Below are 60,948 nucleotides of genomic sequence, written 5' to 3' on the forward strand. Positions count from 1 at the left end.
GCCCATATGAAAATAAACGGGTCCATACCGGTAACCGTTTAACAATACTGGTCACCAGTTTGTCAAAGGGGTACCCGTATGGCTCAAAGGGGTCCCCCGTATGAGCCATAAAGGTCACCTATTTGGCAAACGGGTCGCTCGTCTGGGCAAATGGGCGACTCGTTTGGGCAAAGTTGTCGCACGTTTGCTCAAACCGGCGACCATGTTGCAAACTGCACCGGTTTAATCAAACGGCTCTCCGGAGCCCGTTTGATATTGAACGTACAGATCGGCGGCGTGGGCACGCCTAGCGTTTCAGCCGTGGCAGCCAATGTTTTCCGGAAGGCTGGGAGCGCCGGTTCATCGATTTCAGATCGTCCGCGTAATGCAAGTAATTATATTTATATTTCAATTGCGCTGATTTTCGATTATACTGCAACTAAAACTAACACCTTTTTTTTTTTTTTTTTACGTAAACGCGCGACGTTGGTGAGCCGACATTTTTGACAGACCTTTAATACTTTGTCCACCTTTGTTGCCTCAATTTACTTATTCAGCTCGAATCTCTCTCGCAGAAGACGCGACCGCGTGAAAGAATGTACGTCTAGACTCCGTTTCACTTTAATTCAAGACGCAGCGAAGGTAGCACGCGTACACGCGGCTGCAAGAACATCGAGCATTGCGAGAGCACGCCCGCCGTTGCAGCACTCAAACTACGAGCTTGCGCTGAGTACTTTCTTCGCTCGGGCGCAAGCCGAGCTTCTGGCCGCCCCGCCGCCATTTCCAAAGTTCGAGCGCGCGCGCGCGCGCGCGCCCGTTTGTTTTTCGGGATTACAAGAACGCATCTCCCTGGAATGCCTGGGGAGAGGGAGTGGGGCTGTCCCGGTGGTCCCAGCGCCTTGACCTCGCCCTCTCCCTCCTCTCTTGTCACCCCTGTCACGTGGCCCACAGCAGCGCGCGAGCTATACGCTGATAAGCATCGAAATCCGGAAGGGCGCGCCTTGCAGCCGCTTTTTTCTTTGTCTGCTTGTTGTCAGTTGCTGCTCGAAGTTCGCTCGTCCTACCTGCTTCAATCACCCTGCGGTCTTATTGGGATGTCTCTCGACAACGTATTGGATGTGCACCAAACCTATCAGTGTTCGAAAAGACCCACGTGTATGTCGGCAACGAGCGATTCTTCAAAGAAGTCGCAAATTCTCGCGGTTTGGTTGGTTTCGGCAAATGACAGCTTGTGCGCCGCATCGTGTTGAAACTTCCAAGGAGCCATTCCCTCTCGTTTGTGTTTGTGTGGTTGTCCTGCTTTGACCGTGTCGACAAATATCACGGATTACATCTTTCAAGTCCGCTATTGTTATGGTAAGTGCGCTGCAACCTACGTGTTGGCAACGATTGACCGTTCTTCTACGCGTACTCTTCTAGATTATCTAAAGAATTATGCAGCGCCTATTCGCGCGGCAGCCAGGAGAATAATTTCCCCGAAAGTCTACCTGTATAGTGTTCACAGATCGCTTGCACGTTTGTACTTGTCTACAGAAGAGGTAATAAACTTCGAGGAAAACAATCTTTTGTGTCGGATTTCCTGTCCACTTACAAGCACCTACGCGAGTGCATTTGTTCTACGTGTTTTCTCCATGTTATAAATACGTTTATGAGTTTCGGGACGTCTTAAATATGTTTAAGATAACCAACCTCCCAGACGATACCCATTTAGGGCTAGCGCATAATTTGCCAATTCGAATGGCACGTTCAAACGTGTGGTCACGTGCCATGTCGAACGGGTACTCGTACCATACGGCACCCGTATCAAACGGGCACCTGTATCAAACGGGTACCGTTTCGAACGGGTACCCGTATCCCATAATCACGTTTGATCCAAACGGATCGACAAGTTTGATTCAAACGGGCGACCAGTTTTTTTCAGTAGGGATATCACCGTAATTTAATTCACTACGTTCCGGAATTTGGGTGGGTAGTATGTATGTTATAGAATCAGTGTTTCATTTAATACAAATGTTAAGTAGAAATCGTAGCTCGAAGTGGTAGTGCTTTTATGTAGCCTAAATGCATACAATGTCCTACGCTAAGATTTTCTTTACTATTAGATAGGTATTGGTATATAGTAAACGAAACTCACTCTATATATTCTATTCTTTGTGCTGAACGAGTGTAGGCTGAAAAATTATAGCTCTCGACTTATGAAATTTCTTCGGCAGATTATATTTTACTGCGAGGTTTTGACCAGTTCTCGAGGTACTTTGTTTCAATACCTTATTTCAAATTCAAGGTTTCAGAATATGACCGCACTTGCTCCATAAATAATACAATTTGAATTGACTGATCATTTTGAAGGCTCTTCTTGCGATTCAAGGCTCGCTGACCAAAAAGTCAAAGTTAGCATTTGGTTCTTTATTACGCTCTTCACTGAGTGTCCTAGCACACAAATTGGAATATACAATCAATGCAGGGTAGCTCCGGAGAAATTTGGATGGTCGCTGATCTGATTCGGAATTGCTTCAACATATAAAAAGCTGTGCCTAAATCATGAACCGAAATTATAGGTAAAACAAATTTTGATCGCGAAGTTATTAAACTTTTAATTTTGGTTCTTGCCGGTTCTTTCGACTTGGACGGCTTAACTGAAGTCTGAAACACTAAAACTTGGCAACAAATGTAATTTGCGCAGTACAGCCTGTTGTTTACTGGTTGCAAGACGTTTATGTGTAAAATGGATACTGTACAAATTCACCCCAGCCGAACAAAAAAAAAAAAAAAAAAGAAAACCCGCGACATACTGTGATTTGACACTGCCTGCTCAACCTGGAAGTTTAAGATGTGACTTCATTCCACCAAATAGCTCGAGGAATTTTTCATGGCGGTTTTAGCCGCTTAGCTAGCTTGATCGTGAACCGCTCTTCGTTCCCGTAGTGTGTTAATCATCGCCATATGTGAACTCCAATTTTAACACATAAATGGTTTTTCATTTTCCAACGTATATATTCTCTATGAGCTGTGCTGCGTTGAACGCATGCCTCGTTTATTATTGTGTCATGTCTATCAAACCAAATCTAAGTAATGTTAGTACGTATTACTTCTTATCCTCGTTAGGCACATGTAAAATCCGCTGTGTTTGGTGCGCACTATTATGTTTCTCCGATGCCTGTTTTCGTTTCCAGTGAAGCTTATAAGCTATTTACACACCAATGAGAGTCTCTGATGTAACGCGGTGTCGCTGCGGTGTCGCTGCTGTCAGCGCGGTGGTGGCGCCAGCGCTTTATGTTTTTTTGCGAATCTAGTTGCTGCACATGCGCGATGCCCACACCTGGTGTTGGGAAACGCGGATTTACCAGTGAACAACGTGTTGTTCTATAGAATGCCCGTGTTTCTCTGTTTTAAAGTAATTAGCTTTCGTAGGAGCTCCAGGGTCAGTTTTAGGTATGTTTCTGGCCGTTTATATTCCCCACTGAATTTAGCGGGGAAAATGACGTCACATTACTTGATGCTCTTAACCACTGATTTCAATGACAATTGATAGATCGCGCATCCTCGCTCCGTGAGTGCGGCCACCGGACGGCCATCTTCCATGCCGTTTTCTTTCGTGTTGCTAGCGTTGCAGAGGCCGGCGGCAGCGTGCTAAATACACGTTTTCTACTCGTTCGTCGTCATCTTTCTTTCTTTCTTTCTTTCTTTCTTTATTGGTTTTCATTTCATACAAAATGAAGGAGGCCGAGGAAAAAATCTACAAACGCAGCTTGTGGGGCCCTCGGCCCCCTTTAAATGATGGCAGCATTGGACTCACAAAACACTCACACACAGTAACAAAACACTTCCTGGTCAATCAGATTCACTCATTCGATACAGCTCCACACATTAGTATACAGTTGCAATTTAACATGATTAGGTCGGGTAAGGAACACAAAACAATACTAGGAAATAGCTCGTTTTCATCTCAGGCACCGGTATCAGAAAATGAACATAAAAAAATATCTCAGTTCAGAAGGGGTTATAGAGGATATATCGGTGCCAGCCTCCTCAAATGAATTTAGTAGTCGAGGCAAAGTATTCTTAAGCATTTGGTCACCATAATTTGTCCGAGAACGAGGAACTATCCATGGTTCTGGAGTTCGTGTTTTATGCGAAAGTTGCCTTTTTTCTAAGTTTCCTATTTCTAAGAGTGTAGAGGTATTTTTCCTAATGCTATAATAAAAATCTCGCATAAGCCTCCTTCGGTATATGTCATGAACTTTTGGAATGTTATATTTCTTGAAAAGGTAGTCAGTATGTTCGGTGTATGAGACATTGGCAATAACGCGTATCATTCTCTTTTGCATTAAGTGTAATTTATGGCGGTTAGATTCTGTTGTGCCCCATACAAAATGGCAATAGTTAATATGAGATACAAATAGCGTATTGTAGATTAATAATTTAACTGATTCCGGAAGAATATACCTATTTTGTTCAGTATACCAGCTATTTGACTAAGTTTGAGTAGTACAAAGTTAACGTGCTCGTCCCATTGCATGTTACTGGAGAAGTACGTACCAAGCACTTTTATAGTGTCCAAAACTTCGATGTTTGTGTGACTAAACGCTATGTTATGATGCAATGGGATAGGCGTTCCTCTTGTATAGAAGAAAACGGCTTTAGTTTTATTAGAATTAACTTTTAGACGGTTCTGTTTTGACCAAGAGCTTAATTTACGTAGAACATCATTTGCCATATTGGTTATCTCGGCGTAGGAGCTGGACGATAGAAATATGCTAGTATCGTCCGCATAGATTATAAACTTCTCCTGTTGACATATATGTACGATATCATTGACGTATAAGTTAAAAAGCAACGGGCCAAGAATGCTACCCTTAGGCACACCAGAGATTATTTCTTTGCTTTTAGATGTTAAGCCATTCAGAAAAACGAATTGTCGCCTTCTGCCGAGATAGGATTTTATGAACTCAAGTGGCAGACCCCTTATGCCATACCCCTCAAGCTTTTTAACTAGAATATTGTGATCGATATGATCAAAGGCCTGGGTAAAATCAACAAAAATGCCCAAAGTCAGAAGCTTCTGCTCGAAGTTTTGTAAAATATATTCTTTTTGCTCAAGAAGAGCCAGCTCCACAGACTTATTTTTTTGGAATCCATACTGAGCTTTAGTTATTAGCTGATATTTTGCACAAAATGACGATATTTGATTTAAAATAACTTTTTCTAAGCATTTCGAGAAAATTGGAAGGATAGAAATTGGGCGATAGTTCTTTATGTCTAACCTATCACCTTTTTTATATAGTGCTGTAACTTTGGCAACTTTCATTTTGTCTGGAAAGGTTCCTGTGGAAATACATAAGTTGTATATATGAACCAAGACATGGACGATTTTATTAATTACGTACTTGACAAGTCTTATCTGAATACCGTCAGCATCACGGCTGCAAGAGTTTTTGAGTCCAAGAAAGGTTGAGCATACCTCTACACTGTCGGTTGCATGTAAAAAAATATTGCTTTCGTTTCCGGACAGGGAGTAACTACAAGACTCATTTGAACACAGTTCAGGTTCTCTATGGACAAAATAGTGGTTAAACGTATTCACTAGTTCAACTCTTGTCAGTACGCGTCCATTGAGAGAAATTCTTTCTATTGTTTCAACATTCTGTTTTCGTTTCATGACTACACTTAGCTTGCTCCATAGCTTATCTGTGTCCCCTGCACAGCTAGAAAAGAGGTTCATGTAGTAAGCTTCTTTGGCATTCCTTAACTCTTTAGTTAGTTTATTACGATAGACCTTAAACGTTTCTAAGTCTGAAGGGATCCTTTTCTTAATACATGTTAGATAAAGCCTCTCCCGCTTCTTAATTTTCCTTAAGAGCTGTTTTGTTAACCAAGGTTTCCGAAATTTCTTATTGAATTTGCGCTCCTTATTGATAAAGTGCTTCTTACATGCTGCAACAAATATGCTGAGGAAAATATTATAAGCTATATTGGCATCTCCTTGTTGAAAAACTTCGTCCCAGCACATATCCTTAAGCTCTTTCTGAAACTCGCTTAAGGTATTTTCGTTAATAAGCTGGAATGTTACGTTAGTATTAGCTTTTTCCTTTTCAAGGGGGGTTGTTCGAACTGAAAAACAAACAGGCATATGGTCACTAATTGGACAACTCAAAACTCTACTAATCATACACGATGGATCATAGCTTGTTAAGAAAAGATCAAGAGTTGTTTGCGTCGTTTCAGTAATCCTTGTAAATGACTCAATAGCATTCGTACACCCATTCTAAAGGAACACTCTCTCAAAATCTTTTTTCCTCGCGCTATCAGAATTCATATCAATATTAAAATCACCACCTATTATGACATTTTGTCTGCGGTAACTTGCACAGGCCAACATATTTTCTAGGAACGTAAGAAAAACATTGAAAGCACCATCTAGTGGCCGATAGCACACCGCAAAAATTATATCCCTTGTCTCGGCACACAACACTTCATAATCGTCGGTTGAAGCAGAAAACTCTTTCAGCAATTCACATGACATTGAATCATTTATGAGCCCACCCCCACGTCGTGAAGTTCTATTAAGATAGTATGTTCTTTTTTGAGGCAACTGAAAGATGGCAACATCGTTTGAATACCGTGTTTCAGTCAACATAATAACATCCCAATGCTTATCGGCATCAGCAAAGAAACTTTCAAGTTCTGTTAACTTGCTATTTACAGACTGCACATTCATATGCAGACTACTCAGTCTGTCTCTCCGTAATCCGAGAGACGCAAATCACTCTTCTTTAGTAGTATGGCCCAACTGAATCATAAAATGTTAAAAAAAAAATAAAAAAGGAAAGACAGCTCGAGGTGACTGACTATCTACCGCAGGACACGTAGGTCATCCTCGCATTTTATAATTGTTGCCGAATCGCCAGTCGCTCTAGGCACGAGGATTTTTCCATTCGCATGCCATGCGTGTTCATAGCCTGATTGTTTAAGCCATTCATTGGCAGCTGAGAGAAGTCCCCTAGAGCGGGAGGTCATATTTTCACAGATAAAAACCCTATCCTCGCTGTTTTTCAGGACTCCCCTTTTGGCCAGCCACGTATCCCGCAGCTCCTGACGCGCGAAGCGCACGATGATTCCACGTGTCCTTCCGGGCCTAGCTGGAAGCCTGTGAACAGCGGAGATGTCTTCCCCGGCCAAAGTACCAACTTCTAGTCTCACTGCTAAGTCGTTCACCTCCGCTGCGCTGTCCTCGCGCGACGCAGCAGAGGCTGTTTGCACCATTTCCCCATGGGGCGCGGTGCCGCCGGGGCTGAGATGCGCTCTGATAGCAAACCGAAACTTAAAAAGCCGTCGATTTTGTGCGGTTTTTCAGAAAGCCGTAAATTGCTTCGCGTGCCTTCTGTCATTTTGCAATTTGTTGATTTAGCGTGTTTCGATGACGCTGAGCAGTTTTCTAATTTAAACCATGCCATTAAACACAATATTAAAGAAGTTTATTACGCAAAAATATTTAAAAACTTAATTATCCCGGACTTTAATAATTTTTCTAAATGGGCCCCTGGCCCAGGACCAAAGCGCCACAAGCCTTTTTTCGTTGCGATGAGTAGTTTTCGCAGGAGCGATTTGGCCTGCGTTTTCTGAAACACCCTGTATATATATATATATATATCGGCCACGGACTTCGGGATCGTCCAGCTGTTCTGTTGAGTTGCTATCAATAAAGAGGGGGGGGGGGGGGGGGAGTGATCTGTACGTGCTCGAACGCACTATTAACCATGGCTGTTGTCTTACAAATCTACTCTAATCGATTACATGGGAGCACGAATAGGGCAGCGCTGTGGAGCAAGGATGGTTTTCGAAGGCAAAAATACAAGACGACGAGAATGAAAACCTTGGAAGCGCGGCCCATATGGTCGTGTGCAATCTGTTGAGCAATCACAATGAGGCGAGCCGCACTCAAACGTCAAGTGCCATCAAGTAGGTTGATAATGAGCCAGCACTGATCTGTGCTGAGGAGCTGTTGTGCGCGTTATTCTGTAAATCGTCTAACGACAAAAAAAAAAAAAAACACTTACCTTCTCCCCTCTTCCCTCGCTACTGGAAGCTGGATCAAGCTCGTTACTGGACTGCGAGTGCCGCTAGTTACAAATACAGTCGTCAGAGTAAAGTAAAACGCTGATCTAGAGGCGCATACGGCTTCACGCACATTGCACTCGCAAAACACATCCACACGACGTCGATTTTTGATCGATATCCAAGCGTGCGAAAGTACAGAGACACAGCACTTGGGCGTGCCAAGGAAGCTTTGAACACGCCGCGAGACCGGCGAAACTCGCTTTCGACGAATTCTGCCTTTTTCCTGCGGCACTGCGCTCTTTTTTTTTAAATTTTCCATGTGTTCTCAACGGCAAGTACCACGCCTCACACAGGATCTTAAAGGAACGTTTTTGACGAATTACAACAAACGAGTAGAAAACGTACTTTAAGCACAGTGCCGCCGGCCTCTGCAACGCTTGCAAAACGAAAAAAAACAAAAAAAAACGGCATGCAAGATGGCCGTCCGGTGGCCGCACTCCCGCTACAGCGAATAAGCGGGGATGCGCAATCCAGCAATTGTCATTGAGATCATGTTCGTGACGTACACACAAATTTAGTTACCCTGTTAAATTTGGCGGAGAAAATGATGTGACATGATGTCACGTGACCTATGCAGGAATTCAGCTTCCCAGCAAGATTTAGCGGGAAAATTGATATCATGTGACCTTATTACCTATTCAGTTTCCTCGCAAAATTAGCGGGGCAAATGACGTCACATGTCGTGAAAACTGACACCTGACCTGGCGCGGCTCTTTCAGTTTTGACGGCAGATAATCGCTTAATGCTTACAGCATAGTTGGTCCTGCGCAAATGTTTTCGGTGGGGCTTTGACTAATATAATGAAAGCTATACAAAAAGTATAGGGAAGAAGATAGGCATATTTGAAATTTGTGTGATATAATGAATTGCGATTATGGTCGTATTTCTGAGTGCTTACGGCACGCACCGCAGGTAGAGATGACATCTTACGCCTTTCCGTATCATAAGAGAAGCGACATGAAGGTCCTGTCACTTAATAAACGACGTTATTGCTCTATTGTGAAGTCAGGCCTATGGATGCGTGCAGATGATTATAAACAGCACTCATGATTTAGAGTTCATACTGATGCGTTTGTTGGATAGTTCCCTTACGTATTGATATTTAATATAGAACGGATCTACGCAGCTGCCGTTCGATAAAATATTGAAATTGCATGTACCGAGTGAGCCTTGAATGTTTGAGTTTTGTTAAATTCAAATATTCCTGCGTGAGTGCACATGGGTTTGCTTTCTCGCGATATTACAATTGTAGCCAGTTAAAATCTTTACTTAGCCACGGATGATGCATGTTCAAACATGTGCACTAAAAGGAAAGCGGGAAATATCTACAACAAGGTGTGTGCGTAAATACTTAGTAGTTTCCACGAATTAAAGTGCAAATTACTTTGGTCATAACAAACTATTCTATTCATAATTATTTTGTTATTTTTGCAGGTTTGTTTTGAGTTATGAATAGGAAAAGTTTCTCACGGGCTGTAATTGTACCCCCAGCAGACTTAACATCTCTTGCACACAAGTTGAGAGCTTCCTGCTGTAGACGTCTAGTCCCTGCAGGCAAGTACGTAAAAGTTTAAAATGAAGCTTACACTAATCGTAATGCACGTAAAGCAAAATACAAAGATTGGTTGTAGGGTAATGCTCATCAAGCTCCCAATAATGTTAATGAGCACGAAGCGATACGTATCCGAATTTTGTATTCGGTAGGAGGAAAATTTAAAAATTGATTCATGAAAGTACAATTAGACCAGAAATTTTAAAATAATCACAATGCATATGAAGTACTTATTTTCAGTAAAAAAGAACGCAGCACCTTTGTGAAATAAATTGAATAATAATAATGAAAAAAAAAAGAAAGATGTTTACAATCCCCTGTAGCGCCGTATTAGAGCACACCTTTTGAGGAGGAGGAGGGGAAGGTACGGAGAGGAGGGAATGCCCCTTCCCTTCCCCTCTCCTGCTCCCCTCCATTTAGCGGGAAGTTTTTGCTAAATTTCCAGCTAAATTTGGCTGGAAAATTTTTCCGCAGGAAAAGAATTTGAAGTTTAGCGGGGACTTTTTCGTCACTTCAGCGGGAAAAGAGTTTCCGCTGAATTCAGCGGGAAATTTTTTTCGCTAAATTTAGCGGGTAAGTTTTTCCGCTAAATTTAACGGGGAAAGTTTCACGCTAAACTTAGCGGGGAAATGTTTGCGCTTAATTTAGCGGGAAATTTTATCCGCTAAATTTAGCGGGGAAATTTTCCTGTGAGGTCGCGGGGTGACGTCACTCTTCAATGCGCGTTGCATTATGAGTAAATTTCTCCGCTAAATTGCCGGAAAAAAATTCCGCAGTAAATTTAGTCCGAAGAATTTTCCGCTAAATCTTGCGGGGAATTTTTTTCGCTTAACTTAGCGGGAAAAATTTTCCAGTTAAATTAGAGGGGAAATTTTTCCGCTAAATATATCGGGGAGTAGTTTCCGCTAAAATTTGTGGGGAAATTTACCCATAATGCAACGCGCGGTGACGTCACGAGTGACGTCATTACGAAAAACGTCCCATAATGCAACATGCGATTACGCCGATGTCGACGGCGACGCCGCTCAAGCCGGAAACGGGCGACTAAGAGATGCACTTTAAAATATAAAAAACGACTCTAAATTGAAAATTGTATTGATGTGAAACTAAACATTTGAGAGAAATCTCTCTGGTCGGGGAATACAATAATTAAAATATGGCAACCAACCAATTCCTAAACATGTAGGGGCCCTACGTTTCGAACCGACTCGGTTCTTCGTCAGGGGCGACTGTGGCCGTTGAGGAGCGACGTTTTTCGATCTTCTTTTTCTTTTCTCAGGGATGTGGCGCATTTCTCGATCTTCTTCTTTCATGAATATGGCGAAGCCCGTTCACATACACTGTTGGTAAAGCACCAAGGCACCTATTTATGTTGCCTGGCGTCGTTTGAATATGCCAGGACTCGACGAAAAGCCTATGTCGGTTGTTAGTCTCTGCGTCGATAATGCTGGTGTTGTCGAAGTCAATCCGGTGGTCTCTGACTTCGCAGTGCTCGGCGACTGCGCTGCGCTCGTGGTCGAGCTTGCGAACGTCGTTTTTGTGTTGGCGTATTCTTTCATTAAAATTCTTTGTCTCGCCGATGTAAGTGGCTGGACAATCTGCACAAGGGATCTTATAAACCACGCCCTGCGTTTTTTCTTTCGGAGGGCGATCTTTTGGACGGGGCATGAGTAATCCAAGCGTGGACATCGGCTTGTGGGCTACGCGGATTCCTTCTTTGGCTAGCACGCGTGCAAGCGCCTCGCTTGTTCCTCTGATGTAGGGTACGCAGATGCGCGTACCCTACATCAGGTGAGCGCTGAGGAAAGCCTAGTCTCTTTTGACGTCATCTCACTTTTCACAAGAGTGCCGGTTCCCCTGGCAGTTACAGCTGCCAGGAAGGCTCTCGAAAAAGACAAAGACCTGCACAACAGGACCGCCCTTAGTGTGGAGGAACTGTGCCGCCTCCTTGAGTTCTGCCTCAGCAACACCTACTTTAGCGTCAAGGGAGAGTATTTTAAACAAGCCAGCGGAACCGCCATGGGCGCATCTGTCTCCGTTACCACGGCTAACCTGTGCATGGAAGCCATTGATCCTCTCACACCTCAACTCCATCGAACCGGCTATCCAATTTACAGCGGAACTTGAAAAAGACAATTCATTGCCTTTTTTGGACGTGCTCGTGAGAAGAGAAAAAGAAAATTTGAAGTTTTCAGTCTACAGGAAGCCCACGCACACTGGACGTTATCTCCAGTTTGATTCCTATCACCCAGCCTGCCACAAAGCATCGGTGGTTAAGACACTGCTGTCTAGGACGAAGGCTATATGCTCCTCTGAGGATGACAGAAGAAAGGAAGAAAAAACCGTCCGTGCTGATCTGAAAAAGAACGGATACACGAGCACCTTCATCCAACGCGTTGCCCGTCGTCAAGCTCGAGGTCAAAGACAACAGCAAGCACAAGCCTGTACGCAGCCACGCCCAACCTCGCGCATCTGCGTACCCTACATCAGAGGAACAAGCGAGGCGCTTGCACGCGTGCTAGCCAAAGAAGGAATCCGCGTAGCCCACAAGCCGATGTCCACGCTTGGATTACTCATGCCCCGTCCAAAAGATCGCCCTCCGAAAGAAAAAACGCAGGGCGTGGTTTATAAGATCCCTTGTGCAGATTGTCCAGCCACTTACATCGGCGAGACAAAGAATTTTAATGAAAGAATACGCCAACATAAAAACGACGTTCGCAAGCTCGACCACGAGCGCAGCGCAGTCGCCGAGCACTGCGAAGTCAAAGACCACCGGATTGACTTCGACAACACCAGCATTATCGACGCAGAGACTAACAACCGACATAGGCTTTTCGTCGAGTCCTGGCATATTCAAACGACGCCAGGCAACATAAATAGGTGCCTTGGTGCTTTACCAACAGTGTATGTGAACGGGCTTCGCCATATTCATGAAAGAAGAAGATCGAGAAATGCGCCACATCCCTGAGAAAAGAAAAAGAAGATCGAAAAACGTCGCTCCTCAACGGCCACAGTCGCCCCTGACGAAGAACCGAGTCGGTTCGAAATTGTATTGATGGCTGAGTCTGGAAAAAGTTAATTATATATACCAATGTGTAACAGTTACATAAAAAAATTATAGCAGTCAGGTTAGGAAAGAATCATCTACTCACTGTTCTATTAAGTCGTAAAAATGATGTTTAGTTACGTTCTCAAAAGCGCGAGGAATTAGTGAAAAACCACCGTGCAAGAACAATATTTCCTATTGACTCATGTGGCTAGCGTACGGGCTAATTCCTGCATCTCAAATTTTGTATACTGGATACTTTGTGGTAGTGATAACTAAAACCGAAAACCTGAAGCGGTTTTCGTCTTATGAAGGCTTTGTTGCTAATTTCGACGCAAATCACGATACATGTCCGGGGAACGTTGGACGTCTAAACTAACCTGTGTCTTCTGCACGTCCTTGTATTTGTGTATGCAGAACCGGAAAACCGTGCAAAGCTTGAATATCACCTGAAAGGTATAATTAAAGCTAAACTCAATTTACCGCAATAATTACTCAGTCATGTAGATAAAAAGGAATTTCTTATCTCTTGACTGTGAATGCCTTGAACCTTTTGAAAGAAACACCCGACCTCTAGACCTCAAATATCCCTGTCATATGAAATCGCAAGCACATAAACCTTTATGTGCGCTCAATTGTCCTTTTTTAGAACTGCGCGCCATCTAGGAGTTGCGGCGCCAATTATTCGAGTGTTCCATTGCTTGGGAACGTTCTCAGTGTATGTATTGGACACGAGTGCTGACGTCAGTGTTCGGCGAGGACTCGGATCCAATCACACGATTCTTTCCCAAGAAATGGCGACATTCGGTGTCGTTTGGTCGAGTTTTGACGAGGATAGATTCCCCACTGCGCTGGTTATTCAATCTACACATGGGATAAGGTAAGAACAAGCTATTTGTCTGACGAGAGGCAAGTTAAAGCACTGGCGGCTTGAAGATTAACGGCTGAGTGGCCAACGTTTCTGACATGAATTTTTTCATCAGTGTTCTGATGCAGCTCACTGTTAAACTTACATCAACCTAATTCTCCAATTTCACGAACTTTAGGAACGTAATAAGTTTGATACTATATATTTGCGGTGCCCTTGAAGACATCGAGCGACATAACTTTTTTAAGCCTTTGCGTAGCTCTCATGGGAGTATCCTGTGGCATTTGAAAATTGTCGTAGTGTTTTAGCGCTGAAAAATTAGTTCTACGTCAGTGATTTCTCGAGTGTCTAACGGTGCACGACCAACATAATGTATATGACAACATGATGGTTTTGAGCCAATGTTGCTATTTAAGCCACTGTTGCCAACAGGTGCCGGGGAACTTCGAAGCCAAGTCACTTTACAGGAGCTCTCTCTCTGTCTCTTTCTAGCTCTCTGAGGTTTATTTTTGATGTTCTATTGACCTTAGTTCATATTTATGTCTTCGTTGCGTCATCGGAAGGATATAAATATAAAGTGCATAGCAGATGCGCGCCAGGCACGAGAAACAGACAAAAGTATCAAAAGTTATTTTCTGCGGACGGATTATAAACTATATTTACACAAGTTCTATTCTAGCTCATTTTCTCAATTTTTTATGCTAAAATATGAGCTGCATCGTAGTAAAGTGAACAGCTGGGTGGATATACTCAAAAGTAATTAAGAATAGGCATAAAGAGATACGCGCTCTAAATTGCAAAAGAATACAAATTCTGAAAGAGATTATAGTTGTCGTTCCTGTATCAGAATATTTCGTCGATATAGCTACAAAAATGCCAAAACGTACTTTTTGAGGCAGCTAAAGGAACAAGCTATGAAGTAAATATGAAATAGTACGCTTTCTCTGAATGACTATGTTTCGTAAAGACAAGTAATAATTAAGTGAACAGTATACACATCTAGCTATATCCCACAAGTGATACATATGACGAGAAACGCTACCGTAATTAAAGTCTCAAGCGAACATACATATTTATTTATTTACGAAAGGTATGTGGAGCATAGTTCAAATTCTAATTTAAAGTAAGGCAAATCTCTTCAGCTTAAAAACAAAAACAGCAAACAAACATTGATACAGTTTAATTTCAAGGCAGCGACGTATTGAACTCGACGTAACGCCAGTAAACAAGTAAAGGTTTTCTAGAGCTGAAAATTAGCAGAAATTCGTGTTGAGGAAATACATATCGATCAGGTAATCATGAAGCACATTTCGTGGTTTTTTATTTACTTTTTTATGTTACACGCATCCGCTGATATATTGCAGGAAATGTTCAGGCTTTTCAGCTTAAATATGAAAATTTTTCGCACTGAAAATGATCTTCATTTTACCCCCAGGAAAATGAATCCTCAAAGTCGCAGTTCTTCTTTTCAGTACAAAGGGTTGATAGTTATATTATTTTGGATATTCAAGCAGGACATACTCACTATTATAGTTAAAAAAAAATTACCAGAAAACTGGATAGAGATGTCATTTTTACGATAAACGGGTGGGTGATTAGCAGTCAATGAGACGAGGTCGCCTGGTATTAATAAAACGAAAAAGTATCTCACTACTCAGATGGAAATATTTATTGAAAATACATTTTCATACAGAACTAAAGAGGCTTAGACCTACATCTAGTATACTATCTTGCATTTGTAATACTTCCCAGCCCTTGTCTCACCAATATTAGACATCTATCAGCAACAAGATAACATGGGGACACACAGGTTTTGAAGTACCAAAGATGCGAAATTAAGTAAATGCGCACTTCATCAGCAATTATATATGATAAAAATTAATTGCGTGTGCTGCATTTAAGCTAAAGAAATTAGAAAATGTTATATTTGTCAGTAACAACCTAATATAGACACACGACAGTGCATCTGCAGTACCCAACTCTCAAAGAATTTAGAAAATGCGCTATGTAAATAAAACACCACTATGAAATATATAAAACGTTTTGCTTTCATTGTTAAAATCTTACCTTCTGAATCATTGTCGGAGTGTAGTCGGCCTTTCTAAAAATCGGGATGAGGCATTTTTCCAAGAGTTTAGCTCCTAGCAGGGCTCCTTTAGAAACTTGCCATACACCTGCGCAAAGAGAGGTACCATACTCGAGTTCGCAATCCACTACCTTTGTACCTTATAAAACCGAATTAATGCATGTAAAGAAAAAAAATAATTTACCATATTCTATTATTTTTTTAACGTTGCACCTTACGGTACACGTTTTTTAACACGACTACATTTTGTTTTACTTCTGTTTTTTTCGTAAGATATCTTTAAGAAAGTATCCTTGTCATTTCAAATCCAATTTTTTTTTTACTTTCCGAGTTTACCAAACAAATCCATTAAAACTACAATGCACGGGTAAGTTTAATAGATTTCACCAGTTTAGAATATTGATGGATTGAGTTTATTTTAAAAGAAATTGCGTTGGCATGTTAGTTGATTTTACCGAAAAAGTCTGCCAAAATTTTGGATAACCTAGATAATAAAATATTTAGAACCCATCATAGCCTGACGTTGTAATGCTATTGCGGCTACACTGTCATTGATGAAGTATCCTGCCGAAAACCTATCTTTGTTAGCCTTTGGCGGGGAGTTGCCATATACTTACTGAGCTTGTGGAGGCATGGATCGTAGTTTTTTTCTTTTTGGCTTTGGCCAGGCAACACAAAAGACAAGAGAAGAGCGTAAATAAGCATATTGAATAAGATAACCACCAGGCTGCCTTCAGACGAGTCCCGAAGTTGTTCAGCCAGTAAAGAAATATATATGTTCGATACGAGATTTGCGCACCTTTGTTGATATGAATCCAGTGGAACCAAGTGTTGTCCAGCGTGGGAAGGGCAGCCCGGACCGTTAACATATCGCATTGAAGTATTGATACAGCGGCAGACATCTCACTCACTCGATATTTCGAACGGTAAAGATGACAAGCAATTAATTCTAGGAAATCTTTCTTCTCTGGATTTGATGAATTATCTAATATAGGCTTCATTATCAAAGAAGCCGATTGCTTGAACAAGCTTTGAGAAACGTCCGGGACCTGACATACACCCATATTTTAGGAGTTATTGAAGGAGTTGTGTTGTGATATATATTTTGCTACTTTTCTTTCTCTCCCAGAAACGAAAAAGGGATTGACAATGTTGAGCCTAAAATGACCAACGGAATTAAGTTAACACGGACCCACGTGGATATCCCGCCATATTGGCTTCATATTATGGATGATGTGTGTATATATATGCATTTTTATTTTGCTATTACGAACAACTCACATTAAAAAAATATATTTTTAGGGGAACGGAAATGTTCGTACTAGCAAGACATTACTGTACAGGCAAATATATTTGGTAAAAAAAAGATAAATGAACACGCAATTTAATCACAGCTTTAATTCATTGCTCAACAATATTTTGGTTCTAAAGTTGCTGTAACGGCCGTGCACGTATATTTCTTCTAAGATAACGCATTTTGTTACGAAAGTTGCATAAATTATTTAGATCTAACAAGCACAAGATAAAGGTAACTTGTCTAAATAACGCGGAAAATATTTACAAAAATTCTAGAATAAATTCACACTTAGCAAATCGACGGCAGAGTTTTGGTTCTCAAGTTATTGGAAGTTTTAGAATAGCTTATCGAATTTTAGCGCAAATTAGCGCAGATTACGCCAGTGAGTGTTCTACTCACTTTCCTCCCCATGGGAGACCAAAGTGCTAGCATTTCACGCTCGAAGCGCCAGCAATTTGTAGTCGGAGTTTTCATTAAACCTGCGAAATGCTCGAACTTGGTGAAGAGACAAGGGTTTTATTCTCCGTCGCCTCTAGTTTCATTTTTCCATTACAGATTTCCATCGCTCGTCCTGCATCAAAACTGGCAGTCTCCAGGGTGCCACTGCGGCAACAACTGCCTTTCTTAACAACCGCCGTTGCGCCTTCCTTATTGTTGCTGGAATTATCATCATCATGATCATCACCATCACTACCACGAACACCACCACCATTTTGCTGTCTGGAACGTATCTCCGGCAGGTGTGTTAAGCGTCCTATCCCACCTATACATCGAAATTGGTACCGAAGTGGCAACAAACGACGTGATAAAAGCCGGAGTGTCATGCTGTCTGATGTCGCGATTCTGGCAGTTGCTTATAAAAATACTGGCGAAAAGCCCAAGCGACCGCAAGTGTCGCTGTCGTCGCGGCTCCTGACTCCTGGCTGCCAAAGTTTCCGTGGACTTTCATCTTGGAGAGCAACCTGCAACAGAACAGGCGTCTGCCTCCAAGGACAACCGCTGCTGGGACGCCGCCAGCATCGGGGCCGGCGACAGCATGACGCTTCTATGACGTCACAAGGTGGAACTCGAAAGACCAATTCTTTTTTTGGACGCGGTAAGAACACTAGTCTGTGACGAGTTCCAGGCACCACACCGCCCCGACTAATATCTTTATCATCAGCAGCAGCACCTAGCAACATCATTAGTTTATTTCATGTGCTGAACAACAGCTGAATTGCTGTTTATGAGCGCATACCGTCTGGCTCCGACTTCTCACGCGAAGATCGTTTTGGCTTTAGTCCTCTCGCATGCTTGTCACGCGTCGTGAGCCTGACGCAAGCGATCGCATTAGGCCAGCTTGGGTCCCTACGCTGCCCACGCTATAACTAAAATATTAGGCGCGGAAACAAAATCAATGAAGAGGTTTCGGTTTGGACAATGCACAGTGCCGACGAGGCTATCTTTTATTTTATGTTGCGAAAACCGGTTTGTTGCTTTATTCTGATCTCCCGTATGACTACAGGATCACGACGACGGATTTTGAGAGCTTACTTATTGAGACTAACAGTTCGCTTTTTGAAGCTTCTTTGTTGTTAAACACGCTTTCCATTGCGGAAATACTTTCTAAAGAAAGCCTCTACCCTGTGGTGCCAAGTTATTATTTTTAGAGAATACTGTGTGCTTTTAGTTTATTTACAGAGCCCCTATCTTAGATCTTAGCGCCTGCCAAGATAATTGAAAAAGAGAGGTGCGTCCAACTTACGTTGAAAAGGCTTTTACTACAAAACATATGAGTGCACTGAACGATGTGTGAAGCATTTTTGCAGCAAAGACAATTTATATATATTGAAACTTATCTTCTAATGATAAAAGTAAAGCTACCACTAGACAATGAAATAAAACTTACTCGTGCATTCCCATGCGATTTTTCAAAGCCATGAACTGTAAAACGTCTAAAACGTGAGCTAAAATTCACATTTAGTATACCGGATTTGCGCATTACATATAAGGTTTTATAACAACACACTTTGAAGACGATGCTCGCTTTCTCCACGTAAGAAACGAATGAAATACCTGGGTGCACCCTCACCCTCTTATTTTCTCACTTTTGAGTACCTCCTTCTCACCTCGTGATACAATCGATCAATTTAATTTAGTACACACACAGGTAACATTTCAGTATTTAGTTGCTTGTGCACCTGATCCAGAAAATCCTTTTGATCAAATTATTTTTAAAAAGTTGCCTTCAATTTTTTTTTAACTTTTACTTGAGTGAGTTTTGATAACCTAGCTACCTGGAATGCAAAAAAAAAAAATCTTTACGGCATCTATACAACCATCGAAATAGAAGAGATAAAAACAAAAATAACGTGTCCTAAAAACTAAATAAGAAATCAAGTTTTAAAGTGACCTTTTCTCGCTTGTGAGAGCTTTGTTTGTATAAGGTAGCGGCATACGCAAACGCTCCAAGAGCTCACGTTCCAAATACAAAAATAAATGCGTCGCCGTTTTCCCGTTCGGTCCGAATTCCTCTATGCGAGCTGCAGTTGCTCTATGTGTATCCAAGAGCCATTATATTCGTCTGCGCACATCTCCAATACTGGCATTTATTTGTCCGTCATTGTTTGCTTCCGTTAATGGTGTTTCGGAGTGCGTCATGTACCCTTAGTCTGGTCACCGTGAAGCGTGTTTGAACAGATAGTGCCAGGCAGATAGTGCCGTTAATAACAAAGTGAGCTGTTGAGAGCTCAAGGATAAGCTGCCCAGTTTATATACTGAAATCACAATAAAGAAAAAAGCATATCCCTCTACCAGAATTTACAGCGACCTGGTACAAACTACACACAAGAGTTCAATAAACTTGAGTTTTTAAGATTATGAGTTGTAGCTGTTTCAGGAGACGCGGATTGGACAAAAAATCGTAAAGGATGGTTTCAGTGGGAAAACTGCCGTCAGCAGAGATTTTAGGGGAGAGAAGGCCGTTGGACGCTCTGACGTGAGGGATATTGACGTACGTCGTTGACTACTTTAACTGTATCAATAATTTCCTTCGATCAACCTTCTACAGTCATAAAAAGAAAGCGCAGGGCATAGCATAATATATTTATCCGACTTGCTTCATGATTCAGTCTTCGGTTTTGTTATCGGGACATGCCGCTGTCTCATTGGCAGAGGGACGATAAGATTGTGATATGATGTTCACGATTGAAGGTGTAAATTAATCGCACGAAACAACTGGATCCCCTGCAAAGCGTTGTGACGACAGGGAGAGAGGGAAAAATGGAAAGCAGTAATACTGCCGCGTGCGTAGCGGAGTTACCCAAGCATGCGGCTGCCACGTGGCGGAACGGGGATTGAACTCTCCTCAGCTTGGCTAAATTGTCTTAGATCAAACTGCTCCTTTTGAGAATTCCGCTGTATGCACGGCTGTCATCGTCCGTACCCCCCACCACCACCACCAAAGCAGCGGCAACGCGCTGCTTTGGAACAGTCGCCCTATCTGTCGTGGTCGCAGGATGCACGGCGTTATGTGTATAAGCGTATACAGGGTGTTTGATTTTAATTTGCACAGTGTTTTGAAAAATATGGGAGGGGGAAAAGAATTCGCTTAGTTCTGTTTTCACCATGTGACGATTGAAAGTGCCAAAAAAACGAGGACCAGTAAAAAAAGTCACACACTCCAAAGCGAACCTGCAACTGAGTTTTAATCGGAATTGATCAAACAAAAAAAAAAAATTCCTTGTCAACAAAACACCCATGTCATGTACGCACATCGTTCTACTAACTTTCAAAATGATAAGGGGAATTTTAGAAGCGTGTTTTATAAAGAAGCGTGGTCACGATACATGCGTTACCGTCCCATAGATTGCCCTCCATGATTCAGAAGTGGCGTATTTGCAGTCCTTGATAGGCCTAGATTGTAATAATAATTGTAAATTAGTAGGGTGATGTTTCTACATGACATGGGCGTTTTGTCGATAAGGCAGACATGTTTTTTTCCGCTTTGATCAATTCAGATTAAACTTGAGTTGCAAGTGCGCTCTTGGTGTGTTTGTCGACTGGCGAACAATGTCGGAAGTAGAGATAAAGCTCAACACATCGATCCGAAGGCCCCTGCTTTTTTCTCCTGTTCAACTCGATCTAAATCTTTCTTTTGTGAAAACCGCTTCACGTTAAATACCAAATGCATGGCCATGTGGAAAACATCAAATTAAAAAAAAAGAAAGGAACAAAATATTGTGTTACTATTTTTGCCGCCAAGGTTTTATTTAAGTCATCCTAGTAAAGGCGGTATGATATAACTCATGATTAGAGTCATTTTGATTTTCATTCTCCAAACTGGCTATATAGCCTTCGATCCATATTTAATGCACCCGAGACTGGGGTAGAAAAAAAAAACATTGAAACACATTAGAGACAGAAAATAGACAGGACGATGTCTCAAACTCATTCAGTTTGAGACGTCATCCTGTCTATTTTCTATCTCTTCTACGTTTTGATGTTTCCTCTCTACCCCAGCCTCAGGTTAATTCAACATAGTCAATATTCACCAGCTCGCCTGCACCCTTACGATTTTTCCTTCCTTCCGCTTTTATGTCAGCCCATTTCGCGTGAGTGTTACCGTATTTCATCAGACGTAGCCGGGGTAAAGGAAATACGACTTTTTTATTTTCCTTTGTATAAGGTAGGGACTGAAACCACTGCTTCTTAAACAAATGATGCAATCTGGAGATTTGGTGCTGTGGTGTTGGTATACTGCAGAAATGGTCACGTCATAAATACTTATCCAGAAACTACTCAAGCTGCTGCCTACTACACCGGTTATATCTCTCGGCCCTCCCCCCCCCCCCCCCCCCCCCCCGGCTCAAGTTTTTTTAATCAACGTTCCATTGAAATCATTTATTTTATTTTTGTCAGGCAACGCCTGACAAAAGAATGTTTTTAAGATTTAAAAATATATTCTGCTATATTTCGTTCACCATTAAGCTGAGAGTCGAAGCTCTGCCTTCAGCGCAAGGTCGCTGGCTTCCGCAGTGCTTTAATTGCGCGTGCACGCTTGTGTTAGCAAGGTAAAAAAACTCGCATTGAAGGCGGAGCTCGTACTCTCAGCTTAAGGATGAACGGACTATAGGGTGATTTCAGATAAGATCGACCAAAGGGTGGCTGGTCGACATTTTTAAATCAACTGATGCTTTTATATGACATTGTCTAGTGTCTGGTATAAACGAATCCACACTTAGTTTTGACCAGAAAAAAAATTTGGAGACAAGAAAAATCGTAAGGCAGGGAGAGGTGGACAGTTGCAATAACGCGCACTGATGGAGGGGGCAAGTTTGAAAGTGAATAATTAAAACAATAAAATTAGGAGAATTTTAAAACTTTTTACAAACAAACTATGGGTACAACCTGCTTGTAATATAAAGTAATAATATTTATTAAAAATTTATTTAGTCTTCTAAAAATTGCCAAACATGCCTGCTCGAACGACAAATGGCAAACTTTGGAAATCTGTATCTCATGAAATAATTTAATCATTATTACATAACCTGCAGACATTATTTTACTAATATATGGCTATTATTGAAAAAAATAAATAAGGTATTTGAGTGACACAATAGTTACAATATATTTAGGCAAACATGGGAAAAAAATCAAACAAAGAAAAATTCCAATGCGAATAAAAAAAAACACCACCTTCGATTTTTTTAAAATTTGGGTACCCTGTTATACTCTATTTCGGCATTCATTTCTATTAAAAACATGTTGCATCATTGCACTGTGAAAGAAGAAACAACTCCCCAAAGTAGGGTCCTTTTTCAAAGCCTACACTTAGCAGTGTCCTATACAAGAAGTGACTCTGAGTTCCAGTCTCATGAAACTTGCACAAATCTTTTATATACATTTATTCAGATGAGGTCATTGATAAAAAGAGCGATCGGTCACACAGTAAAAGGGAAGAGAAATTATATACAGCATTTTACATAAGCGTAGAAAGTGGTATCATATTAGAGACTAATGATTTGAGAAAAGATGATGCAGTGTGAAGTTGTACCTTCCGGTATATTTTACATCTAGAGTAAAACAAATAACTTTACTTCCACACACAAAAACAAAGATATAATAGTAAGATATTTAGGTTGGCTGTGTATTTACGATTACAAACAATTTCAGGTGACGGATGCCATAGTGCCTAACTGGAGCAGCTTCGATGCTCTCGGTGTATGAATGAATCGTGGCAAGCCGATATATTTTATCCTGCTCGAGGATAACATTTTGGGATTTTTTTTATAGTGATCAGATAAAAATTATTAGTAACCACCAACAAAAACAGTAGGTTAAATACCCCGTGAAGAAAAATGTGATAAATAAGATGTCCCTGCATTCAAAATGAGCAGTCCTTGGGAAATCAAATTCGGCACTTTACGCTAAGGTTTTCCTCGCTGTACCCATTTAATAAAGTTGCTTCCAAGCAGATCCGACTGTCCGTGCTACATATACGTCACAGGTCCCTTCTGTTGATGACTTGCTGAGCCGCCACGCGTGCCAAGACTAAATGCCAGGGAAGGCGCGCACCGTCAGCCATTCTCCTTTTTTTTTGTTCACGATACCGAACCTCATTTTCGTCCAGATATACAAGATGCACGCCTTTCAGTTTCTTTGATAGAACGCTCACCATTGTCCTGGCCGTCTGAATTGCGCTTACTGAACGTTCTCTCAGGTTGTTCAGCGTGGCCTGGTGCTTCACGAGTACGCCAACTCCGTCACATGCATTTTTCCCATGTCCAGATGCAGAAAATAACCACTGGGCTTGTGGGCAATCGTCCTTTGCGAATTGGTGAAGCTGGTAGCAATTCTTGAAATGACTGGCGGCGCCGTCACTTACGTACGTCACGTACGAGTATACCGCAACGTTGTCTTCAACCCACTCCTTCACTTTTTCTAGAGCCAAGCAAGCGTTAGCGGCGTCGTGACACAGGTCCTCACTGATGATGGCAAAGCTGTTTGTGGATTTTCTTGTCGTCACTACACATGTAAATATCGAAACTTGTTTTTTTTTCCAGTGATATGCTTGCACTTCGTCAGGAAGCACGATGGTCCAGTTTTCAGCAAAGTCAAAATGAAAGACAATGCTCCCGCGTTGCATGCACTGTTTTTCATCGTAGATCGCTTTACCTTGCGTTTGCCGGATATGGTTGTGAAGTACCCAACTTCCAACCGTCACTTGGATGACTTTTAGGAAAGTCTCAGGTTCCAAAGTTTTTTTCACAAGGTCGCCGGACTCCCATGTTGCAAGCACAATCTCTTCATCCTCCGGGATATCAAGTTCCTGGAGCGTAAGAAACTGGCCTTTTGGGCAGTGATCACAGTCTCCTTGAAGGCACAGTTCTGTTGCTGGGTCGCACAGAAATGCCGAGTTCATTTCACCAGTGTTGAATGTTGAGCCTGTAACGTTCTCTAGAGCGGCAATACAAAGATAATAATTGGCGCAGCGCACACAAACGCACACTTCCTGGTGTGGAATACATTGGACCCATCTAGGGCGCAACGAATAAAATTTCGTTAGCCCAACGCCGGAATCGGGATGCTTGTCTTTGTATATACGGCAGGCCTCTCGTATTGAGCGTGTCATGAAGCGCTTTGGCACGAACGTTTTCTCTCCGTTGAGCATGACAGAGATGACGTCCTTCTGGTTGGGACTTAGGCGAGAACATTGTAGCTCGTCTTTCGTGAAGTACTTTAGGGCAGCAGACAGGTTCTCAGGGCTCACCTTGCACCTCGTGTAAGGATCCGGCTCATACCACACGCCACGCTTTTCCTTGAGTTTTCGGGATTTACTGATGAGGTACATTGAGGCCTGTGGAATCATCTTTTGAACCTCATTCTTCGTCAGTGTTGACGGCAGGAGTGTAAGCAGTTGACAACGTTCCCGGAGAGAGGTGGCGGTTTCAAAGGCCCGCCGAAAGTTGTCCACCCACTCAGTGCATGTGGAGCATGTTGGTTCGGACGACCCCGATGGTGCGTCCCTGTCGTACGCAATACGTAGCCTTGAGCGTATATTCTTGACAGCAACCTGCTCCAGTTCTGTCTGCTTTCTCTTGACATAGGCAGGCCTGTCCCGACTTCTTACGACGCTTGGTTGTCTCAGCGGTGACACATCTGTAGGTAGTATGCTGCGATTTAGATCTTCAATTGCTTCTTCAGCTGGCACAAATATGTCACGGCACTGCTCTGAGCTTCGCATCGAGATCTCCTTAGTGATGTGCATGAAGCAATGGTAGCACAGGTAGTCCGTCGCACTCACTTTGGTGGAACAGTCAGGCGGAAGAATTTGCTTCAACGAGTTTAGGTCCAACTCGCCAACACTTCGAAAATTCCGCTGCTTTGGTATAGTCTTTTTGTGTTTGCAAAAGTAATCTGCACAAAACACTCGTTCGGAGCTCCAGGACGTCTTCATACTGTATACATAAATAATAGAAATTAAACCCCAACTGATGGCATATAATTGCCAAGTGAAAGAACTACTGGGTGCACAAGTGACAAGTCCGAGGCTGAGGAGCTCACTCACTGCAAACGTACATTTGAAAAGAGAGGTCACAACTGAGGCTGTCGGCAAAGCTTGATCCACGTCAAAGGAAGAAAGAGGGAAAGTCTCCAGACAAAAAATTGTGGTCAGCGGCCTTCGAAAAAGACTTTCCGGAATCGCACTGTCGTCCCTCCGCGCGCTGATATGAAAGCACCCGAGCTTCTACCACGTGGTTCATGACACAGCCTGAGCCATGTCGGCGACCGGTTCGCGAGGGGTTGGCGGTGGGGTTACGTTGATGGTCACTCGGATTAGCCCTTGCTGTACTGAGCTACCGCCTGCAGTGCCTTATCGCCGGCTGGTGTCAACAACGAGAACACACACACCCTGTCTACACCAAAACTACAAGCGTTCACCGCACACGCGTCGCCGCCGCTTTTAAGCTTTTGTGAAATTGCTTTCTTTTGCCGCGGAGAACCGCCTTATCTTAACTACGCGCCTGAAATCCTTCCAGGCGGGCGTACACAATATCAATCGTTTCGAGAAATGCCCGTGGAGTAGAACTATGGGAAAATTCGGAGCCCGCGATGTCGATATCGTCGCCGTTGTGTTAGTACGCCGTCGCGTACTGCAGTCCCCCGTTGGGGGAGGGGGGGGGGGGGGCGGTCTTACTACGATAACATGGCGACAGCGTTTACAGTCTATGTATTTACGCGAGGCTCGAGTATTTGGGGATAATGCTGCCGGTTGGTGTGCCCCTTTGTGCCTGATATTATCGCCCGTGACGCCAGCGAGTGAGATGGCGACAGGCATGACTGCTCAGTAAACAGGCGTCGGCGGCCACGTTTTGCTGGTTGAAGCGAACCCCCTTGTCCTTGACAGTGAGCGGGGAAATGCGAAAAAAAAGATTGTGTCGGCCGTTTTGCCAGAACTAGCGACGAGTGTCGTCTGCGGTTTCCGGCAACTATTTTGCCATAATCGTGAGCTTAGCGAGGAAATGATTTTTGCTAGCCACAGAACACTACCACGCAGAAAGGGAATGCTTGAACATGTTTTTGTTCTGGATATATATCAGGGATATATATGAGAGCGAGAGAGGGATGAAGGTAGAGCGGAAGAGGGAATAGCATATAGTGTCGCAGGAGAATAAAGTAAACAAAGTTCCTAGTGGCCGATGGCTGCATGATCTTTTCTCGGATCACTAGTCCGTAATATGATACCTCTTTGTACACAGTAGTTTCTCCTTAATTTAAGTGTGTGAACGATTTCTTTAGTTATCATTGGCCTCATCTGAATAAAAATATATAAAAGACGTGTGTTGGTTTCATGAAACTGGAACTCAGTTCTTGTATAAAACACTGCTAAGTGTAGGCTTTGAAAAAGGACCCTACTTTGGGGAGTTGTATCTTCTTTCTCCATAAAATGATGCAACATGTTTTTAATGGAAATGAATGCCGAAATAGAGTATAACAGGTTACTTAAATTTTAAAAAAAATCGAGGGTGGTGTTTTTTTTTATTCGCATCGGAATTTTTCTTAGTTTGAATTTTTTTCCATGTTTGACTAAATATATCCTAACTATTGTATCACACAGATACCTTAGTTATTTTTTAAATATGAGCTATATATTATTAGAATAATATCTGCAAATTATATCATAATGATTAAATTATTTCATGAGATACAGACCTCCAAAGTTTGCCATTTGTCGTTCGAGCAGGCATGTTTGTCAATTTTTAGAAAAATAAATAAATTTTAAATAAATATGATTACTTTATATTACAAGCAAGCTATACCCATAGTTTGCGCCTAAAACGTATTAGAGTTCTCCTAATGTTATCGCTTTAGTTATTCACTCTCAAACGGGCCCCCTCCATCAGTGCGCGTTAATGCAACTGTCCACCACCTCATGCCTTACGATTTTTCCTCTCCCCAAGTATTTTTTCTAGTCAAAACTAAGTTTGGATTCGTTCATACCAGACACTAGACAATAACATATAAAAATATCAGTTGATGTGAAAATGTCGACTAGCCATCCTTTGGTCGATCTTTTCTGAAATCACCCTATAGTGGAGTGCAGAATGACCCTATGCGCATAATGCGTAGCAGCATGCTTCGGTTATGTGAATGTATTTCACTTGAGTAAATTCTCGATTCCTATAGATTCGTAGGTGAGCGTTTCTTCGGATCCGTCAAAAGGCCGGTGAGCTTTTCACCACATCGGGCAGTTTTGCGGTGAGTTTTTCTCCGGTGAGCTTCTCTCTGGTGAGCTTATCTTTGGTGAGATTTTCTTTGGTGAGCTTTTCTCCAGCGCCCGCTTTCTTAGCAGTTCTAATTTGGGAGTTCAATTTGTTCATGTTTTTTTAAAACATTTTTAGTTGTTCTAATGATCGTGTACGCAAAAAGGCGTGATAGCGTGATAGAGGTTATTTTTGTTTTCTGTCATTTTCATATGTATGGTCGTGAGCCAAGGTTTTCTGATTTGTCTCGACTCTTTAATCTTTTTGAAAAGAAAAAGCAAGGTGTTTTTTGTGTGTAAACACTGTAAAAAATTTAGAGTATACAGTAATTGGATCAGGAATGTAAAAAAAAAGGACCATTTGTGTGTGCTAATGTCATTTTTGTGGGATTAGAAGGCCTTATCTGATATGCATTGTACAATTATTGGCTTGTCTGGTAATTTTTTTTAAATTGTACTTAATTAAAACATAAAAAACAGGATAATAATCGCAGCTATCTGATATGATTGGGTCAGCATGAGAGAAAATAATTTTTGTATTTGTAATTAGTAAATCAAGACGTGAAGAAGTAGTCGGCGTAATGCGAGTTGGTGATTTGATCAGATTGATAAAGCCGGCAGAGTGGAGGACGGTTATGAAATCTTGGGTAACGGTACAGTCTTCTAAGATGTTTGTATTGAAGTCACCACTACAAATGAGGCGAAAGTTGTTTCTACTGATATATTTGAAATACTGTTCAAAGAAATTAATAGAATATGAGACACTCCCATTAGGAAGCCTGCATATTACCGATATGATTTCAGAGTTGTTCTGTAGTGTTAATATTTTGTTAATATTTATATATTCATCGGTTACTCTGCAAAATTAAGGAATTTTATTATATCTGCGACAATTTTTAACGTAAATATCAAAGCCGCCTTCTCGACTGTTCGGCCGGTTAACGAAATAATTTTTGTACCTGCGAAGTTTTATTACATCGCAATTATTATTAAGCCATGTTTCGGTCAGAATTATAACGCAGGGACAGAAAAAAATTGATTGGTTTGGAATATATGGAATTTCATTTTTACAGAAGACCTGTTAAGGGCTAGTTTTCCCAAGATCGCGTCCGGTACTAAACAAATGTCGACACAACACTCTGGTTGCCGCCGTCACTCATAGATGGCGGTAGCTGTACAGAGTGCTGTGTTTGCCGGATGTCTGCTTGTTGCCGTCGCTCATAGACAGCGGCAACCTTTCCAGCCTCGGCAACCAGGCAACTGGTTGCTGCCGTCGCTCATAGATGGCGGCAACATTTCATCGGAGGAAGAAGAGCGGGAACGGAACGAGCGGCGATGTGCGCAACAGCGCGAATGGTTCCGCAACTGCCGCGAGACCACTATCGCCTGAAGTTCCACTGCTTCGAGCTCTCCAGATTCTTTCGAGAAAAAAGAGCGGATCGCTCGCCTGGAAAGCCACCGCCGAGAACAGAAGCTACAGCTCCGCTGCTCTTCCTTCTTTCCCTGAGTGGAAAGGCTGAAAGTTTTTTTTTGTTTCTAACGGAACGAATGTTAATGTGCACAACAAAGCTACATAGCTACGTGACTGGCAGGATAGCTGGAAGTGATAAGGCCGAACGAAATCGTGCTATTATGTAACTTCAAACATACTTCCTAAAAAAAAGAAAAAGCTACGGAAGAATTTTAACAAAAGAAAAAATAAAGACAGGCAATACAAAAACAGACAGCTTGCCGTTATCTTGCAAACGTCATCAACACATGTCACCTTCACAAGAGGCGTTTTCTTCGGTCTTGAGTGCATAAATGTTACCATTCCGCACCCAGCCAGAATTCTAGTTGCAATCTTTTCTTTTGGCTTCTGTTATTCCAAACTATTGTTTGTAGAGTGGGGCACCATGTATTGATCGTGCTCGGCGGAAAATAATTGAGGGGGTAGTCATCACGGTAACTTCACTAATTGACAAACATTTTTTAATTCACTTTTTAAATATTGGTTTTAGGGGCCCAGTTTAAATTGCACTGTGGAAGATAATTACTATTAGAAGACAGGCCAGTTTAACGAATTTGCGAGAAGGAAATGGTTGTTAAGATATTCATTGATCAACTCTCGCCTTTTTTCGCCCAATTTAAACATTGCACAGTAAAAGAGCTTTTCAAGCCCGGCCCACAATGACGCTTGGAAAAGTGACGCCAACGTTTAAATCCTGTGAATATCTCTGCAGGGTGTCCTTGGTGGATGCGCTAACCACACAAGTGATGACTTGACCTAAGCGACCACGTCACTCTGCAAACCGTGATTGTGGGCAGGGCTTGATGTGCTAGTTTTGTACGAAATTTCTAAATCGTGCGCAAGACCACGAACATTGATCAAGTAATATTTAAAAAAATGTTATATTTTCTCAAACTGTTTAAATTGGTCTGGCCTTTAACATTAAATGCCGTCAATACTGCAACTCCAACATGACCTCTACAACCAACTATTAAATAGGTAATTAACACATTTCAGTTAAGTCGTCAACGTAGCCCAATCAGCACACTTCCTCGGCCCAGGCTCGGGCCAGACTGGCGCGAGCTAGAGCCAACTTGGCTCAAGCCTAGCACGAACTTGCACCAAACTGACCCAACTATGAGGAGTGTGCTGCTAGGAACCATGACCATCATCCCGTCATCTAATGTCCGCTACGCCCGATAAATACACAGAGAAGAGAGGGCTCGTTTAACTCTTACTCCTTTTTTAATAAAAACATGTTCGAATGAAAATTTACTACCCTGTTCTTCAGTTCAAGATATTTACAGAGGTCACGATGGCCCGGGTCCCTAAGCTGGACACTCAGCGAGAATGTCGGCGATATTTCTGGCCGCCGCGATTGGGCGGCGCCGTGCTTGACATTGAAACTGGCAAATCGCGGAGGTTAGAAATCTCACCGACTTTCTTACCGGGTGTCCAGCCTAGAGCCCCTGGACAGTCCATAACACGACGTGCATTTCTTTTTGTTTTAGTTACGGGCACATGTTGGCCTCACTGGTCTTCTTTCTGTGATGTTAAACAAAAACGGTCATCGACTTATATTGTTACAAAACGGCCTAGTTAAACGTCTATTTTCAGTTCTTAATTTATCTTCCTATTTTTAGTCGCGACAATACACACATGAACATGATCAAAATTATGCAGATGAACGATGACCACACTGATCGAGTAAACGTGAATATGAATCTCTGACCGAATAAACATGAATATGGATATGTACAAGTGCATTGGACGATAAATATACACTATGCGGTCTTCTTGACGAGTCTTTAAGTCTGTGCTATTTGATCTCACAGGTCGCGGCAAAGTCGTAGTTTTCGTGGAGAAGTTCGTTGATTGGTACATGGGCACTGATCAGAGAGAAGCTGACTTTGAAACGCAGCAGATCAAAATAGTTGGTCCGTTGGTTCGCATCGGCGACGCTGTTTGCCGACGGTCGCCTCCCTTGTAATCCAGTCAGCCTCAACAGGTTGGCACCTTGGTTACATGGGAGCAACCCAGTCAGACCCATCGGAGCATGGGCTTCCCAAAGGAGGTTGTCATTGCGGCTCCGAATTTCGTACCGACTGCGGTCCAATCAGCTTCGCTAATGATGGCATTCTGTGTTCGCCTGATTTATCAGAACACTCTAAGAAATGCCTGTGCGTCTATTTACCCGCAAAACACTCGAAGAGCCAATCTCTGCGATCTACGAAATCAGCTCAGCGAATTATGGGGCGAGACATTCGTTTAGACCTCAAAATTAAGTCTGCGCTGTGGCATTACGCAATGCAAGCATGACGCTTTGCATTGCGTAATGCCACCGCGCAGACTTTATTTTGAGGTCTAAACAGGCGTTGCGCCTCATCATTCGCTGAGCTGATTCGGTTGATCGCAGAGATTGGCTCCTGGTGTGTTTTGCAAGTAAGTAGACGTGCAGGCATTTCTTGGAGTGAATGACCCAGACAGGTTCAAATTTTCTTACGGCAATGGAATTAAGCAATCATAATTCCTTGAAATTCACGATGCAAAAACGACTTAGGTCATTAGGTCAACAAAACAACTGAGTCTAAAAAAAGGTATTAAACCAATGGGCGAAGAGTGGGAAATTATCCCCTTGAAGAACATGTGTACCTCGTTTGCCTCATAGAAATTTATTTAAAGTATTAATTTAAAAGTCATCCGGAATAATAATAAAAAGTTATACTGGTGAAAAAAGGAACACGACATAGGGAACATTTGAGCCACACAATTTGAAAAATTGTACTGCCTATTCAGAAGCGACAATGACTTGTCGAGACATCTCCATAATTGTTCTTGACTATTTGCCATAATACACCAAAGGCGATTCCAAAACAAAACTCTTTATTCGGTTTGTTGAGCAGGTATTTGACAGACGTTTTGTTTTGTAGGATTGGTGCAGCTCTGATCAGAAATGATGTACTTCTCAGTTGTGTTGCAGAAAACATCATATGCGAATTCGCAAATTGAAGGCACATCGTTGATGTTAGCCTCTGCCACCCAAAGCTCACAATCAAGAGCTGAAAAAGAAATATAGAAGTAAGTAGGTAAAATTCCGATTTAGTTGAGTGAGTAAAAATCAAATGTAAATATAATACAGATTTTCAGAGTGCTTCAGGTTACTAGCGCACATTGAAAATCCACAAGTATGCAATTGACACGTAGCTTTTGCGGGCCATTGGTGTAATTGTTAATTAACCTTAATTTTTTTTTTAGAAAAAAAATGTTTTTTGAACAAGAAATGATAACGTTATTTTATACTTCTACATTAACATAGGAGACATGAGTACTATATAAAATAGTTCAGTATTGGCCTGCCCAACTTCAGACTGTGGTTCTGGTGGTTCTGGTGGTTCTGGGCATGCTTTTGAGCGCTCAATTTGAAAGGGAGCGCCAAAACTTTATCTGGTTCGTTCCGCGAAAACCCTTCCTTTGTCGTTTTTTTGCCGTTGGAGTAATTCGGATATTTGAAGCAGCGCCACAAGGTCATCTGGTTTTGTTTACGTTGGCCTCCTGAATTCGCTAAAGTAACAATGATCTGTATCAAAGCTGAATATTATATAGTTCTGCAAAAAGCCTCTACTCGCTACGGCGTGAGCCTTACTGCAGGAGGGCATTAACTTTTGAGAGTGATAAAACAAACTGGCACAAGAAACGTTTTTGCTTCGTTTATGACATAGCTTTATAGCGGTGATGGCACCGCTAAGCACAACTGGTGGAGAGCAGCGCGTTCGAAGTGACTTTTGAGGCTTATTGAAAAAGTGCCCGGACACTTCTAGTGCAAAATAAATTAAGCACCGACTAACACGCTGCGTTTTCTGTTACAGGGTGATTGTTTGAGCGGCCACTACGCAGGATTACGTTTTGCAGGTCATAATTGAACCAAACTGACGATAATAAAAGAAAAGTAATATCGTATTCACGCTGTGGCTTCCTTCTTAGCTATTTTAACGACCCGTACATTTTCCACTTCACTTCTTAATGTTGTTTCAATTTGGCGGCGATTAGAAATGAATCATGTTCGTTCCACACCCCGAATCGCGTTCTATTACTGTTTTACGCTCTTGGTATACAAAACGCACTTAAACTTGCGACGGCTTTATTTTCTTTCTAAGCATAAATAGGGAAATGGGTAAAGCTACAGACTTGGCGAAATATTTGGAGCATCGCAGTGAGGAATGAGCCAGAGAGATGAAAATACAACTTAACTTCGAGTAAACAAAAAACTTGTGTTCGAATAAAAATTAAATAATTTGTGACTACAATCAAGTGCATATAAAGATCACATCCTTGCGAAAAAAGTTCGTTGGACGAAAGCTAAGAAGGCGCAACCAGAGTCATGTACTTGACAAGTCACTAAGTTTACGAAGAATAGGCTCAAAATTGTTATTCAATTTCAATTGTGCTTCAAATGTAGTTTTTGGAAAAGTACAATCGTAAAATAAAGTTTATGCAAAATTTTATATAGAACGAAATAATGAAAGTATTCACAATAAATATTTTAATGACTGGTAGGAAAAACACAGCCTATTCATGACATGCACTACAGGTCTTTCTTTTCTCTGGCGTCATGGCTTTACGTAGAAAATAACGATTGCTATCGAAATGAAGCACATAAAGCACCGTTGTTATATAAAATTATTGTTCTATATTTATTAAAAATAGTGGCCCTAAAATACTTACGGTTTCCTGTGTGGGGTGCTCGAACAACGTCGCAACTCTTATAGTCAGAGAATATAATTGGTGAGTCCGCGTAGAGCGACGAGTCTGCCATACAATGCAAAGAAAAAGATGGATTGTCAACAGGAAAGCAAACAAAATATAAAACAGGAAATGATACAGAACACATAGTTCTAACTCAAATATCGGCGGCAATGCAGTTAATTTTAAATGCCTTTTTGAATGCCTGGTTTATGTAATATTACATGAATATTGATAACAGATATCTGCAAAGGACCGTGTTAAAAGCCATGTCTCATAAACTATTGTTGCTCCAGGTGTTCCATCGATCAGATGATATCATTACAGGACAACTATAGTTTAAAAATAATATAAAGTTCTTTATGCTTTCTTTGGGTGATACCTGCGGTTTGAATGTGGTAATTAACCTGGCCTGGAATAATTCGCTTGTAGTACGTCCACGAAAATAGAATAAAGTAATGAGGTCCCAGATAGTTTGTTCTCGTGTTAGGTTTTATATATCACAAAAAACAGCATTAGACTTGAGCATCGAACTTTTCTAAAATGAAAACAAGAATCTCAAATAATTTCAGCAATCCAATTTTGCCTTCTGCCTCCCCCCCCCCCCCTTTTCTCCTAAAATCATCATAGATTGAATTGAATTCATCTTAACTAGACACAAGGTCTAGGATAACAGGGCAAAAGGCAGGTTGATTCTGCCTGACCTAGCCCTTTTACCCCTTTACACGTTCAGCAGTCGAAAACAAAAATATCACATATTAAAGGAGTACAAAAAGGCACAGTAGCACATGAAAAATCAAAATTGTATAGAGTTTATAAAATCGTCGGTGCTTGTCTTAACTCCTTAAATGCAAAATAAACCATGTAATAAAACTCAAAAGCAATAATGACAGCATTGGAAAGTATTTACTCAACGTGGAATAACAGAAAGTCCGTTTTATACCATTTTTCAGCTATGTATTGAAGCACAATCTGAAATTATTTCCATAACGACTGCACGTTTGTTTAAGAAATCTGGTATTAAGTAAGCTTATTGGTGATGTTCCTATTTCTTCCTATACCAAGGTATCCCTGAGTGAATGCGCAATCGAATTTACTAAACAAGCATAAACGCGAATTTTAATTGCACGTGTAAAACTCTGTTGTAGAAAAGTTTCAAGATCCCCGATAAATTTAAGTGTCTTCCATCTTATGACTTGGTAGAAAGTAATGCCAATTTTTTGTTGCTTTTGTATTTTTTCAATACGCATTTTAGGCTGTGTCTGCATTGTATATGAATCATGTACAAGCAATGCTTAAACTGAAGCTTATATTTGTAACGAGCGTGTTCCAGCAGAAAGAATAAAACAAAGAAAACGAGATACAGAGGGTGCATTCATTCAACTCACATCATCTTTGATTTCCATAGCGTACTATCGCCGGTTCCCACACGCTTTTAGGAAAAGGAAAGGGTATGAGCAGGGCAAGATGGCCCTGCTTTACCCTCCCCTTTATCTCTCCCCCCTTATGGCCAATTTACGCGACGGACTGATCCGAGGACGAATTGATCACGTGACGACATGTCCGCGGTTCGTCCGTCCCCCAAGCACATGCACACGAGGGAGACGACGAGCAGACGCCAGCGAGGACGGACCGAACCTGCTCGCTACCCCAGAGTGCTGCGTTAACTCCAACATCGCACCGTAGCACCGCTGTCCAAGAAAGAAATCGGCGTTTTCTACAGAGATGAGGAATCGTGCACCGCTGTTTCGTACCATCGGGTTCGAGTGAAATGCGAAGGAACCGTAACAGAACTTAGGGCCCACTACCGGCGCAGCTTCCAAGCTTGGTTTGGGCTTGGCGAAGTTCGGTCACATCGGAGTAGGGCGCTGCTAGGCTGTGCGTCCTACTCCGATGAGTTTTAATCTCGCCAACCACAACCCAAGCTTGGAAGCCGCTCCGGCAGTGAGCTCGAAGTTCCGTCACTGGTCGCATTGCATTTGAACCCGATGGTACAGAGCGAGGCCGAACATTGTGATAGGCTTCGCGCAAGGCGCTACTAGCTTTACTAAACCAAGGCATGACAGTAACACGGGCATGGTCCTGCTCGAGAAGGCATCGGCGTAGGAGCGATGAAATTCTGGGCTCGCGGAGGGGCGTTTGGAAATGAAACCACGCATTCCACGCTCGAGCATAACACTCAAGTACACCAAAGTCACATGAAAGGTCTTGTGAAAGGCTGATTGGACGAGCAAGGATTATCGCGGCGTGCTAGACGAGTTTCGAAGGAAGCTTCTTGACACGAACCCGGGGGAGTACCGGAACCTGCGTCGCGTCAGCGGGACAAAGTTTCTGCGGTTTGTTTCACGCGTCGAACCAAGAATCGCACGACAAAATGAACGAGCGGATAAACAAAACACAACGATGCGCCATTTTTGTTTTAAACATTCGAAAAGAAAAAAAAGAGAAGAAGAAAACATTGTATTGTTGCCAGACTAAATGGTTTTCACGTCGATCTCCCAACAAAAATCTGCGATAAAAAGGCACCCGACTTTATCAGTCCGCGCGTCCGGGGGCGAGGCGCGGATCGCAGCAATCAGTGACGTGGAGGTCACATGGTACACAGTCCGCGGACGAAAATCGCTATTCCGTCCGTCGTGTGAATCGGCTTAGCGGAACCGCAAAGCTCCGGGTGCAAGAAAACCGCACCTCTCTTTCACTCTCTGAAAGGGCTAGCAAGGGTGATGGCGCATTACATAGTTTTAGTAGATCATTCCAATCTTTCCAATCCTCCGATACCCCCAATAACGACACCCGATAACAATACAATACATGCGCAAATGTGGCGACGGAGTATCAGGCATCGTTATCGGAGTCATCGGAACGATCTACTAAAACTTCCTATTGATTAACGAGTTACTAATCGCGAACGTTTCGATAGCCTTCATCCCAAATCTCTGGTGACGGCTCCCGTCACACGCTCGCCTAGGTTTCTTTATGCATTATATTTTCTGCAGGAGTAAACTGAAGTTTTTTTAAAATTTAGTTGGTCAGATGCTCAAAAATTATATTTACGTAATCCCATGCACGTTTTCTAGTCTAATGTAATTTTTCTAACTTACTCGTACATCTTGCAGCACGAATAACATTTGGTATGCAGTATGGCTCTGTTGTTTCAACATGGGTACACACAGTGTACTTCACTCTGAAACAAAAAAAAACATGCATTCAATTAAAGATTTGTTTGTTTTAATGCATTAACATTAGAACGCTTGGTTTGACGAAAACTTGGTGATGTCTTTCATATGTATGCGCCGAAGAGAGAAGGAGGAGGAGGGCGAGAGGGTGACGCGTTAGACGCTCTCATTGGTCCGAAGCGCTGACGTCAGCACGCGTCAATCTCTACCTCTCTCCCCGGCGCTGACAAACTGACAGACGCCGTCGGGTTTTCGTCAAAACGATCAGTTTCGTTTTCGTCAAAGTCACGCACAGCTGGCGCGGAGCCAGAGAGGAGGAGGCGCCGCGCAACGCTCCCTAGATAACAAAGCCATAGTGCTGAACACGACCGGCTTTATTAGGAGCGACGAGGTCACTCCGCGTTTTCCTATGGGAGTGCGCGGGCCAAGAAATATCACGTGATCGGCTTGGAGGGACCGAGTGTTGCGCTACACTCTAAGAAAAAGTGAGCACACCCCCTAGTCATCATACGTTTTGACGGCTGTAACTACCCCACAGGCTTACTTAACTGCCCATTGGGCTCGAGCCATTGAGCGTTACCACACTGTTGGCAAGTGACAAGCATGGGGTAGTCACGTTTTATAAACTCTTGAATTGAACATTCAAGTGCATGTAGTCGTTTAATAGTAAAAGTCACTTCAAAAATCTCAAAAAGTACTTGAAACTTGTTCTCTTTGTGCGTTGGTTACCATTTATTCAAGTTTGAACCGGTCGAAACAGGCGTGTGGCTCAGTTCGCCTAAACTGGCAGCAAACAAACATGCCAAAGAGTACAGGCAACCTGGGTAGGCACCTACTAAGACCCGAGGCAGATAAAAAGTATCGCGGTTGTCCTGTTTGGTTCCGTCGCGGGTTTTACCATGTACTGGTAGTAAACAGCTGGCAGCTGGCGTCGTGCTCGAGGAATTTAACCAAATCTCTAGAAAAGCACAGGAAGCTACGCACAGGCGTGAGTTGACTGTAATGTTCGCCGGACGAGATACTTTTGTCGTGTTTTATTGTGCGGTTCAGTAAAGAGCGTGCTCTCATTAAAGGTGTGATCGGTCAGTTCTGCGTGCAGATCAGTTGCAAATGGCCTCCTCGGTTCCGCGGAACTTGCACGCCTGTCATACACAATTTTTTTTTTTTTTTTGCTTTCAAGTGCAGTGAAGTATGAAGCATTGAAAACAACGACTGAGGCCGGACAGGACGAATGTACACAGATATCTGGGATCATGCCCGTGTATTTCAGTATTTCTCTGTCTTTGGATATATGATTCGCCTTCACTGGCTCATTTGGCAGATTTCATCGAGCATACTCGATAAAAAATGCTTCAAACAAAAATGCTTCGAACAAGTGTGTGTCATCCAAGGTGGAGTACTTTGAAGGGGACTAGGATTTCAGGCCTTTCGGCACGCGTTCCTTTTACCCATGTAAAAAATTCCAAGTAAATTTAAAAAAATAAGGCGTTGGCATACACGTGCTATTCGGTCTAGATTTTTTTTTTTTTTTTTTAGAAAAAGTGCTGTTGGAGAAGTTAGCAGGTGCAGCGCAGAGAACTATGTTCTCGGCGTTCTTTGATGCTTGAGGCCGGTTCAGACACTTGCGTTTGAATGCGTTTGACAGTGTTGCGTCCAGAACCGAAAGCGACTCACCGGCACATCTGTGCTTCGTATGAAGCGTGGAATCCCATTCAAGGAATCGTCTTGGCATGCGATATAAGCAGCAGGGATGTCCTGGTTTCTCGCTGCCGCAACGCAGTCAAACGCAACTGTCTGAACCAGGCTTCAGATAAGTTAGCATACGTATTTCGCGTTCGCTGTAGGTGAAGGCACGGGCCCGAAAGCGGCAATTCTGCACTGTCCTCTTGGCGCGAGCGCGAGCGCATAGAACGCATAATTGAAAGACACGCGCTTGAGCAGAAACAATTTTAGCGAAAAGAAGACAACTGAAACAACGCTTCGGAGAGGACCGGTGGACGGGCTTCGCTAGAATCACCTGCACGCGCTCAGTGTACTCAACATTTACTCAACCGCCGCTGAAGTCATTCGGATATGTAAAAAGAGAAAAGAAAATGCCTCAGCGTGTTCAGAAAGTTGTGATTGCAGAAATTGGTTTCGATAATTAATACAAATAATTAAACAGGATTATGTATACTTGAAGTGTAGGCAAGCGAGAAAACGAAACTGATCAAAACGTGACGTGTAGCGACTATTCAATTTGATTTATAACCTACAGTTCACTTTTGCAATAGATTACATTAGAGATACGAGCGCATTCCTAAGGGCAGTAGAGGCAAATAATATATACGGATAAATCTTGCACAGTCTTTTCGTATTTATGCAAAATATGACAGTGGTCACCATCCTTATCGGTCACAGAAAATATAGCAGTACATAAGCTGGTGGTGTCGACTAGTCGTTTGTATATGAGTGTAGAGTGTCAATATCTCATGTTGTACCTTGTGCTGTTTGTGAACGCGTTCGTGTTTGATATTGTATGGTGTCTCTATGTCGCCTATGTGTGAAGTGTGGTGCGGAATATGTAGTACGTGCATGTCTGGCGAGGCCCTCAGAACAAAGACTGTTAGTTTCTTTTTTCTTAGTTTGAGCGCTGTCCTTTAGGTGGCGCGTGGCGCCGCCCAATTCAAGGAGTCGCGCGTTTATGTGTCTACTTATTTGGCCGCTCCATGGCTCCACGGAGCAGCCACAAAGGGTTCGGTTCTCGGCCTCTCGTCCCAGTGGGATCAGTGGATCAGTCCCATAGCCAGTTGAATGGGTGTTCCGTGCGGTGAATAGTGCGTGCACAGACGCGGTGGGGATTACCAGGGACTTGAAAGTGGATAACGAATGCTAACAGGTGAGCAGGAGCGTTGAACGATCGAAACCGACGCCGCTTGAATCGGTGATGCCTCGCCTCGCCGCTGTCAACCGAGAACGCCGGATCACTTGCGGCAAGCACAGCAAGCAGATTCTCTGCTCAATAAAGACATAATTTGATTTGTTGCTAAACGATTCCTTCTTTGAATGTTTTCTGGCCGCGAAGTAAATGCAGCCGGCCACGCGAAAGCAGTCGTAATAGGCGCGGTGCCGGTGCTTCGAGGCGCGTTTTGGTGTGCTTTAGTGCGCACCTAAGGCAGCGAACGGGCGTACGCACTTGAGAATCGTATTTTAGCTAAAAGCAGTCCAGCTCGCTAGGCCTTACTCGTACTGCTCCACTGTCGCTTGCCAGCCGCCATGTTGCTTTTGGGGGTGCTCACTGTGTCTACGTGTTAATTGCATGCCGCATGACTACCCATGGGGTCGTTAGTATTACTAAGGGGGGGTGGCGATATCTGTGACGGCTTCTGACTACCTCAAATGTAGTACCCTACGACTACCCTTTTGTTGAGAGTGTAGGAGCCGCCCTAGTTCAACACCAAAAGCTCGGCGGCCGCTATGGAAGGCACTGGAATATTCTATTTTGCTCGCCTGGAGCGCTGCTCAAAACTTGAGAGCTACGGGCCTATACTCAGTTTCTCAGCGCACACACAAAACATAATTAGCACATCTAAAGAGTACTAGGCTATACTCCTGTATTAAGATACCTTGTTTTAAGTGCAAGTGCTTCGTTATTTGAGGGAATGTAAATAGATCTGTTTTACAACCAAAACGCGGCGCAGCATAAAATTTGCCGTGGTTAAGCTTAGTAGTCACTTACACACAGCTCCTTGTGCTGTTGTAAAAACCCATTTCCGTTTTTGCTGTCTTGTTGAAATTTTCATGTTGCGTCTGCTGTATAAACATGCATTTCGATGACCCTCCAAACATCTCGTCTTTGACATAGCTTCTGTATTTGAGGTAACGCTTGGCGGGGTTTTTAACTGACTGAAAAATAGAACAAACATTGCACATATTTTAGCGTGCAAAAATACATCCTCATATTCTCCTATAATTGCTGGCAGCTTGAAAAAAAAAACAACGAAAAACACTGCAATGGAAAATAATAATTTTTCTAAAGGGAATAGATGGGAACATATATTACATAAACATTTTACCAGGAAAAATATTTTTTTTTTTCGAGCAATATTTACGCCGTTAGGCGCGACTTAGGTGGAGAAGGTGGAGGCTGCCAGGAGGCTCAGCCCGCTAAGCCCCGCCCCGTGGTTACACCGGGCTTACATCTCTCATTGGCTGGAAAGATGATTGACGTGTGAAATATTGCTTGTAAAATTGTATGTCTGTGCCGTAGCAGTATTCTAATCGACATTTTTTTATATTTGAGGAAGCAAATAATTTAGATAGAGTCACTGTTGTTTTAGAAGTATTCCACGATTGCCTCTTCCGCATTAGTGTGAAACGATGAAAAACATGGCTGGCCGTCTGAGGAGTACGCGCTCAACGAGCGCAGCTCGTCGAGGTCGTCTATTTTTACGAGTGCGAGTCGTTTTGCATTCAGCGAAGTGCTCGAGTAAGATGTATGCCCAACCAACGTAGCTAGCAACAAACAACTACCGGGTCATTCCATGTCAAAGGAGACGTGGCAATATTTTTTTGATATCTGGGATATGTACAAAGAAATTAATTTGAATAAAGTGGCCTCCGATCTCAAACAAGCTTATTTTTTGTTGTTTTGTTGTATCAGCCAAAATTTAATTTTTGCTGATATATTATGCTTTATACTTCTGGAATTTGCATAAAACCTATAACCGCACAAATTTAGATGGGCACCTGATTACTTAATATTAGGCCCGATTTTACATTAAAATGCAAAATTTGAAAGATACAATTTTGAGTCATAAATTAGCGACTTTATAAAATTAAAAAGAAGCGACTGTATAAGGTTTCTTCATATATATATTTAGTCATATTGAATTTGGGTGTTCGCTACAATAACCTTTTTCTTTGTTCTCTTGAAACTATTAATTGAAATGCTTTTATCAAATTTTCAAAAACTATTTTTGTTGCGTTCTAATTAAATAGCAAAATCTCCAGTTTACGCAGAAACGTCCATATTCAGAGTCAGAAAAAAGCAATGTAGGCAGCGGTGCCCAGAACTTTCAAATTGTCAAAAGTTCCATTCCCCTCATCTGTTCAACATATCAACAATTTAAAAAAAAAAAGTAATTTTTGTTGTGGATAAAATACTTTTTAAAGATGAGCTTCCCGGACCATGCATCCAGGCGGCCACCTCGTAGGCGACGCACGACAGCGTTCTCCCGCGAGGCGTCAACGGTGTGAGACGCCGCCGCAAGGTCTTCAACGCTCTCCTGAAAACACGTTTTATTCATTTGAAGTGGACGTTGTCCTCACTTCCATCCATCCGGATCCTCTTCACGTTATGTAATGATACTGGCGTCTTCATTTTACTCTACCTCCGCCAAGGTAACTGCCGACGAGCGGAAGCCTGCATCGTCTGCTTACCGAGTCTGGGAATGCATACTGCGCGTCGGCCTTGTTTGTCGTATTTCCAGATAGAAAAACAATTGAGACCGGATAGCTCTTCACCGATGCAGTACGATAATAGTAGCGCCCCTTTCTCATCGGACCCAAATGCATTTTGATAGATCCAAGATGTATTGACGTTCGTTGGCGCATCCACCAAGGACGCGCTCCCGAGATGGTGACGACTTCTTCAAAACGACTATGTTACTCTTCTAATTGTCATTCTGCGCAGGGCTTGTGGCAATCTTTTTGCAAGCAATATTGAATTTGGGAGTAAAGAAGTTCTATAAGACACTTACGACTGCTTACGTGTAGGAATGCTTTCGCATTCCTACAAGCCGCGCGTTCCTAAAAGCAGCGCACAACGTTTTTCTTTCGCACGTGACGCTCCGGCGGTGACATCACGATTCCCCAGTGCACCGGCTTAACCAGGGCTTCCGTGACGAAGCATTGCTTTACTGCTCTTTTTTTTGTGTTTTATTTCTGAAGCGCGTGCGCTTTGGCCTTGAGCGCACCCGAAGGCTTCTGTGACGAAGCATCTGCAATGCTGTGCTTTTTTTTGTGCTTTACTGGGAATGAGAGTTTAGGTGCCGTTTCGCTTAGTTAATAGAAATTTATGTGCTGTTTCGGTCAGCCAATGGGAATTTAGGGGCCGTTACGAACAAGCTCTAGTGTTACGATCAAGCTTCGAAGGGCAAGGCAATATAAATAATGCATAACAGGCGATGCGCATGAGCACCCAAAGCACGTAGAAGGCGTAATTAGTCAAAACAATTTGCGCATACTCCTAACACACAATCGAAACCAGAGAGATTCACTTAGGCGCTCAGCGGGAATTGAACTCCGGACCACGGGATATGCAGTCCGACAGCTTTGCTCGGTGCAACAAGGATTTGAGCAAGAACGTAAGCAACTGAACTAAGTATGACTTGTCGCCAACGGTCACCTATAGTATCATGCGACTGTTCACGTCGATTGATACTTCATCCAGCATACTTTCCTCATGCGACCATCGGAGGCGGGTTATACTTAGTCCCGCATACTTGATCCGCAGCCAACCGTTGACGGCGCGTCATACTTAGAATTGCAAAGGCCTAAAACGAAACGAAAAATCGTGTTTTTCTCCCTTTCTTTTAACGGCCTAAACACGTAGAAACAAACCTATAAATTTTAAGCACCTAATTTTTCGTTTTTACGATGTACTGTTTTGTGTACTTTGGGTCTAGTTTTGAGAGAATAAAAAAAAAAAACACACCTCAGTGAAATCCACTGATCGCCATCGTAGTTTTCAAATTGCGCTTGACATTTCGGTGCTCTACTTCCGTAACTTCCGGAGAGATCCACAAAATAATTCGACCACAGTCTAGCGTGTGAAAGTACTTTACAATGTGCCAGTTGTTGAATGCAGACAAAAAGCAGGCAGTTTGTAGGCACCATAAGGCATCGCACGGGTTTCCAAATGCTACGCGCCTTGCAAGGAATCCTCTGGGTCGCAGAAGGTGTCATCAAGCCGTAAAGGAAGTGTGTACTAAGGAGCACGGTACAGAATCCCCTGGAAGCAATTCATAACCCAAATCAAGTGAGTAAGAAGTTTTCCCAAGCGCAAGGAACTCTTCGACGTCTAAAACACGCACGAGTGTTTCTTTGTTTGTTTATGGAATCACGCATGAACTGCAAGCCGAACGTGATGTTTCTTTGGCTAGAACGGTGTATTCATCTAACTCTTCAATTTGTTTTGACTTTAAAAGAGAATTGGCTGGCAGCCTTTAAGATGCGTCGACCGTCATATACACCGCCCAGACGGTATACACGAAGTTGACCTCTGCTTGATACCGAGTATGAGCGCGTTAAACATCACGTGAACGAAAACTTAAGCATCGTTACATGCCTTACGCTGTTTACTGATGGGCGCACCAACATTAGAGGCGAGGCGGTGATACACTTCGTTGTGGCTGCGCCTCAGTCAGTTTTTCACACATCAATCGAAGCAGGCACAGACCGGCACACTACTTCATATATAAGCGGAGAGTGCAAAAAAGTGGTTGCTTTGGTCACTGACAATATTAGTAACATACAAGCAGCATGTCAGATTTGACATGTTACATTATTTGGATGTGTCGCTCACGGGCTGAATCTGCCCTTGAATGATCTCATGAAGCTATCATTCCTGGAGAAGGTTCATCACACATCCAGAAAAGGGATCTAGTATGTTAAGCAGACTCGCTTATTTGCTGCTACGTTTCAACAGAAGCAGGAGTCAGAATGTGGCTAAACAAGCTGCACGACTCTCAATCTGCCCTGTAAAACAAGATGGAGTGGCTATAGCCAGGGGTGGCCAGGCCGACCAGGCCTAAGAGCCGCAAACGAAACCGCGAAACTTCTAAGAGCCACGGGGAGGGGGGGGGGGAGGGGGGGGGGGGAAGGGGGGGGGGCAAGTTTAAATTTTGTTCAGAGCCTGACTGTACGCATGAGTGCACAAGGATGTACGGCAGTACGTATGGGGGTATAAGGTTGCCAAACCGCGAGCCGTACTTCATTCTGCCTGAAATCTTTTCTTTTTTTCCTCGGGAAATGCGGGAGGGGGGGGGGGGGGGGGGGTCCCCTTACGAGGGACCGCGAGCCGCACTTGGACCAGCAAAGAGCCGCATGCGGCTCGCGAGCCGCGGTTTGGCCACCCCTGGGCTATACACTCATTTCAAGCTTGCTTAGGAACATAAACGTACTTCAAGAAACCGTAAACTCGGATGATGTGCAAGTAAACAAGTCTGTGCGGCATGCTGTCGTAATGGAAGATTGATTCTGGAATGCCCTGCGCAGCTGTTTGGAACTTGTGTTGCCTATTTCCTCGGCCATTAGAGCATTGAAGTCTGACAAAGTTTTGTTGTCTGACGTTTCCAAAGTCTTTGATTCTATTAAAACCGAAGGGATCACGAGGTTCGCGACAACCACTTTAACACGCGAAGAACAGTCTCGCGAAAGAGATTATCAGCAGGCGCGCAAGTTTTTTTTTTGCGCCATATCCACGTTACTGCAAACTTGCTGGACGCAAGAGACAGAGATAAGTATATGGATGATGCTCACATAGCGGACACGTTTTACTGGATCTTCCAGCGAGCGGAGCACCTCTCACTTGACGTAGGAAAATAAATTTCTTACTTCGTTGTATATAAGGTATCTACAGGAATTTGGTCCAAAACAAAAAAAAAAAAAAAAAGAAGAAAAAGTTTAAAAGAGTGCAAAGCGTCTGGAACTGTCCACCTGGTTGCAAGAACTCTGTACTAACCAGCCATTGGCACACCTGCCATGTCGTCTGTGTCATTCCCTCGTAGTCCCCACATGTGAACGGAACTGGTCTCAATTTGGAAATGTGCATACTACTCTGCACAACAGGCTCCCGGGTGAACTTTTTTTAAAATTATTTTTATTGCCAATTTTTTGTGAAAGTGCTTGGCTTTCGGCATGATCAAAGTAAATCCTGGGGTTACGGTGACACGTTTGAGCCCACTGCCGACAAAGGTCGCCAATGGGCTCAAACGGAGTGTTAAAATATTTCACGGTGGTACTATTTGGTGCTAGACAAAACACGCGTCTCTCTGCGGTGGGCGTCCGGTCAACTCGTCGTCATAATGTTCGACGGAACAGCGCACCCGAAAGACTATCACATTAAGGAAACAGACACACTATCAACAGAAACACTCACTCAGGGCCAACTGACAACTCGGATTGTAACCTTGTAACCCCTTGTATTTTTCATTATGACTCTTAGGCGAGTAAGCCGTATCATAATCCAACTCTGGCTCACAATAAACCACGCCACCCAGCAGACAGCTCGAAGGACGTTAGCAAAACGCGCCGCGTCACCGCACGCGTCCAGTGGCAGGTGACGACAAGCGCCACCCATTATGTGGCGCACAGCGCATGCGTACATTGCACCGTCCCGCTGACAGAGTTCGACGGCTCTGCAAAAAGGGCTCGTCAATTTTTGTTTTTTTTTGTTTCGAGTTTTGAGGAGCCTGGAGTTTAGGTGAGTCTTTGTTCAAAGTTGGGTTTCTGGTTTTCATTGAATTATTATGATTACAGTTTGGACAGGAATTACGTGTGTGCGAGAAGAGGTCTCACCCGACGAGCCGCCTGCCAGGTAGGCCTATTTCTGCCTAGCTGCTAGGAGTCTGCTCGACAAGCGCTAGTGGCGCGAGCTTGTCAAAGTCGTAGTCGAGGAGTGAACCCTCCTTATGGTCGCCGTTCTCGTGATGGTAGCAGACGGTGTTCACAAGTAGACGAGCTTGGCCAAGCGATTTGAGTCCTCGTTTACAAGGACCCTGCAGTGTGCGCGGATCCTGTGAAAATCGACGGTTGGCTGCGAGGGACGCTGCTGTCCGTACGAGCGGTGGCGTGTCGCCGAGCTTTGAAGGTGGCGAAGGGCACTTCTGGAGTCTGGTACACGGTCGGCTCCGTTGGCCCCCGGTCACCCGCTTCGTTCCATCCCGCACGGTCGGCGAACTTCACCGAGTACCTCGACTTACAGGCGTCCTCCCTTTCATGTGCGGGAGATTCGGGCTGACGTCCAGTTCGTGGCTCGCGATCAGCGGGAGTGTCATTCCTATTCCCTAGCGCTGTTTGTTTCAAGTGCTATCGAGTCCGTTTAAGTTGTTCCAGAGGTTTGACTAGTTAATGTGCTGTGTGACGCCTGGACTAGGAGTTCGCTTTCACTTCATCGTAAGTACGCCGCTAAGTTTTATAGTCCTGTCACGATCATTGGCGCGAAGCACGATCAAAACTGGTGCGGTGTGTTGTTGTTTTTGCTCTAGTTATTTTGTATCTTGATTGCGAGTACCACGATATATATTTTTGCGACAAAGAACTCGGTTATTTCTATTTAGTATGATCTATTATGGCCATAGATGCTTGCACCCGGGGTTGATCACACTTTGGTTCTTATCGTCTTTTTGACTTACAATATGCATGTTAAACTCTGTCTGAAATTAACTTCCAATAACATTTTAGACTGCATTTTGGTTTATGAATCACGCTCATTTGGGTGTCTAAAGGGTTGAAGGACTGAGGGGGTCTGAGGGGCGAAAGGAATTTGAAAAGCTGGGGTGGGGGGGTTTGATGGGCTGAAGGGGTTTGAAGGGTTGAGAGGGTTCCCATAAACATCAGGGCTGAAGTAATATTTTCAATAGGGTGCACTCTTCTTTGTCTCTATGCCAATTTGCATTTTTTTTTAAGAAACGCCCCAATCCCGATTCCTTTCCTACTGCTCTCTGCTCTATTGCATTGTTCCCCTACGTAACCAGGAGTACAAGAGGGTGGCTCCGCGTCTCTAAGATGCGTTTCAACTAACCCATATCCCATTAAATCCTCCTGTCTTACTTGCTGTTCTATCTCCTCCCATTCTAATTTGTTGCTACCTTCCTTCATGTTTATGTTTGCTATACCTGTTCTACCTTTGCACCTAAGTATCTTGATCTTACACTTTCAATGTCGCTTACTCTTTGGTACTTCTCCTAGTTCAACTTTATCTGCACCGGATTCAGTAGGGCTCCGGGACCCACCAAACATTTACGACATTACGTCCAATCCTATCCCCTATCGTGCTACCTGTGGCTCCACGGTAGTTGATGCCCCATTCAAAAGGGTCCGAGCCAGCCTCATACACCACACTGTTTACTTCTAATACCCGTACTGAAGTCGTTAGCTCATCTCCTAATTATTTGGATAGCTTTCACCACCTCGGCTTTGTTTGAAAAGGCTTTCCCCAGACCTCTGGGATAGTGCATATTTGCAGAGGTACCCCTCATCAGCGACCTCCTTCTTACGTACGCCAACCTCTATGTGTCTGCCGAGGTTCTGGCTCCTACCATTCAACACATCATTGAGTCTCGCATGCACTACTACTAGGTTCTCTCCCTTCATGTTACACCAGAGCTCTTTCTTAGCTTTGGCAATAGTGTTTACGATGCACTTCCCTGACTGGGCTACTACATTTGCCCTCCCGTACCCTTTGAACCTCGCAAGTAGACCCGCTTTAACCCTTGTTACGTTTGAGTACTCCTCCCATTAGTACCCAATTAGCCTCGAACTGCTTGTCTTCAATCCCTTTTCCTCCGTCCCTGCCTCGCGGCTGTTTCCCTCCATCTATCTGCTTTACCTCACTTCTTTGTGTCTACCGGTTTACCACCGCGTCCTTTACTGTCCCACTGTAACCTGCGCCACTACAACGCTGTGGGGTCAAGGAGCTACCCCCGTCCTGCTGACTTCAACATGCTCACTAGTGCGTCTTTTTTTTTAGACTGCCTTCCCGCTACGTTTGCTGTCGTCTCCCTCCTCAGCTGCTCCAATCCAGCTTCGCACTCCCTTTTACGGTGCCCCACCTCAGCCTTCCACGCTTACAACTTCTTGAGCTCCTCCGCCTGTCTCTCAAGCTTTACCCGGTACTCTCGCTTCTCACTAAGCTCGCCTACCATACGCTCCACCTTTTTTTCCCATTCATTGATGAGCTCCTGAATCTATACCTTGAGTTCCTCCCTCCTAGCTAACCCCTTGACCTGAGTCTCTAGGATCACCCGCTTCTCTCGCTCTACTTTAAACTTACGTTTGACCTTCTCAACCCTAGCTACCCACTCAAACTCTATCAACTTAAATCCCATCGCCACCCTCTCGCAGATACGGCAAGCCAAGCTACCCTCCTCTGCCTCCGCTAAGCTCTCAAAATCTGTGTCATCTAGATGCACCTAGCGAATGCGCTCACCACATTACAATAGGCTGTAACACCCTTTCAGAGTTTCCTGCGCCAAACCATTGCGCCCACTACTTTAAACCGTGCTAAAAAAACAAAGCAAATTAAATATTGTTTCAAATGAAAACAAAACCAAAGTTCTACGCTATCTTCCCTTAGTAGTGGTCTGCCAGTGGCTTAAACTAACCTAACTTTTTATCTTAGCGGTTGCTAAAATCTATGCAGACTACTCCGTGCACGCTAAAAAAAAAAAAAAACACCAAACATGACATTGAAGTCCTACTCTAACCTTACTATTCTAGTGTCCTCCCGGTGGAATAAACTAGCCTTTCTACCGTAGCGGTTCCTAAATCTTTGCCAATTATTTCAAACAAGCTAGAGCAAAATCTACAAAGGAAACACCAAAGGCTCTTAGCTTCGGACACCTTCGGAAGAGTTGCCGCAAACACGTCCGCTCCGTTCAGCTAGGCAGACTCGACCCAGAGTCGATAAGCGCGCCACCTATCGTCGTCATGATACACTTGCGCACCGGCGCACTCCGAACAAGCTGCGCGATTCTGACACCTCTCCTTCTATCCACCTCATCACTGGCGACGGTTTATGATCTGTAGTTGTCTTCCAGAGTGCCCGATGTCATCGTTTTCTATGTGCCTGGTGTCTTTGAAATCGCACGGGGCGACCGTTACATTTCAATGTTTTGTTTTCTGTTTTAATGTTTTCTGCTCCTTTTATTTTGTTCTCTTTTGTTATAGTTTCATAATACCTAACCAGGTGGACGTTTAACGAAAAGTTCACTTTCAAATACCATGAAATGCGGAAGACCACAGAACTTCGAGGATTTAAATCTACAAAGATGTTGACCTTATATCTCCTCTATTTTTCTAATAAAGGAAGTCGGAGAAACTCGCACAAAGGTTTGTCTTTATTAACTATAGCTGTGAAGGTAATATATTGTATGAATCCACTATTTAAAATATGTTTATTATTTAAGCGACGATTAAAAAAAAAGAGATTACGTTTGTTTGCCAAAAAAAGAAAAAAAAAACGTGTTCTACCTGTTGTGGCCGCGCTATGCTCCACTGTTATGCGCCGACGGATACTATATGTTTGCGTGTTAGATGTAGGTTTCAAAACGATTTTCTTTGACTTTCCCTACGGACAATAGAAGTTCCATCTGTGGCGTGAAGTACTACACAATCGCCGTTATTCTTGCTTTGTACTTGGCGCACCATCTCAAAGCGCAGTGCGCTGCGAGATATTTATTAGTCGCCTGACGATAATATTAATTGTGTGTGTTCTTAGACCATGGCTACTGTGACCTCAGTTACAGTTAAAGAAGAGAAGTGTCTGAAAAGCACCTTGGCGTTTCCGGCAGACGCCCTATGACGCGGAACATGACTAGTGACTTGAGAAACCGCCCTCGGTCACGCATACGTTTTGAAGGACACGTGACGTGCGACCGCGCCTGCGCAAAAGACCATTAACCGACACTGCTCCTGCAGGGAGGTGCGCGAAGCCCGAGAAAAATGTGCCGCCTTAACTGGCCTTGTTCAGATACGTCTCTCACCGTGGCTTTGGCAAAGCTTCTGGGGTCATCATATTCCGGGTGCTATGAAGTATTTTATCAAAAAAACAAACAAAGAAAAAGCGGAAAGTTTTTCTTTTAACAATGTGACTTAGGAAACAATAATTTTGCAAGTTGCATACTTTTTGTTTGCTATAAAAAAGGCTACGTATTTTGTATAAATCCGAAACAATAATAAAAAAAAACACTCGCCGGTCAAGTTTTTGTGAATTCCGATTTATCTGAAAAAAATTTGAATTTGAAGGTTACAACGGTAAAATAAAAAGAAAAAAACAACAACGTTGTTTTACAAATCAACTTCACAAAAGCAGATAGTAAGTGGTTCTGAGGCGATGCGACTTTAGTCTCATACCGAATCTTGAAATGTTTAGCTCGTCAAGGTTCGTTCAGGACAACGGTTCGTGGTTACCGAATTTAGTTACTTTGTTTTTCAATTCTGAAAATGGGGAACACAGTAGAAAAAGCTAAGCATATAAAAAAACTGAGAATCTAACAAAAATAAACTCCCCAAAACATCCTCCGAATTTCACGGGAAATAAACTTCGAAAGCACGGAATCCTAGTTACAAAAAATTACTGTAATTGCTAAGAAAAATTCGTTTTCTAAGCGTAGCTTTGCTTCAAGCGTTTTTAGGTGTATGTTTGTTCATTCTCTTACTTCTCGCGTATTTTATCTTGCGGATGCGTTTTGAGGATTAATGAACATGAACTTGGAGGAGGCATTGACTGGCCGCCAAGATGAGTCCCCTGCTTTTGGTCACTCGCCGATGGCGAACTTCCGCAACGCATCCCTAACCGGTGTTTGCCACTACCAGGATCGTCGAGCACGGCACTCGATTAGCGCCATGAGCGTTCGATTTTTGTAATTTTTATTTTTATATTTAGTATTACTAGAAGCTTGGTCAAGTACTTTGTTCTTTTTATTCTGTTGCATTGTTCAAACAAGACAACTACGCAATCATATTAAAATAAATAGTTAACATTTCGAGTTAAATTCGAAGACAAATGTTTTACGCAAAACATTTAATCACATGGGCCTTGTATGAAAGGATTGAAACAAAGGCAACAACGAAATGAGCAAGAAGCTAGACCTTGGGTTGTTTTTAAAATTTACAATCTGAAACAAAAGCTGCCAATCGCCAAAAAAAACACGTACAGAACTGTTTGCGCGAAGCACTTCAGAGGATAACTAGCCCAGACAAGTTGGACATTGACTATGGGGGTTAATATATATATATATATATATATATATATATATATATATATATATATATATATATATATGTATTTATTTTGGTTTTAGCCGACAGTACGCATTTTGGACTATGTATATATATATATATATATATATATATATATATATGTTGCCTGAGACTATTTTTTTTTTCAGCTTTCTTAAAGGGACCCGGACAGGTTATTTATGCTCGCCAAGGTTTTTATTTGTGCATGACATTTCAGAGCCCGACTACCCAGAACACAATTTGTGGCTCGAAATTCGTTATCTTTCCTCTCGAAAACTGCCGATCGAGAACTGGCACGTTTGGGTCGCGCTCACTCTCTTCTCCGGGGTCACGGGCCGTTTTCTAAGGTTTAGACACAACCACCAATAATAATCAAAGTCGTGGGTCATCGAAGACACAATCTCAATGATAGAAATTAACACAAACTATGATACCCCCTTTTTTGTGGCTGCTAAAAAACTAAAAATGCGTTGACTAAAAAAAACAAAACAAAAAAAAAAAACTGCGCAGCCACGTGAGTTTTAATATTTTTCTCCTCCGGTATATTTCTTCTACCCCAGTCCAGCTTTGGTTTCGGTTTCGAGCAGTTGAGTTTTTTTTACTTTACTAAAAATATATGACACTGAAACAAAATATTGATTGGGGAGTCTTCTGACACCATAATAAATCTCCTGGCAAAACAATTAAAAAAATTTATTTTGGGGGGTGTCAGTGTCCCTTTAAGTAATTTGCTTCACTTTTTAGTCCGTTAGCCTAGACGTTAAATGAAACATGGCACTTTAAAAAATGAAGACTAATTTTCGAAATAATATCTTGAAAACTTAAACAGAACAAAGTCATTTACTTACTTTCCAAGCATCTTGATACAGAGATAGCTTCAATTGTCTTTCAGGCAGGTTTACCTTCTCCTTTTCGGATGCCATTGTTATTGCCAAAAGAGTGGCTAGTACTACTGCTGCTAAGCACATGTTTAATTTTTAATGACACTCGGAGCTCCTTTAACGATTTTATTTGCTTAACATGTTACGCATGGCCAGAAATTTGTGACAAGCTGTTCTAGTTCACTTATTTACCGACACGTGGCGTATTCACCTTTAACTTTTACGTCGTGTGCAAATTCCCGCCAAACCGAAATGCGTTCCGCGTGCAATGAATAAAATTGTGAAAAATAGAAAATAGAGCTACGTTATCAGAGCTTCGCAAACAGTACTACAGAAAGGGGGAAGATCAATTGATGGACAGCACAAAGAACACGCAGAGAGCGTGCTGACGCGGCAGTAAAACCCGCGCCAGTGTTGGTGGTTAATTCGACGAGACGGGTTGTTTGTGTGTGTCAGTGTGTGCGTGCGTCCGTGCGTGCGCGTGTGCGTGTGAACGCGCGCGCGTGTGTGTGTGCGTGTGGTGGGGGAGAGTGTAAAAGCAGCCTGTGAGCGCATTTTGAGGCAAACAAACGCAAGACGGGCGCAAAGAGCGGACGAGCACGCCGTATCAGCGCCTCCCGGTTGCAAGAAGTCGATAACACTATTATTCCGCGTTTTCATATCTAGCGATATGGAAGCAAAAAAGTCAGATTTGCGGAAGAATTCCGAACAAGTATTCGAAAAACTACCCGACAATACATACGCGATATTTTTGGAAAGTTGTTTGCAGATTGGCGAGTGTGTCGAGTAAACTACAACAAAAAGGATCCATATTTTGTGTTGCCTAAATTAGGCTTTCATGAACTCCACAACCATCGTATCGCTACACTGCCTCCGCTGAAGTCATCAGGAGCGAAATATTCTCTTTGGTATGACCACTCGCTGTGCTGATGTCTGGCTTCCTTTTTCTTGGGATTTTTCTTGAAATTGGTAAAAGTGAAAAACTCCGAACTGAAATTTTTGAATTAAATGAAACCCCAGGTTAACTGGAAAAATTGCTTTATTTCTGTTGACCCCGAAAACAAACGGCCCTTTTCCGCGAGGCTGCTTCCTTCTGCTGCAATTATTGTTTCTACATGGGCCACTTAGTGATAACTGGCGCGAATAGCATTGTGTGTTGTAAAAACGCGATAGATGTGCAATAGCTTTTATGACGTAAGCCCTGATAAACCCTGATTTCTGGTCGACACCAGAAATAGATACCGAAAACAGAGAACTTTGAAAAAATGAACACCCAAAGACACCCTTAAATTTAAGAAAGAATACACAAAAATACGGAACCCTACCTATAAGTTATAACGAAATCTAAAAGCTGCACCAACATATACGAAATCCAGCTTATAATTAGGATTCTGCGTTTTCGGAGTTTATTTCTGCTTAAAATCGCGGAGTGTTGTTTAGTGCTTATTTTTTACCATAAATTCGGAGTTCTTTGGAGCTTTCTTTCATCGTACAGAGTTTTTCGGCTTTTTCGGTGAAGTGAACGAAAGGTTGAAAACAGCAGTTTGTGAATTTAGTAAAAGTATCCTTTTCAATGAGAAACGTGTTCGACGATTCCCCTTTTTTAAAATAGAAGCTAAACGGAAGTTCTTTGTGATCATACAAACGAAAGTTGATACTGCGAGGGCCTGAAAAAGGCCTGCAGTTTTTCAAATAAATAAATAAATATTAGATATAGAGAAGTAGAGCAAAACTTGTTCGAAGATCCCTGGAAAATATTAAGACCAGTAGGATTCATAGCAGTTGGCGGTCCTAAAAAATCTGAGTTTTTTGGGTAAATATAAATATTAAAATATTTTACCGGAAGTATTTTTTCGATTTTATCGAATTTGTCCGAAAACACAGAAGCATACTTATAGTACTCACGTCCGCCACAGAAACCGGAATACGCCTAATATATTTAGAAGCCTTTATTAAGTAAATGGAGGAAGGATCTCCACTGTGACGATACAAATAAAAAGTCGGTTTAATTATGCGAACTGTGTTAAAATAGAAGGAAATAATGAATTATTTATTTTGGAGGTATCGTTGAACTGTACCCGACCGCCATCTCGATCCTTTCAGTGCGAGCGCTCTCTCCTTCCTCTTTCTTAGTTTCTTCCGTGTCTATTTAGTCTCCGGAAGCTTGCACCTTCTTTTTCTTAGTCTACAATACTTAATGATATCACCAAACGTACAGAATTACGCATTCAGAACCCGTCTAAAACTGTACCGCGCTATTCATATAGTCTCATTCTCGATTTATTAGCGTGTCAGATCTTAGGCAATGTAAGTTGATTCATCCTCTCCAGACTCGTCGACTAATCTCGCTCTTTTGCTTACTTCATCGGTTCCTTCAAAACTTCGGTCAGTCCAGTTCACCTCTTTTGGAACCACTGCCAAGCGGGGCAATGCCAGCTCCAACGGCAAGGCTAAGTCCGTCCTGATATTTTTTATAGCGTTGCTCCCCCCCCCCCCTCTCTCTGTCTGTCTCTCTCTCTCTCTGCCTCTCTTTCTTTCTATTTTATTAAGAACCACCGGATTCTTTTCGTAAAAAGCAGCGAAAGCTTCCAGCGAATATTTCGTTCAGCATCCATCCTTTTAAAACCTCAGCACTTCCTCGTGCCATCCAGAACTCAAACGATCTTTCCGACAATAATTGACACCATATCAGATCGCAAAAAGTTGCGCGGTGCACTGGTTAACAGTTTCTTTCCACCAGGCTGGCACTCAACAAACTGAGTTTTTTCTTCTGTTGTTGAGCTATTGTAACCCTTACATTGTGTTCTTGCTCCCAAGGGCTTACTTATCAAAGCACGTTTATTCCGATTATCACAAAACGTTCGTCTGCCGTCGAAGGAATATTCTGAACTGTATCTTTGTTTTTTGTGTGTCACTATTGGGCTTATTCACATGTCATCACTTTTTACATTAGTGCTACATACCTCTTCCGCGGCAGACGTTTTCAGCGCTCAAGAATAAATAAAGTTGTGGCTACGCTTTCCGTGAGAAAGTCAGGAAATGCATGAAATACATTTGTTTATTGTTAATTTTTGTTTATTTCTTACCTACAGTTCGCCCTTGGGCATTATTATTTTTGTTTATTTATTACCTACAGTTCGCCTTGGGGTATTAATATTTAAATGGCGGGGAGAAGTTCGCACAAATATGTGGCCGAGGACTCGAGATTGCCTTTCGAGTAACCAGACACTTCGTTTGTTTTGACGTTCGCTCGCTATGTAATACTTCACCTCAGCTTTCAGGCCCACGTGACAAACTCCCTCAATTCAGCTCAAAACGGCGTTATGACCATATCAGGAGTTCTTAGTACTTATCAGAAATTTGCACACGCCACCACGTTTTTGGAGCATGACATAAGAGCAGTAGTGAGGACAGCTGCACCGAGATTGTGAAGAATATTCACATTTCAAGAAACAGGCTGCTGCGCATGTGCGTTGTATATAATAAAAAACACGTAAGTGTGGAAAAATACAAATGTTGTTCTGTCAACAACATGAATGATATTGCCTTTTTCACTTCCGCATAATTCCAGCGTAACTTTCTGATACTCCTATCAGAAAGGTAGTTCCAAAAGTGCAATGCGACGCCGTTCTTATTCTAATGTGTGAGTACTACTCCGCTGACACAGCGGCCACCGAGCGAGATTGGTTCCTGCTAGTAAGAAGAGGAAATCGGAGGATTTAGGAACGACTTTATAACTCCACAGTAAATTCAGCTGAAACGAGCGGAACTCCCGAATCTTTGATTTTGTCCAAACGCCGAGGTCTAGTATAAAAACTAATTCGAGTAAATATGCGATATATTCCTGAAGTATGCAATCTTTGGTCCTATTCCGTTAATTGCTTTAAACAGACACAGTCGTTAAAATTTGATCATATAGCATGACCTCACTACAATGATTAGAGCCTGTGTTCCTCAAGGCCTTCAAATACTCTAACAAAAACGTCGTGAGCTTATGTTAATGTCTGCCCTCACACATCATAAAGTTAAAAAAAAACTTTCTCAGTTTTCACGTCGGTCGGCCTGTCGAGGGGGTAGCGGTTGCAACCACATAAGATATCGCACCTTCGGTGGTCGCACGGACACGTGGTCATGATCATAAGGGATCACCTGTCCATCGTCACTGAGGTCAAGTGACCATAGCCCGTGAAGTCCCGTCCACCACGTGACCACATAAGAAATATCGCACCTTTGATGGCCACACATGGTAGCGTGACTGAGTCGGAAGCAACCTGACAATACTGATAATAACGCACCTTTGCTGGCCACATGTTCATGCGTAAGCGTCGTTTGTTTGTGGGTGGGGGTCACGTGACCATGGCCCATCGGTTTTCGTCCACCACGTAGCCACACTAGAAATAACGAACCTGCTGGTCGCACGGTCAAGTGCCCATGATCCGTGGGGTCACGCGTGACCGTCGACCACTACGTGAACCCCCCGCAGTACCCTTCCGAAGCATCTTCAGAATTCCAAAAAAGCACTCACGGAAGAAGCCATATAAAGGACCTCACGGAAGTCGACAAAGATTCATGGAGGTTCCATAACAGTTCCAGACCCCTTTAACGAAGAAGCGTTTACGCCATAAAAGACGGTGCAAAATGCTGCGAGTTCCATGAGAATCTCCTACACGATTTGGTTTATAATTTCTTATTTATAGCTATATCTAATTTTTCTCTTCAATGAACCGCAGCAAACGTTACGATTCATCCCAGCCAACCCAGCCCGGTGAGCGTGCCACATGACCTTACATTTTTCGCACTGCTGCGCAATACCGTCTGATCACGTGGCGCACTTTCTGTGTTGGTTTGGTTCCGAGGTTCGTGAAGTACCTTTCTGTTCATTTTTGACTGAGACAGAGTAATACCCGTTTCTTTCTCAATGCTCTTTATTCCAGGGCTAACATAATTTTCTACAGCAGTACGCTTCCGGCCACCGTTTTATTGAACAAAGACTGAGGGTCTGGCTACTTTGTTAGGAATGGGGAGATCAAAGTTAGTGTTAAAGAAAAAACATAGCTTAGCTTATCACTTCGCGTCCGCATACACGATGCACGCACGAGCGCACGTTGCGCTTTTAGAATTGCTTTGAAAGCTCGTTGGGCGTTGTCGTGTTGTCCATGGGCCAAGCAGTTTGGCGAGTCTGAAAGGTTTCAGTGTTAATCCGCTCAGATGTTGTTTCTATGATATCTCCTAGAACCTTGGTCTCTCTATACTCAAGTGGTAGACGACGCGAAATATATAATTTTCATCCCTCTACTACATGCTGGTAGCATGGCAAATACTTGAAAATAACTCTATTTTGAAAAAAAAAAACGCTTCAAAGTGGACCTGGTTTTTCAGTACTGACGGTTTCGCCCTACTTTTCAAATTTGAGCACACGCGCCTTCACAGGGAACATTTGGAGCACGGCTCATGCACCCATTCTGGGCGAAATATATCATTTTCATCCCTCTACTACATGCTAGTGCCATGGCAAATACTTGGAAATAAATCTGTATTGAGAAAAACCGCTCCGAAGTGGACCTGGTTTTTCCGTTTCGACGGTTTCGTCCCATTTTTAAAGTTTGAGCACCCGCGCCTTCACAGGGAACTTTTGGAGCACGGCTCATGCACCCATTCTGGGCGAAATATATAATTTTCATCCCTCTACTACATGCTAGTGCCATGGCAAATACTTGGAAATAAATCGGTCTTGAGAAAAACCGCTCCGAAGTGTACCTGGTTTTTCCGTTTCGACGGTTTCGTCCCATTTTTAAAGTTTGAGCACCCGCGCCTTCACAGGGAACTTTTGGAGCACGGCTCATGCACCCATTCTGGGCGAAATATATAACTTTCATCCCTCTACTACATGCTAGTTCCATGGCAAATACTTGGAAATAAATCTGTTTTGAGAAAAACCGCTCCGAAGTGGACCTGGTTTTTCCGTTTTGACGGTTTCGTCCCATTTTTAAAGTTTGAGCACCCGTGCCTTCACAGGGAACTTTTGGAGCACGGCTCATGCACCCATTCTGGGCGAAATATATAACTTTCATCCCTCTACTACATGCTAGTGCCATGGCAAATACTTGGAAATAAATCTGTCTTGAGAAAAACCGCTCCGAAGTGGACCTGGTTTTTCCGTTTTGACGGTTTCGTCCCATTTTTAAAGTTTGAGCACCCGCGCCTTCACAGGGAACTTTTGGAGCACGGCTCATGCACCCATTCTGGGCGAAATATATAACTTTCATCCCTCTACTACATGCTAGTTCCATGGCAAATACTTGGAAATAAATCTGTCTTGAGAAAAACCGCTCCGAAGTGGACCTGGTTTTTCCGTTTTGACGGTTTCGTCCCATTTTTAAAGTTTGAGCACCCGCGCCTTCACAGGGAACTTTTGGAGCACGGCTCATGCACCCATTCTGGGCGAAATATATAACTTTCATCCCTCTACTACATGCTAGTGCCATGGCAAATACTTGGAAATAAATCTGTCTTGAGAAAAACCGCTCCGAAGTGGACCTGGGTTTTCCATTTCGACGGTTTCGTCCCATTTTTAAAGTTTGAGCACCCGCGCCTTCACAGGGAACTTTTGGAGAACGGCTCATGCACCCATTCTGGGCGAAATATATAATTTTCATCCCTCTACTACATGCTAGTGCCACGGCAAATACTTGGAAATAAATCTGTCTTGAGAAAAACCGCTCCGAAGTGGACCTGGTTTTTCCGTTTCGACGGTTTCGTCCCATTTTTAAAGTTTGAGCACCCGCGCCTTCACAGGGAACTTTTGGAGCACGGCTCATGCACCCATTTTGGGCGAAATATATAATTTTCATCCCTCTACTACATGCTAGTGCCACGGCAAATACTTGGAAATAAATCTGTCTTGAGAAAAACCGCTCCGAAGTGGACCTGGTTTTTCCATTTCGACGGTTTCGTCCCATTTTTAAAGTTTGAGCACCCGCGCCTTCACAGGGAACTTTTGGAGAACGGCTCATGCACCCATTCTGGGCGAAATATATAATTTTCATCCCTCTACTACATGCTAGTGCCACGGCAAATACTTGGAAATAAATCTGTCTTGAGAAAAACCGCTCCGAAGTGGACCTGGTTTTTCCGTTTCGACGGTTTCGTCCCATTTTTAAAGTTTGAGCACCCGCGCCTTCACAGGGAACTTTTGGAGCACGGCTCATGCACCCATTTTGGGCGACATATATCATTTTCCTCCCTCTACTACATGCTAGTGCCATCGCAAATACTTGGAAATAAATCTGTCTTGAGAAAAACCGCTCCGAAGTGGACCTGGTTTTTCCGTTTCGACTGTTTCGTCCCATTTTTAAAGTTTGAGCACCCGCGCCTTCACAGGGAACTTTTGGAGCACGGCTCATGCACCCATTCTGGGCGAAATATATAACTTTCATCCCTCTACTACATGCTAGTGCCATGGCAAATACTTGGAAATAAATCTGTCTTGAGAAAAACCGCTCCGAAGTGGACCTGGGTTTTCCATTTCGACGGTTTCGTCCCATTTTTAAAGTTTGAGCACCCGCGCCTTCACAGGGAACTTTTGGAGAACGGCTCATGCACCCATTCTGGGCGAAATATATAATTTTCATCCCTCTACTACATGCTAGTGCCACGGGAAATACTTGGAAATAAATCTGTCTTGAGAAAAACCGCTCCGAAGTGGACCTGGTTTTTCCGTTTCGACGGTTTCGTCCCATTTTTAAAGTTTGAGCACCCGCGCCTTCACAGGGAACTTTTGGAGCACGGCTCATGCACCCATTTTGGGCGACATATATCATTTTCATCCCTCTACTACATGCTGGTGCCATGGCAAATACTTGGAAATAAATCTGTCGTGAGAAAAACCGCTTCAAACTAGACCTGGTTTTTCCGTTTTGACGGCTTCGTCCAACTTTTCAAATTTGGGCCTCCGCTCATCCACAAG

At 42.9% G+C, this 60,948-nt stretch overlaps 1 protein-coding gene across 1 annotated transcript; it reads right to left on the bottom strand.

Moving 5' to 3' along the window:
- Window positions 1-32,062: 32,062 nt before the first annotated feature.
- On the bottom strand, window positions 32,063-53,069 carry LOC115324668 (male-specific histamine-binding salivary protein). Its single transcript, XM_040213915.1, has 5 exons — window positions 52,950-53,069; window positions 40,814-40,980; window positions 37,021-37,103; window positions 33,902-33,985; window positions 32,063-32,238 (listed from the first exon to the last, which is right to left on the bottom strand). The coding sequence occupies exons 1-5, from the start codon at window positions 53,067-53,069 to the stop codon at window positions 32,063-32,065; spliced, it is 630 nt and encodes a 209-aa protein (XP_040069849.1).
- Between the last annotated feature and the right edge of the window lie 7,879 nt (window positions 53,070-60,948).

Source organism: Ixodes scapularis, unplaced genomic scaffold (assembly GCF_016920785.2).
Source record: "Ixodes scapularis isolate PalLabHiFi unplaced genomic scaffold, ASM1692078v2 PGA_scaffold5__190_contigs__length_132052651, whole genome shotgun sequence".
NCBI classification, from domain to species: domain Eukaryota; kingdom Metazoa; phylum Arthropoda; class Arachnida; order Ixodida; family Ixodidae; genus Ixodes; species Ixodes scapularis.

What these genes read in the sequence shown, in the direction of transcription:
- LOC115324668 (XM_040213915.1), bottom strand. Translation starts at nt 53,069, where the DNA reads ATGTGCTTAGCAGCAGTAGTACTAGCCACTCTTTTGGCAATAACAATG. An exon ending in AACAGCACAAGGAGCTGTGT is followed by an intron (nt 37,104 to 40,813) that starts GTAAGTGACTAC and finishes TTTTTGTTTCAG; the next exon opens with AGTGAAGTACACTGTGTGTA. An exon ending in AGCACCCCACACAGGAAACC is followed by an intron (nt 32,239 to 33,901) that starts GTAAGTATTTTA and finishes TTTCTTTTTCAG; the next exon opens with CTCTTGATTGTGAGCTTTGG.